Consider the following 72089-nt stretch of genomic DNA (forward strand, 5'->3'; position numbering starts at 1 on the left):
AATTATTTCGGAGGAGTCATGTAATTACAAATAATCGTAGAAGTGCTGAATATTAATTCGACACATTTCTGTATGTTCAACATAGGAGAAATTATTTTTCAGTAGAGAAGGGTCAAAAAAAAATATGTTATTTTAATTAAAATACCCTTAGTTCATATATTTTACCGCTTGTGTAAGAACCATGGATGTATTCCCCAAAACGGCTATGGAATGAATGGAGGGAAACATAAATTTCTCATGTCCCCTTCCCTATGGCAAATATAAGCATGAGCAGTTAGTTCATCCCCAAACCCATCCCTTCAAGCTATAGGAAGGGACAATAACCCATCAGGTCCTTCTGTCCCATGATGAACAAGGTTGGGGAGGGTGGGGATATGATATCACTGAAAAATTAACAACTGCCATTGGAAAGTCACATTTAAAATTTTTCTGTCCTCTACGAATGACTCTGGGCGAGGAAGTACATTTTTTGTATGGTGTGAACAATGACCATGTTCACCAATTTGACCATGGCACGTATGCTCTGTGGTACGTTCTTCTTCACCGGGGGCCTCTACCAACCATAAGTGGTAACTTGTTTTCTCATTAAACTTTGCATAAATCAATATAAAAAGCAGATATAAGAAGTTTGTCATCATTATTTTCTGAGAAATCTTATTTTTTTCTCCACTTATGAGACTCTTCTCCTCCCCCCACCTCCTTAATTCATCATTCAATGAGAAAAACTGCTAATATCAATTCCTGAAGGATCAGATTGTAGAAGCCTTTTAATGGCAATAGAAAGGGGTGGCACAAGATTGGTGAAACTGCAGAGCGAAAGAGAGAGGCACATACCACACAGACTAGTGCTGTGTCTTTATAGTTAGTGTTTTATCTCACCTCTGAGCTGGATTCAAAGTTACACTGCTCAGTATTACTGTATGATGTTCTTCATGATACTGCGGTGGCGCCCCTGAGGGTTCGGTCGCCACAGAGGTACTGCATCTCACCCAGAGGTGTGGTATTTCACTCTCAGGTAAGGAAGGAGTACAGCTCAGGACCCTAACACTACATCCACTACACAACATTTCCGGGGGACAGGGCGAGATTGCTCCTACGGGAGAGCACAGTCCCTGATCCCTGGCTGGAGTGGGGAGGAACCACTTAAAGAGGTGGAACTCTATGTAGTGGATGGGTGGAGGACGTAGATCCTGGGAGCACTGTGGTAAGAGATATAATAGGAAGGAACCATCTTGATTCAGTGAGTCGGTGAGGGAGTTCCAGTCAGACTGAGGAGGAGTATGAGCTCTGCTCCACATGCGGGCCGAGTCAGCAGGCCTGAGCCTGGGAGAGAGGAAGAGGGAGCAGGAAGGCTCCAGGAACCGAAGGGACCCTAGGGGTACGGGCCGTGCAGCAAGCCACCCGTACGCCCGCCGTTACTAGAAGAGTAAGGGGGTCAGGCCAGAGAAGGGGAACCGGGTCCCCCAACCAGCAGAGACTACAGGGCTCAACTGGGAACCGGAGGCTGCAGCACTTCAAGTACAGCAGGCCGTCCACACCAGCCACTAGGAAAGTAGCCACATAGGGCCAGGGGACAGAACACACGTCACCCGCCAAGGCCCGAGGACACTGGACAGAGGTGCTGCTAGGTGTGAGATACAAGGAGAGAGGCCAGAGAGGACACACGGAAGGGGGTCCTGTTAAGTGCTCCAGAGCTACCTGGGAGTCGACTGAGCCCCTCACTCGGTAAACACAGGACGACGCATGAACCTGCAGTAATAACTTGGAGTGAAAGAACTGTGAGTAAAGACCCTGAGACTGCATTGCAAAGACTCCGCGTTGTCACTACTGATTCCCTACACTATCACCACCATCATCCACTCACGCTGCCCTGAAGCTACACTCTTCCTGTGGGGAGTTACACTACCTTGCTGCACATATCACCAGATTCAGTGGACTGCTCCGCAGCGGCGGTTCCCGATAACCGCATTCCACAGGTGGCGTAGTCGGACTATTTAAACCAGATACACATAGACTACCCTGGTTTGACCGCCCTGGGTCACGGACCAGGTCACCGCCACGGTGACTACAACCCCCAGCATCTACAAGGCCCGGCTCCGGGTATGCCCCACGGCCCAGGGGGCGCGTCAACTTTGGCGTAGTCTGCAGGATTTGCAACCAACCTAGAGACTGTTTCACTGTACTGAATGTGGCGCCCACCCCAGAAGAACGGGCGCCATTATGTGCGTGCTAGAACACGACAAGAAACCACCTCCCATCGTGGGCCAGGCCCCAGTATGGCGCCAACAGTGGACCCCGCCCCAAACAGCAATGGTTATGTATGCCAGTGTGTCCATCAAGGTGGGGAGGCTGACCCTGAAGGTGACCAACAGCAGGCTGCCATGGGACCGCAGCAAATTTCCCTGTGTCCTCACCCAGCAGGGGAGGGGAGAGAAGAAAACTGGGAGACAGGGTGTGGTCTGGATCAGTCTAGACAGATCACACCCGGTGGGGAAGATGGAGGACGGCAGCACCAGAGCCCCAGCCAGCGACATGCTGCAGTCTGAATCACCCTACACCCTGGAGGAGCTCGTGGCAAAGCTGCCCCAGGAGGACTCGGAGTTCCTCCGCTCCGGGATGGAAGACCTGGGCCGGAGGATGGAGAAGGCCCAGCGCGACGCCATCGCCGGATGGAAGCGGGAGATGGAGCAGAGGATGGCGGACCGTCAGCAAAGAACGCTGCCTAGCACCGGCAGTGTCTCAGCCGTCGCGGATCCCAACCAGTGCCAGGAGGCGACGAGAGACGCAGGAGCGGCCGCGGGAGCAGGTAGGAGGAGTCTCCCTGTCCCGGGCGCTGCCAGCGTCGACCTGCTCCTGGGCCCCTTGGTGGAGCCGCTGTTCTGGGGCGCTGCCACCGCCAGCCCGCTCCTACCCCCGCAGCTGGGTCTTTCGCCAAGCCCTCCAGCCCCGGGCGCCACAAGCGGCGGCCTGCTCCCACCGCCAAATCCTCTGACCCCGGGCGCTACTACCACCAGCCCACGCCCAGGCCCAAGATCAAGCCCTCCAGCCCCGGGCGCTACTACCACCAGCCCGCGCCCAGGCCCAAAGCCGCGCCCTCTGACCCTGGGCGTGATCAGCAGCGGCCCTCTCCAGACCCCGCCGCAAGCCCCGCAAACCCCGGGCGCGCCAATCCTGCATGTCCCTGAGACCTCAACGCCGCTACCTCTGGGCACCAGCAATCCCGGACAGCTTCTGGGTCCCCTGCAGGAGCCGTCTCCCCCGCCTATTGAGTGGGTGTACCGACATCGCCGTTGGGACTGGTCCGCGGAGGTGGAAGACCAGCAGCCCTCACACCTGCCCGCTCCGCAGCCCGCCGCCGCCGCTTCCCAGGTACCGGAGGAGGAGGCCCAATTCGAGTGGGATCACTCGGGGGAGGATTTAATGGGGTTCTCCCAGGAGACCAGGGCAGCCGCAGCCCGCCGTAAGGTGTTCTGCCGCCAGCAGCTGGCTCAATTTGAAAAGGAGCGCAGCTCATGGCGCAAGCTTTGGGAGAGGTTAGAGGCCCAGAACCTGCAGGAGAAGACCCAGGCCCGTCAGTCCAACAAGGCCGCTCACGGCCCCAGAGAAGAGGGGACCGTTGTTAAATTTGATTTAAAGGCCGGATGTGGGTTCATCCGGGACCCACACACAGACATTGATTTGTTTGTGAATAGAAGGGATGTGGAGTCCCACCTAAGGGCGGGTCATCTTGATCGGGGCCTCTACCCCGGAGACATTGTAACATATACCAGGCACCGAGGAGTCAGGGGCTGGTACGCCCTTAATGTTCACAGAGTGGAGGAGTAGAGTGAGTTCTACCCCTATGAGGCTGAAGACCAGGCTGGGTCAGCTTCTCGAGGACCAGAGCCTCCCCGGAGGGAGCAGTATAATTAGGAACTTTAAACAGCCACCAGAACCCGTGCAGAGTGGACACTGCAAGTTCAGAGTTAATGTGTGTGAACAGTTAACCCGTTTATTTAGTTACCCGGAACGCTTCCAAAGACTAACCGGCTGAGGACTGAGAGCAGCCACTGCTTGTAAATAGTTGCACCTTTTGAGGTGCCCCATATTATGTTTTATAAGAACCTACAACAAATAAGTACCTCAGAACAAAAACCCGTTGGAGGTGGCCGAAGACGAGGTCCAGCATCTGGATCGTCTAAGCCCTGCAGCCACCCCAGGGCCTCCGTTGAGGGTTTGGGACGGGTCCCTCATGTTCGTCTGTTACCAGTTGCAAGTTGCACTTTAAAGAAAATGGACACCTGGTCGCGAATTGCACTGTGGCCAGTTAATCAAAGATTACTTGAAAATGTTTTATATGCCTTATAAATATGGAAAGTTTTATACAAGTGAAAAGAATTTTACAATGTCTTATATAACGTAACCAGTAACGTTAAAAGGAAATATGCCTCCCATAAAGGGAAGAAGTGTTGTTAATAATCTTATATATGGACATGTCCTAAAATTTTGTATGTCTGTTTAAAATTGTCTTTTACTCTGTTCCAGCCGCCGACGTGCTGTGTTTTACCAGGGGGGTGTGTGGCGCCCCTGAGGGTTCGGTCGCCACAGAGGTACTGCATCTCATCCAGAGGTGTTTCTATTAAGTGTTTTCTTGCATCCCAGAGCTTCATTCAAAGATACACTGAACAGTACTGATGTAGTATGTGCTCCATGCTGCTAATGCTTTCTAGTAAGTGTTTTATTGCACCCTAGAGCTGGATTAACAGCTACACTGCTCTGTGATGCTGTATGATGCCCCCCATATTGCTACTGCTGCTAAACATTTGCTTGATAAAGTTACTAGAGCAGGAATCCCTCATGTCGCTGTCTGCTTTGCATGGGAAACATCATAATAGCTAATTTTTACCCCCATATTTTAAAGGAAAACTAACAAAAATTAGTCTGCAAGGGGAAAAACTGGTAAAATAGACTCTCTTAATAACATAAGTTTTGGCAATTGCTTCCTGATCAGTTCCCTAACGTATAGATTATCTCTTTAAAATGAGGTTACTATCCCTTTAAGAAACATTAAAAAAGAAATAGATGAAAATCAGTCAGAAAGTTGAACCCTGCACTTAATAGCACCAGCGATATGATGTGTCCTCATTATAACAAGCCTCGTCTTTTACCAGCAGAATTGTTTGCAAGACGCAGGATTATAGGTCAGTAAGCAATAAACACGTCGTCTTAGAAAACCGGCCAAGTATCCAAAGTGTCTGACTGTTCTCCTTGCTGAAATCTTGGCTGCAAATTCCGGCTCACTTTATCAGTGGCTAAAACTTAGAGCAATTATTCTCTGCGATTCTACATCTCTACAGGGATTTGTGGTGTCATAAAACTTTTTGGTTCATTTCACCATAATAATATGCATTTTAATTAGCAAAACGCCATTGATGTGAAGTGTTTGTTACTGTTCATTTTCCTACGATTAGCTCTAAACAACGGTCATCGGGGGAGAGAAAGAAAGAGAAAGAAAGAGAGAAAGAAAGAAAAGGAAAGAGAAAGAAAGATAGATAGGGAAGGAAAGAAAGAGAAAGAAAGCAAGAAAGAAAGAAAGAAAGAGAAAGAAAGAAATGATCAAAAAGAAAAAGAAAAATGAAAGATAAAAAGAGAGAAAAAAAGGAAGGGAGAAAGAAGGAAAGAATGAAAGGAAGGAAGGAAAGAAAAAGATAGAAAGAAAGTTTGATATAGATAAAAGACAGATAGGTAATATATAGATAGTTGATAGATGATAGATACATAGATAATAGATAGATAATAGATAATAGATAGATGATAGATAGATGATAGATAGATAATAGATAGATAATAGATTGATAATAGATAGATAACAGATAATAGATGATAGATAGATAATAGATAATAGACAGATAATAGATAGATGATAGATAATAGATAGATGATAGATAGATGATAGATAATAGAGAGATAGATAATAGATGATAGATAATAGATAATAGATAGATAATAGATAAAAGATAGATAATAGATAGATAATAGATGATAGATAATAGATAGATAATAGATAGATAATAGATAAAAGATAGATAATAGATAGATAATAGATGATAGATAATAGATAAAAGATAGATAATAGATAGATGATAGATAATAGATAGATAATAGATGATAGATAATAGATAGATGATAGATAATAGATAGATAATAGATAGATAATAGATAGATAATAGATGATAGATAATAGATAGAGCAGCGGGCTGGGTGGTGGAACCACTGTGCTGTGATCGGAGGAGAGCCTGGAGTGACTAGGGACCTCGGATGTACGGCGGCCTGACAATACCGTGATCTGAGGAGAGATGAGGGAGGCTATGCCGGGACTGACCTCAGGTGGATGGCAGCTGACCCCCAAGGGACCAGAGGCAAGCACAGCCAAGGATGGTAGAGTTGGCAAGCACAGGCAGGCGGGCTGATGGACAGGCAGGTGGGTACGGCTAGTAGACAGGCAGGTATATAGGAATACACGCACTGGGACCTGAGAACTAACAAGAGTGTTAGGAAACTTACAACGTTGATCAGGCACCTCAAAGTCGGAGGAGGTGCCTTAAATACTAAGTGTCCTCCAGCCATTGGCTGGGGACACTTTAGGATGGCGCGCGTGGTCCCTTTAAGAGACAGAGTTAAAAAGCAGATCTATAGGGTGAAGGTCAGTCAAGGTCGGGTCACCTGGTGCTGGTGCCTGTGTATTGTTGTGCCTGGTGTGGACTCCTTGTGGCTTTGACTCGCTGCCATTTGCTCTGAATAGTAATATGTTATCTGCTCCGACAGCGAAATTGGGTAAAATCCATCCAGATTCAGATTAAAGTGAACTCGATTGGATGTGAACACTTGGAAAGCAGAATATAAGCCGCGTCTGAATCACGGACTTTTACTAACAGAAGAATTTTATAGTCTGGCAATAAAAGTTTGGGTTTTCTTAAGTGAGTATTGGCAGAAAACATCCAGAAAGTTTTGTCTACTTTCCCAGTAAGCAAAACCCCTTCAGAAATGGCGATGTAACGGCTGCAGCAGAGGAATCTATTGTGAGGGCGACGTCTAGACATGACTCCATGTTTTTAATCTGAATACATTTAAATCAGTGCACAGGGAATAACTGCAGCGGCTGCGGACCGGGTAATATCCTCTCGGCAGCACATCCAGATACACACAGTGATGGATGAATCTGTAGGTCTGCAGGACCGTGCATCCCCGGAAAGAGAGGAATATACTCATCACAGCGCAGATCTACAGATCTATCCAGGGGCGGACATAGTACTGGTGCAAAGTGTGCAGCTGCACAAGGGCCCATCAACTACGGGGCCACATGTACCTCCATAGCAGCAGGCAGCTTCTGTACAGATGTGCAAACTGTGAATGAATGGACTGCAAAGGGCTCATATACCGTTCTGCACAGGAGCCTCTGCTGTCCGTGTCCTACCCGAGATCCATCTATTACCCATCTGTGTAGAGCCCAAAGAATACTTCTTACACAATGTGAGCAAGTAAACAGCCACAAGTATTTATACAAGAAGATACTACAAAATCCATTATCTGGAGGCTTGAGGCAGATGTTGCTTCATTTTACCTTTCATTATCTATCTATTATCTATCTATCATCTATCATCTATTATCTATCTATTATCTATCATCTATCATCTATTATCTATCTATTATCTATCATCTATCTATCTATCTATTATCTATCTATCATCTATCTATTATCTATCTATTATCTATTATCTATCTATCTATCATCTATCTATTATCTATCTATCTATCTATCATCTATTATCTATTATCTATCTATCTATCATCTATTATCTATTATCTATTATCTATCATATATCTATTATCTATCTATCATCTATCTATTATCTATCTATCTATTATCTATCTATCTATTATCTATCTATTATCTATCTATCTATCTATCATCTATTATCTATTATCTATCATCTATCTATTATCTATCTATTATCTATCTATTATCTATTATCTATCTATTATCTATTATCTATCTATTATCTATCTATTATCTATTATCTATCTATCATCTATTATCTATCATCTATCTATTATCTATCTATTATCTATCTATTATCTATCTATTATCTATCTATTATCTATTATCTATTATCTATCTATTATCTATCTATTATCTATTATCTATCTATCATCTATTATCTATTATCTATCATCTATCTATTATCTATCTATCATCTATCTATTATCTATCTATTATCTATCTATTATCTATTATCTATCTATTATCTATCTATCATCTATTATCTATTATCTATCTATTATCTATTATCTATCTATTATCTATCTATTATCTATCTATTTTCTATCTATTACCTATCTATTATCTATCATCTATCTATTATCTATTATCTATCATCTATCTATTATCTATCTATTATCTATCTATTATCTATTATCTATCTATTATCTATCTATTATCTATCTATTATCTATTATCTATCTATTATCTATTATCTATTATCTATCTATTATCTATCTATTATCTATTATCTATCTATCATCTATTATCTATTATCTATCATCTATCTATTACCTATCTATCATCTATCTATTATCTATCTATTATCTATCTATTATCTATTATCTATCTATTATCTATCTATCATCTATTATCTATTATCTATCTATTATCTATTATCTATCTATTATCTATCTATTATATATCTATCTATTTTCTATCTATCTATTACCTATCTATTATCTATCATCTATCTATTATCTATTATCTATCATCTATCTATTATCTATCTATTATCTATCTATTATCTATTATCTATCTATTATCTATCTATCATCTATCATCTATCTACCGTATTTTTCGAACTATAAGACGCACTTTTTTCCTCCAAAATTTTGGAGGAAAATGGGGGATGCATCTTATAGTCCAAATGTTGGGGGGGTGTATATTTATGTGTGGTGTGGGGGGAGCGGGGCACAGGAGGCAGCAGCTGCCTACTGCAGCCTACACTGTCCCCGTTGCTAAAGAAAATGAATATTCACTGCTCCCCACGCCCATGGGGCATGGGGAGCACTGAATATTCATGCTCCTTAATAGTGGTATACAGTGTAGCCGCGCATGGGCGTGGGGAGAGGGTGAATATTCATGCCCTTTAATGAGCGGGCAAAGGAGATAGCCGGCAGGAGCAGGAGCCGCAGCGCGACTACACTGTGTGACGGCTATGAAGGAGAGTGAAGTCACTGCTCCCCGTGCACACAGACCCGGCGTGGGGAGCAGTGACTTCCGGCAACTGATCTCTCCTTGTGAGCCGCACATGGCAGTGACGTCATGCGCGGCTCACATGGAGAGATCAGTGCAGGCAGACACCGGACGCAACGCTGGAGGAGAGAAGAGAGGTGAGTAGGAGTGTTTATTTTTTTTTAATGTGCAGCCTGATGAGGATTAGGGGGACCATGCATAGTAGGACAGGGATTAAGGGTGCCATGCATACCAGGACAGGGATTAGGGGTGCCATGCATACCAGGACAGGGATTAGGGGTGCCATGCATACCAAGACTGGGATGAGGGGTGCCATGCATACCAAGACAGGGATGAGGGGTGCCACGCATACCAGGATAGGGATGATGGGTGCCATGCATACCAGGATAGGGATTAGGGGTGCCATGCATACCAAGACTGGGATTAGGGGTGCCATGCATACCAAGACTGGGATGAGGGGTGCCATGTGTGGCACCCCAGGGGTCTGGTCTCCACAGTAATAGCAATGTTATGTCTGAGAGCAGGTGGGAGGTCTCTTGGTCAGGAGTCCTATGCATGCCACACCTCCTGCCCAGTCCTGGGAGGGGAAGAACTTCCCCTATATAAAGCTGGGGCTGAGGCAGGGTTAGGGAGTAGAGTAGAGTAGAGAGAAGAAGAGGAGCAGCATAGGAAAGAAAGATCAGGAGCTCTGTGGGAGCTGTACTAAAAGAGGTCAGGGCTGGAAGCTGTAGAGCTCGCCCTGATTGAAGAGTTCTTACCGGACCCGGAGTCCGAGGCTGTGGGGACTAATCCTTACCCAGCAGCAGAAACCGCCCGGCAGGGGATTTCAGGTCCTCTGGCCAAGAAACCCGAAGGCACGGTCACACGCAAGGGACCAGCACCGCGACGTGGAGCGGAAGCTACCAAAAGGCCCCGAGTCACCGGCCATACGGGTGAGCACCACACGGTACACTCAGGGACGTGGGCTACTTTTATCAGCCTCTAGCAAGGTAGCCAGAAGAGTACGATTAGTTGGGGAGGCCTACAACTCCGCCTGGCCAGGGGAGATCCCATCAGCTCACGGACTGACCAGGCCCCGATCGCTAGCCAGTACTCCGGGAGGGTCTACTTTGTCACCAGTAAAGACCAAGAACTACACCGCACCGTCTCTGAGTAGTTCCTGCTACCCCCTTCAAACACGTTGGTTGCCCTGAGGCCATACCCCTCCCGTTGGGGGTTCTACCAGCTACGCTGCACGACCTTACCACCGGCCTCAGCGGTCTGCCCTGCAGCGGCGGCTTCATAGCCGCATTCAACGGGTGGCGTATTCGAACACCGTACCATCTTCTCCTAAAAACTGCCACTCAGCTTGACTCCCTGGGCACGGACCGGGTCACCGCCACGAGACTACTACCCCTCTCAGATCCGGCTCCGGGTAGGCCCCCGCGTGCGCAACGCTACTCAGCACAGGCCCAGGAGCGCGTCAACTTTTGGCGTAGGATTTCGTGCCCGCAACCACCGGGTACTGCGTGCCTGAAAAAGAGACTTTTCAACTTACCTGTGGTGAAGATTCCCGCCATCCGACGCCATCTTCTACCTTCTTCCCGCCATCCGTGGAGTTTTCCCGCCGTTGGACGCCATCTTCTGCCTTCTTCCCGCCATCCGTGGAGTTTTCCCGCCGTTGGACGCCATCTTGAAGACGCCGCGCGGGAAGAAGAGGGGCGTGGACTCCGAAAAGCCCGCGAGAACTGAAGCCCCGCCTCACGTCCGGACGTTGCGTAAGGTCCTGGAAGGAGCCCAGCAGACGCCGACGTCACAGGAGCGCGACGGAAGGTCCTCGACCCTGACGATCCACTGCGGAGCCGCGGCCTACGGAAGAGGATCATCGCAAGGTAGGCCACGGTCCACTAGGGGGGAGGAAGATGTCGGATACGGAGGAGAGCTTCACTGCCGCAGCCACCGCCAGCGCCACTGCTGCGGTCATGCCTTTCACGATGCCCTATATCCCGGGGGCAGCCTGGCTACCCCAGTACTCAGGGGAGTCACATACCCTGAATGACTTTAGAGAAAAGCTGGATAGCCTCTTCCAGGTGTACCCCCTCACAGAAGAGCAAAAAGTGAGCATCCTGGTGGCCCAACTAACCGGGGCAGCCCAAAGGGAGGTAAAGTCCTGGCCACCTGGGAGGAGGACTGTCGCAGGGATATTAACCCGGCTGAAGGACACCTTTGATACCCGCACCTCAGCCGAGATTAAGCTTAGATTCTACGGGTGCAAACAGCGAGCACATGAGAGTATAAGAGACTATGCTTTAAACCTACAAGAGGCCCTGAGAGCCATTAAGCAGACCGACCCTGACGGCGTGGGAAACGAGGACAGGCTGTTGACCGAACAATTTATAGAGGGACTATATTGCAATGCCCACCGAACCCAGTTACGGGCAATGGCCTTACAGGATCCTCATCTGGACTTTGCACAGTTCAAGGACAGAGCCATCCGGGTGCTCCGAGAACCGGCACCGGGTGGCGTTGTGACCCACAGGCGCCCTACTACCGCTTACCACCAGGAGGCGGCGCCCTTGTCGGCAGGGCCTGTGGGGGCTGATGCGCAGGCTTTAAACAATGACCCGGCTACAGACCTGCACCATCAGGTCCAAGAGCTAACTAGAAGCGTAGCTGCGCTAACCCGAACTGTGCAGTCGTTACAGGTTTCTGCTCCAGGGAAGATCCAGCTGGCATCCGGACCGGAGGACATCCCGTGGCGTCGACCAAGGAGGACCCCACCGGCCAGAGGAAGACCCAGCGACCGATACAACGAGGACGGACAACCCATCTGCCGCCGCTGCAATCAACCCGGACATATGGCAAGGTACTGTCCTTTAAACTGGCACAACCTGGGGTAGAGGGCCAACCCCCAGGAAAAAGATCACCAGGCCCATCGAGCTGGCGCAACAAATATGTGGGAGGACGTCCAGTCTTGCCTGTGGTACTGGATGGCATTCCTATGAGTGCCCTACTGGACACCGGGTCACAGGTCACCACCATCCCGTACGTGCTCTTCAAGCAGTACTGGAATGACTCGGATATAACCCGCTACCCTGACGACGACTTGAGTATCATTGCCAGCAATGGTCAACCCGTGCCGCAGATCGGATTTAAAGAGATGACCATTAAAATCGGTAGAGTCGAACTGGCAGCACAGGGACTGATCATTGTGGACATTGACAAGCGCGAGAGTCACCCAAAGATAACTCTAGGAACTAATGTGATTGAAAATTGTCTTGCAGAGGTGATTTTCATTTTACAGCAGGTTGCCAAGAACGCTAGCTCCAGCCAGCAGCGAGTGCTCCAGAAAGAGATCCGGGCACTGATGCGACGGCAACAAGTGGAACTCTCCGACGGTGAGATTGGTAGCGTAAGAATGTGTGACCCTTTCCCTATTGCCATACCCCCGAAAAGTGAAATGATGATTTGGTGCCGGGCAGCTATTGGTCTGAGAGGTAGAGATTACCAGGCCATGGTAGAGCCAGTCTACTCAGACAGTAGGCCCACCATTTTGACAGCCAGGGGGGTAGTTGATGTACGCCATGGGAGGGTACCCGTTCGCATAATAAATATTGGGAAAAGGGAAGTATACCTGCCCCGGTATGCTACGCTAGCCAAATTATATACTATCAACCAAAACTCTATACAGTCTGTGGAACCCTTGCCTCCATCTCATCCGGAGGAAGGTAACGGCTCTGAGAAAATAATGGAGGATTGGTGTCAGCAACTACATTTGGGTACTGACTCCACTCCCTCCCACCAGAAACAGGGAGTCTACCGGGTGGTTCAAGAGTACGAGAGAGTGTTTAGTAAACACCCGTTAGACTTCGGGCGAGTCAAGGGGGTAGAACACCACATCCCCACGGGAGACCATCCTCCCATAAAAGAGAGGTATCGGCCCGTACCCCCTGCACACTACCAACACGCCAAGGGGATGCTTAGAGACATGAAGGAGGCTGGGGTAATCAGGGATAGCTGTAGCCCCTGGGCAGCTCCACTAGTCTTGGTCAAAAAGAAAGACAACACCATGAGAATGTGTGTAGATTACCGGAAAATCAACCGTATCACACACAAAGATGCGTTCCCCTTACCAAGGATAGAGGAGTCTTTGGCTGCTTTAAAATCTGCTAACTTCTTCTCCACTTTGGATCTCACTAGCGGGTACTGGCAGGTTCCTGTAGCAGAGGCGGACCGGGAGAAGACTGCATTCACCACCCCGATGGGACTTAGCGAGTTTACCTGCATGCCGTTCGGACTCTGCAACGCACCAGGAACCTTCCAACGATTGATGGAATGCTGTCTGGGACACCGAAACTTCGAGACGGTCCTGTTATACCTGGACGATGTCATCGTCTACTCCAAGACCTACGAGGACCACCTGAAACACCTGGCAGAAGTGTTCGAAGCCCTGGCAAACTACGGCCTAAAGGTGAAACCCTCCAAGTGTCACCTCCTGAAACCAAAGGTGCAGTACCTGGGACACGTGGTGAGTGCTGACGGAGTGGCTCCCGACCCTGATAAGATCACCGCAATTAAGGAATGGCCAAGCCCCTCCAGTGTAAAGGAAGTGCGGCAGTTCCTCGGGTTGGTAGGCTACTACCGAAGATTCATTCCCGGTTTCACCAAAAAGGCAGCTCCTATGCAGGACCTCCTGATAGGCCAGTCCAGGAAGGCCAAGAACCAGAAGCCGCCCTTCAGATGGGAGAAGCTGGAAGAAGAGTCCTTCCGCCAGCTGAAGATGGCCCTCACGGGGGATGAAATCCTGGCGTACCCGGATTACAGCCAGCCCTTTATCCTCTACACCGACGCAAGTAACATCGGGCTAGGAGCCGTACTGTCCCAGATCCAGCAGGGGAAAGAACGGGTAATTGCTTACGCCAGCCGAAAACTGCGACCCACCGAAAGAAACCCTGAGAATTACAGCTCATTCAAGTTAGAATTCCTGGCAGTGGTGTGGGCAGTCACCGAACGCTTTAAGCACTACCTCGCCTCTTCCCGGTTCACCGTGTACACGGATAACAACCCGTTGACACACCTGGATATGGCAAGACTCGGTGCCCTGGAGCAGAGATGGATGGCCCGCCTGTCCAACTTTGAGTTCACAATCAAATACCGGGCAGGACGCTCCAATACCAACGCGGATGCCTTGTCCAGAATGCCAAACCTACCGGACGTGGGGGAAGATCCAGAGGAACTGGAGGAGGTTGAACTTCCCGCGTTCCACCGGCATGGGACTATCCAGTATTCCTACCGTGTAAGGAGTAAGCAATCCGCTACGTTCAACCCCTTACCTCATTACAACTGGGCGGAAACGCAAGACAGTGACCCCGCCGTCCGACTGGTGAAGGAGATGCTGACTCGGCCAGATGCCCGCCTTGACCCAGACGCTCCGGAGGAGGCAAAGCAACTGTGGATTGAGAAGAGTCGACTGTTCCTTTACAAGGGGAAGTTGTGCCGCAGAATAGTTAACTCCCGGACGCATGAACTGATCTGGCAAGTAGTGGTGCCAAGAAGAGACGCGGCTATGGTACTGGAGGCATACCACGACGGAGCTGGGCACTTCGGATGGAAGAAGCTGGAGTTCCTGCTGCGTGGGCGGTTCCACTGGGTAGGCATGAGGGGAACCATCGAGAGGTGGTGCAGAGACTGTGGACCGTGCCACCTAAGAAGGAAGGACCGTGCCAGCCAAAAGACTCCCTTGCAGCCCATCATCACCCGACAGCCACTGGAACTGGTAGCCTTGGATCATGTAAAACTGACCCCAAGCAGAAGTGGCTACGTCTACGCGTTAACCATCGTGGATCACTACTCCCGGTTCTTGGTTGTCGTCCCCGTCAAGGACTTAACGGCTCACACAGCAGCTAGAGCCTTCCAGCAGCACTTCTGCCGTCCGCATGGATACCCGGAGCAGGTGCTGACGGACCAGGGGCCTGCCTTTGAAGCGGAGGTCTTCCAGGAGTTCTGCACCCTGTATGGATGCCGGAAGATAAGAACAACACCCTATCACCCGCAAACTAATGGACTTTGTGAGAAAATGAACCAGGCGGTGATAGATCTCCTGAAAACATTGCCCCTGGAGGAACGCAGTCTGTGGCCTGAGAAGCTGCCCGACCTGGTGGACCTATACAACCACATCCCTGTAGGTTCCACCAACTGTACCCCGGCTTACCTAATGAGGGCAAGACCTGGTAAGCTTCCTGTTGATCTGGAGATGGGAGTCCTGACACCCGAGGACACTTCACCAGAAGCCAACTGGGACACAGAGAGGCAGCAGCAATACCGAAAAGTACAGGAGAGCGTGGAGCATAGTCTCTGTCAAGCTAGGGAAAGACAAGAGAAAACTTACAACCAGTATGCTCCCGCTGTTCCCCTGGTGCCCGGAGAGCAGGTCTTGAAGAGGAAAAGACGGCTCCACAAGTTGGACGACCAATGGGAGAAGGACCCGTACACCATACTGCCCTCAAGCCACGACAACCCGAAGATCTGTACAATCAGTAAAGACGGAGGGGAAACCACAGCCATTGTATCCCGGGATCACCTAAAGAAGTGTCCCGAACAGCTACGAAGCCCTGAAGAAGAACAAGAAGACCCTCGACCCGCTGAGGAAAGGGAAGATATGGTTAGTACTGTGCTCGGAGACTTCCCTCGGTCTTGGACTCAAGTCAATGGCGCAGTTGTGGTACCCGTCCTCACCTTCCTCCAACCAGCATCTCAAGTACCTACGGAGAAACAGGTAGAGCTGGAAGAGCAGCCGGTCCAGGAGGCAGAAGACCCCACACAAGCAGACCAGGAGGATCAACCCTCTGCTTATAGTGAGCCTGCCGTACCCCTAGTGAGCCAAAGAGCCCGTAGACAGCTGCCCAGTTTACCTTTGACAGCTCCTATACCCTGTAGCTCAGGACCAATCAACCAGCTCCGTAGGTCCACTAGGGTCACTAGAGGCCAGCTGCCCATACGGTGGAGGATCTAAATGTTCAAGCTATTTTATTAATGTTTACCTGTTTATTGCTGCTTGTGTATAATTATGTGTTTCTAGTTATTTATAGTAGTCTTTGGTGGATTTACCGGGAATCCTTTGTGCATATAGTTGGAGCGTAACCCAGGACGGACTGAAAGACTGTTAAGGACTCGGGGCAGGACAGACCCCTACCTGGTTACGTCTCCCTGTGTTGGTGAAATGGACACCCTTGTTTTCCTCAAAAGTTACACCCGGTTGTGGACACGCCGTGACCACCTTATGTGTTGTCTCTATTAGAATGTTATTGTTGCACCTTGTTATGTTTACAAAAGTATGTTTAGTCCCGGAGTACTAACTTTCACTAGGGGGGAATGTGGCACCCCAGGGGTCTGGTCTCCACAGTAATAGCAATGTTATGTCTGAGAGCAGGTGGGAGGTCTCTTGGTCGGGAATCCTATGCATGCCACACCTCCTGCCCAGTCCTGGGAGGGGAAGAACTTCCCCTATATAAAGCTGGGGCTGAGGCAGGGTTAGGGAGTAGAGTAGAGTAGAGAGAAGAAGAGGAGCAGCATAGGAAAGAAAGATCAGGAGCTCTGTGGGAGCTGTACTAAAAGAGGTCAGGGCTGGAAGCTGTAGAGCTCGCCCTGATTGAAGAGTTCTTACCGGACCCGGAGTCCGAGGCTGTGGGGACTAATCCTTACCCAGCAGCAGAAACCGCCCGGCAGGGGATTTCAGGTCCTCTGGCCAAGAAACCCGAAGGCACGGTCACACGCAAGGGACCAGCACCGCGACGTGGAGCGGAAGCTACCAAAAGGCCCCGAGTCACCGGCCATACGGGTGAGCACCACACGGTACACTCAGGGACGTGGGCTACTTTTATCAGCCTCTAGCAAGGTAGCCAGAAGAGTACGATTAGTTGGGGAGGCCTACAACTCCGCCTGGCCAGGGGAGATCCCATCAGCTCACGGACTGACCAGGCCCCGATCGCTAGCCAGTACTCCGGGAGGGTCTACTTTGTCACCAGTAAAGACCAAGAACTACACCGCACCGTCTCTGAGTGGTTCCTGCTGCCCCCTTCAAACACGTCGGTTGCCCTGAGGCCATACCCCTCCCGTTGGGGGTTCTACCAGCTACGCTGCACGACCTTACCACCGGCCTCAGCGGTCTACCCTGCAGCGGCGGCTTCATAGCCGCATTCAACGGGTGGCGTATTCGAACACCGTACCATCTTCTCCTAAAAACTGCCACTCAGCTTGACTCCCTGGGCACGGACCGGGTCACCGCCACGAGACTACTACCCCTCTCAGATCCGGCTCCGGGTAGGCCCCCGCGTGCGCAACGCTACTCAGCACAGGCCCAGGGGCGCGTCACCATGCATACCAGGATAGGGATTAGGGGTGCCATGCATACCAGGACAGGGATGAGGGGTACCATGCATACTAGGACAGGGATGAGGGGTGCCATGCATATCAGGATAGGTATGAGGGGTGCCATGCATACCAGGATAAGGATGAGGGGTGCCATGCATACCAGGATGGAGGGATGCCAGGCATACCAGGATGGGGATGGGGACCACATATAAAAGGAAGGGGGGCGGCATATATACCAGGATGGGGGATATTGTCAGAATTGGGGGACATTACCCCTATGCCAGTGTCAGCAGAAAACCCCCTCTCCCTTAAAAGTGCATCATGACCACATTTTTTGCTTAAATGTTTATTTTTTTATTTTCCTCCTCTAAAACCTAGGTGTGTCTTATAGTCCGAAAAATACGCTATTTGCCAAATGCCAGAATAATGAGAGAGAGAGAATGTTTTAAGGCATTTTTATTACTTACAGCAAAGTCAGAAGTTTACATACACTAAGATTACTATGATTTTAAACAATTCTGGACAGCCCATATGATGATGTCATGTGTTTGGAAGCTTCTGAGTTTTTTTGGCAACATCTGAGTTAATTAGAGACACACCTGTGGAGGTATTTTAATGCACACCTGAAACACACAGCTTCTTTGTGTAGAATCATGGGAAAGTCTAAAGAAATCAGCCAAGATATCAGGAAGAGAATTGTGGACTTGCACAAGTCTGGCTCATCTTTGGGTACAATTTCAAGATACCTGAAGGTGCCTCGTTCATCTGTACAAACAATTATATGAAAGTACAAACAAGATGGGAATGTCCAGCCATCATACCGCTCAGGAAGGAGACAGGTTCTGTGTCCCAGAGATGGGCATGCTTTAGTCCAACATGTGCATATCAACCCAAGGGCAAAAGACCTTGTGAAGATGATGGCGGAGGCTGGTAAGATTGTGTCAATATCCACAGTGAAACGAGTACTGTGTCAACATGGGCTCAAAGGCCACTCTGCCAGGAAGAAGCCATTACTCCAAAAGAAACATAAAAAAAGCCAGATTAATGTTTGCAAATGCACAAAGACCTTAATTTTTGGAGACATGTCCTGTGGTCTGATGAAACTAAAATTGAACATTTTGGGCATAATGACCATCATTACGTTTGGAGGAAAAAGAGAGAAGCTTGAAAGCTTAAGAACACCATCCCAACTGTGAAACACGGGGGTGGCAGCAGCATGTTATGGGGATGTTTTGCTGCAGGAGGGACTGGTCCACTTCACAAAATAGATGGCATCATGAGAAAAGAAGATTATGTGGCAATACTGAAGCAACATCTCAAGACATCGGCCAGGAAGTTAAATCTTGGGCGGAAATGGGTCTTCCAAATGGAAAATGATCTATAGCATACAGCGAAAATGGTAACAAAGTGGCTAAAGGATAACAAAGTCAATGTTTTGGAGCGGCCATCACAAAGCCCTGATCTCAATCCTATTGAAAATTTATAGGCAAAGCTGAAAAGGCTGTGAGCGCCAAGCAAGGCGACCTACACACCTGGATCGGTTACACCAGTTTTGTCAGGAGGAATCGGCCCAAATTCCCACCAACTATTGTGAGAAGCTTCTGGAAGGAGATCCCAAACGTCTGACCCAAGTCATTCAGTGTAAGGGCAATGGGAGCAAATACTAATGAAATGGATGGAAACTTCTGACTTTGCAGTAAGTAATAAAATGCCTTAAAACATTCATCTATCTATTATCTATCTATTATCTATCTATTATCTATCTATCATCTATCTATTATCTATCTATTATCTATCATCTATTTATCATCTATCTATTATCTATCTATTATCTATCTATTATCTATCATCTATTATCTATGTATTATCTATCTATTATCTATCATCTATCTATCATCTATCTATTATCTATCATCTATCTATCTATTATCTATCTATTATCTATCATCTATTATCTATGTATTATCTATCTAGTATCTATTATCTATCTATTATCTATCATCTATCTATTATCTATCATCTATTATCTATCATCTATTATCTATCTATTATCTATCTAGTATCTATTATCTATCTATTATCTATCATCTATCTATTATCTATCATCTATCTATTATCTATTGTCTATCTATTATCTATTATCTATCATCTATCTATTATCTATCTATCTATCATCTATCTATTATCTATCTATTATCTATTATCTATCATCTATCTATTATCTATCTATTATCTATCATCTATTATCTATGTATTATCTATTTATTATCTATTATCTATCATCTATTTATTATCTATTATCTATCTATTATCTATCTATCTATTATCTATCATCTATTATCTATCATCTATCTATTATATATTTTCTATCTGTAAGTAAAGTTGCACTGTCTCTTACAACGTATCAGATCTTATTGTTCTGTGTGCAGGATAATATTCTCTGTGTCTCTCTGTGTTGCTGTTTGTGCCGTGTCTCGGGACGTCGGTCCTGCACCCTGAGCATCTTTTATGCTGTATAATCGGCGCCCGCGCGCTGCTCTCTGCGCCTTGAACTGAGTCCATTCTGTTATTCCGCCTCGATACAAAGAGAATCCAGGTTCGCTGAGGAAAACTCTCACTACTTATCCAAGAACCTGCTTACTAAGGTTTTTTTTCCGTGGCCCTCTGGGGTCTTTTCTGCATTTTTTGAATACTTTATTGGATTTTGGAGCACGAGTATTTCTTATAGTTCAGGAATGTGATGTTGGTTTTGGTCATGGACAGTTTTTCAAAACTTTTGCTGAGTTTGAAGAGAGTTTGACATCTTCGCTGGAAAAACAAAGTAATTACGGATCTGTATTGTTCTTGTCTTTACAGAAAGAAAAATGGTTATAAAGTAATTCCCTAATCCATAAAATGCATCACTAGAGAATGGGGAGGTATCTTCTGCGTCCTCTTCTATGAATGATTCCAATAGACTGGAGTCCGTTCTGTCGACACGTTTTTTGTGCCGTTTTTAACCTTTAGTAGCATTTGATTGGAAAAGATAATGAGAATTGCTTTATGTGCAATTACCTAAATTTCTGCCAAGAATAAAATCACTTTTCCTATGAAGGGATAAAGACTAAGGTCTCGAATCACCAGATTATGCCAAAACTCTGGAATAAAACTGTTTGAAACAACACAAAATGTTTTGTCCACATCGTAGTTACACAAACATTTTACGACTTTTGTCGTTTTTAAATTTCTATGACTGTTGGAATTTTTTTAAAGGTGGCTGCAGATTTGTGGGATGTGAAGGTGGTCAAGCACAGCCGAAAAGTATATCATTATTTATGCCACAAAGTCCAATATAATGGGGGTCCCACCGGTAAGATCCCAAGTGATCCCCGACCCTGTGGATAGATGATAACTTTCTTAGGACAATCCCCTTTAACACAAACAATGAAATCTACACCAACTATGAGCAATGTAAATGTCCAAAATTAAGTGCATGTATCGGAAATATGCAGACCTGCCCCCAATATGCACCACCGGGGTCCTGGATTCAAATCCCACCAAGGACAACATCTGCAAGGAGTTTGTATGTTCTCCCCGTGTTTGTGTGGGTTTCCTCCGGGTTCTCCGGTTTCCTCCCACATTCCAAAGACTGATAGGGAATGTAGATTGTGAGCCCCAATGGGGACAGTGCCGATGTCTGTAAAGCGCTGTGGAATTAATGGCGCTATATAAGTGAGTAAAATAAATAAATAAAATAAACATCAACATTTTTCCACAATTTTATCACTCTCAATGATTTTTGCCAATTCTTGCTGCAGTTTATATTGATATAAATCGATGATTCAGATTAACTTCTCCCCATTAAGTTTTGATTCTTCACCGTTTTCAATATTTGCATCCTCTGTAGTTTCCATTCAGTAAACCTCAGTATAGCCACTTATTCTGTCAGCGGAGAAAATGCTACAACTGAGTTCAGTAAAGGCAATTGTCTTGTGCCTTTTCCCTGAATCAGCGCCACCATTGCCCTCAGGCTCTGTCTGGTATTGCAGCACACTTTCATTAATTAGCCCTGGGAAGGTGGACATGACATTGAAAATAGAATAAAGATGTCGGCTATTTTCCCAAAGACAGCACCCCTGTACCCAACCTGCAGCCTCTGGTATTGCAGGTTAGCCTTTTTTTCAGTAATTGGCGCTGACTTGCAATACCAGACGCAGCCTGTGAGCCAGAGAGGCGCTGCTGGAGACAAAAGCAGAGTTTTTTATTCTAGACTTGATTTATGCCAAGTGATGACATTATGTGATAGAGTCAGACATATAATAGCGATACACGTGTATTATGATTTCTACACTGTTACTTCTTTGTTTACTTCCTGAAATTTTCAGGTTTCTCCAGGTTTTCTTCTCGCGCCATGTCATTCACAGTCATTGGGTCCTGTGTAAAAGCAACGAGCAGCGCCAGCCACGTATAGAAATGACGGGCGGCCGAGGAGGACTCGCTGCCAGTGCTGAAGGTGACTACGGGCGACGGCTTGTGATGGCCTCTCAGTGACACCATCAGCAAATGTAACATAATGTGATTTATCCATCAGCCGTGTGCAGCGCAGACACAGTCATCTCCTAATGCCCCACAGAGCGCTGAGTAATCCCCCCGTCCCCCTCACTGAGTCCTGCGCCATCAACTCTGCTGAATACAGTTAGTTATACAGCAATATGGCACCAGTGCAAAACACCGGGGAACGGGGAAGATGGAAGATACAATGTAGCGACCTCTACAGTATCTGTTCTCTATCATCTATCTATTATCTATTTATATATTATCTATCTATTATCTATCATCTATCTATTATCTATCTATTATCTATCATCTATCTATCATCTATCTATTATCTATCTATTATCTATCTATCTATTATCTATTATCTATCTATTATCTATCATCTATCTATTATCTATCATCTATCTATTATCTATCTATTATCTATCATCTATCATCTATCTATTATCTATCTATTATCTATCTATTATCTATCATCTATTATCTATCATCTATCTATTATCTGTCTATTATCTATCATCTATTATCTATCATCTATCTATATATTATCTATCTATTATCTATCATCTATCTATCATCTATCTATTATCTATCATCTATCTATTATCTATCTATTATCTATTATCTATCATCTATCTATTATCTATCTATTATCTATCATCTATCTATCTATTATCTACCTATCTATTATCTATCATCTATCTATTATCTATCTATCTATTATCTATCTATTATCTATCATCTATCTATCATCTATCTATTATCTATCTATTATCTATCTATTATCTATCTATTATCTATCATCTATCTATTATCTATCTATTATCTATCATCTATCTATTATCTATCTATCTATTATCTATCTATTATCTATCTATTATCTATCATCTATCTATTATCTATCTATTATCTATTATCTATCATCTATCTATTATCTATCTATCTATCATCTATCTATCATCTATTATCTATTATCTATCATCTATCTATTATCTATCTATTATCTATCTATTATCTATCTCTCTTTATCTCTATTTATCTATTCTATGTTTATCTTTTTATCTATCTGTTTGCGGTTATCTCAAGTGCACGGGGCTGAAACATTACATAATGGGCAAATTTTCACTTTTACTTCACTGAACTTGGACTGGATTGCTGCCTTTTCTATTGAAGAACTTCCATCCTTCTTTCTTCCTTCCTTCCTTTCTTCTTCGTTACTTTCTTCCTTTCTTCCTTCCTTTTTTCCTTCTTTCCTTTCGGTCTTCTACCTTCCTCCTCTCTCCTTCTTTCTTCCTTTCTTTTTCCTCCTTTACTTTCTTCCTTCCTTCTTTCTTTTCTTCATTCTTCCTTCAATCTTTACCTCCTACCTTAATTCTGCCATCCTCATTTACTCCCTCCCTCATTCTTTCTCTTCTTCTTACTTCTTCCTTTTTTCCTTCCTTCCTTCTTCCTTTCTTCTTCTTCCTCCTTTACTTTTTTCCTTTCTTCCTCTTTCCTTCTTCCTTGCTTCTTTCTTTCCTCTTGGTCCACCGTCTATAGGACTGACCGGGATACCGGCTACTTGTGCTGAGCTGTCTCCATCAGTCTAATGGTGTCAATGTGTTTGCTTGGGACTCTCATAATTGGCAGGGGTCTAACAGTCCGGCCTCCACAGATAAGTCACTTATCCGCCTTCCCGTGGATTGATGCCACGTTCTGAAGACTCTGCTGGTTGAACGCTCTTCCCACCCGCAGCGATTCCTCCTGACCCTCAATATATGACCAGTCCGATCAATCATGTGCCCTCAACAGGGAAGGTGAGCTGAGCCGCAGCCCGACACCTCTGATGGCTGCACATCTGCCCGGATAACAGAAGGATCGGGTATGTTGGATTTCAGCCTGCCCAAACCTTTTATATAAGGAGAGATAAGCCATATCAAATTCCAGCATGCCCGATCCTTCCTTTCTCTATCGGCCTTTGTGGAGAATCAAATCGTTTTAAAAACAGCACAAATGAGTATTGCAAATTACAAGAAAATGCGGCAAAAAGTATCCCAAAAACTCTTTATGCCAACTATGCCCGGGTCCAGGACCTGTCACTACCGAGGCCTATAAACCAATGATAATGGTGCTGGCTACAGATAAAGATTACAGTCCTACATAAACCTGCGCTGCTGCAGAGACCAAGACATCACCTGCACAATGCACAAAGTCTATGGAGCAGGGCACAAAGGATGGGGCACCGGAGCCAGCGCCAACGCTAATACCTGGAGTATATTTCTAAGATTTAATGCACTCGTCACATCATTAAGAAAGTTTTGTGCTTCATTACCCTACAGAACAGAGGTGCACAAAATTGCACTTAAATTTAATGATGTAATAAGACGCGGCTTTATAAGAGACACGGGCAGAATATGTTCCATTTTAAGTAGGAAGCAGCATTTACCTTCCTCCGCAGATGCTCGCACTTCAACATCTTTTCTGAATGGGAAAATTGTAGTTTTATATTACCCGAAGGGGAGAGCGATGATTGAAACGACATGGAACAAAACACCTACTATAAACAGCGCTGGCAATAAGTATGTGCCCCCTCTCAGCTCAATGGGGTTCTCAACTACTTACACATTGATGGTCCATCCTTAGGAAAGAACAAAGGGGCCCGATGCTGCAGAGCAATGAGACCATTTATTGTTTTCACAGACATGGTGGTGGCTCTAGAAGAGTCCGCTCCTCCTGGTGCAGGTCCATCCACCGCCCGCACTTCATGTACTTACATGTGTCATGTTGGGCATTTGTAAATGGCCCCTTCATTCTGCTGATCTACGTTAGATTTGGGGATCCAACCACCACCATTCTCAAGATCGGCCATAAATGAAGGAAAATAACTTTATCGTCAATGCCCAGTCTCCCGATTAGAAAGTATTTAATGGCTCCGACATATAATAAAAGATAATTCAGATTTTAATAAAGAGTTAAAAATGTTACCAGTCTAAGTCCATCAGACAGTGACATCATCAACCTGTGCTCACTAATTAGTGATGTCACCAGCCTGTGTCCATCAGACAGTGACATCATCAACCTGTGCTCACTAATCAGTGATGTCACCAGCCTGTGTCCATCAGACAGTGACATCATCAACCTGTGCTCACTAATCAGTGATGTCACCAGCCTGTGGCCATCAGACAGGACATCATCAACCTGTGCTCACTAATCAGTGATGTCACCAGCCTGTGTCCATCAGACAGTGACATCATCAACCTGTGCTCACTAATCAGTGATGTCACCAGCCTGTGTCCATCAGACAGTGACATCACCAACCTGTGCTCTCTAATCAGTGATGTCACCAGCCTGTTTCCATCAGACAGTGACATCACCAACCTGTGCTCTCTAATCAGTGATGTCACCAGCCTGTGTCCATCAGACAGTGACATCACCAACCTGTGCTCACTAATCAGTGATGTCACCAGCCTGTGTCCATCAGACAGTGACATCACCAACCTGTGCTCTCTAATCAGTGATGTCACCAACCTGTGTCCATCAGACAGTGACATCATCAACCTGTGCTCACTAATCAGTGATGTCACCAGCCTGTGTCCATCAGACAGTGACATCACCAACCTGTGCTCTCTAAACAATGATATCACCAGCCTGTGTCCATCAGTGACATCACAAACCTGTGCTCTCTAATCAGTGATGTCACCAGCCCGTGTCCATCAGACAGTGACATCACCAACCTGTGCTCACTAATCAGTGATGTCACCAGCCTGTGTCCATCAGACAGTGACATCACCAACCTGTGCTCTCTAATCAGTGATGTCACCAGTCTTAGTCCATAAGACAGTGACATCACCAACCTGTGCTCACTAATCAGTGATGACACCAGCCAGTGTCCATCAAAAAGTGACATCACCAACCTGTGCTCTCTTATCAGTGATGTCACCAGCCTGTGTCCATCAGACAGTGACATCACCAACCTGTGCTCTCTAATCAGTGATGTCACCAGCCTGTGTCCATCAAACAGTGACATCACCAACCTGTTGTAACATACCTGGCGGCGTCCTTGCATGGTGGTCCATCTCCCACTGTGCAGGAGCGCGCACTTGATCTCCTGTCCAGAATGTCTCTCTGGCCTCCCTCCATGCTGTCTGTTTGTGTCTGTCTCTGCTGCTTAAGGGCGGCGCCCGATCACTTCCTGCTTTTTGTACCTGCTGTGGGTCACACCCCTTGTGCGTCCTCAGCCTATTGCTGTCTGACACTTGGTATATAGCTCAGCAGCTCCCTTCTATCCGGTCCTGAGCATAGTGTTTTCCTTCAGTGTGTGCTTGCACTCTGAAGGTGCCAGGTCCCGTCTTTGTTTCCTTGTCTGCCTTTCCTGGAGGCTGTATTTCCAGGCCTGTCTGAACTTAGTCCTGTATGTCTCCTGCTTTGCGGTATTAGTTCCCGTGTCTGAACTAAGTCCTGTATGTCTCCTGCTTTTTGTATCAGTTCCCGTGTCTGAACTGAGTCCTGTATGTCTCCTGCTTTTTGTATCAGTTCCCGTGTCTGAACTGAGTCCTGTATTTCTCCTGCTTTGCGGTATTAGTTCCCGTGTCTGAACTTAGTCCTGTATGTCTCCTGCTTTTTGTATCAGTTCCCGTGTCTGAACTGAGTCCTGTATGTCTCCTGCTTTTTGTATCAGTTCTCGTGTCTGAACTGAGTCCTGTATGTCTCCTGCTTTGCGGTATCAGCTCCCGTGTCTGAACTGAGTCCTGTATTTCTCCTGCTTTGCGGTATTAGTTCCCGTGTCTGAACTAAGTCCTGTATGTCTCCTGCTTTTTGTATCAGTTCTCGTGTCTGAACTGAGTCCTGTATGTCTCCTGCTTTTTGTATCAGTTCCCGTGTCTGAACTGAGTCCTGTATGTCTCCTGCTTTGCGGTATCAGCTCCCGTGTCTGAACTGTGTCCTGTATGTCTCCTGCTTTGCGGTATTAGTTCCCGTGTCTGAACTAAGTCCTGTATGTCTCCTGCTTTGCGGTATTAGTTCCCGTGTCTGAACTGAGTCCTTTCTGTGTTCTCTTGTCTGTCCTGTCTGAACACGCTCCTTGCCTGTTCGTTCCGCCTTCTAGTGGCCGATTTCCTAGACCCGCTCCTGTGTCTGGTCTGTCCTGTCTGAACACGCTCCTTGCCTGTTCGTTCCGCCTCTCTGGGGGCAGTATTCCCAGACCCGCTCCTGTATCCCGCTGCAGTGTCGGTCTCCTCCGTACACTCAGTTCCAGTCTGAACTCTCTCCTGTCCTTTACCTGTTTTGCCTCTATGTCCGTTCCCTTCCTTTTTCTGCAGAGTCTGAACTCGTACCTAACTCCTGCTTGTTGTCTCTGCAAGTACTGTGTGAGTATCTGGCTCTGTCTTTCCCTTCCTGTCTGTTCCGTGTGAACAGAGCCCTGTCCTCCCTGCTCAGCCTTGTCGGCACTCTAGCTGTGCTTGCCTGTAACCCTCTGCCTGTATTGTTCCTGAGTCCCGGTGTGTACTGGGTCCTATCCCGCCTGTGTTCCTACCTGCTAGTGCCTCCCTGTCTGCACTCTAGCTGTGCTTGCCTTTACCCCCCTGCCTGCATACCCGCCTGCCTGCATACCAGTCGTGCCTGCCTATACCACCAGTCTGTGTGCCAGCCTACCAGCCTGTTCCTGTATTCCCCTGTGTGGGTCAACAGCCGTGTCCGGGGTCTGTCCTGGAGTAGCACCTGGTCCCTCTGCTCGGTTCCTCCTTGGTGCACTGGCGTCGTATGCCGTCGTGCGACCCTGGTCGGATCGGGTGAATACTTAGTCACGCCCCTCCAGGCATTCACTCTCCGGCACGGTCCAGTGGAATCACTACCAATCACACGCACACGCCGCTTAGCCCGGGCGTGTGCATAACACCTGTGCTCTCTAATCAGTGATGTCACCAATCTGTGTCCATCAGACAGTGACATCACCAACCTGTGCTGTCTAATCAGTGATATCACCAGCCTGTGTCCATCAGACAGTGACATCACCACCCTGTGCTCTCTAATCAGTGATGTCTCCAGCCTGTGTCCATCAGACAGTGACATCACCATCCTGTGCTGTATAATCAGTGATATCACCAGCCTGTGTCCATCAGACAGTGACATCACCAACCTGTGCTCTCTAATTAGTGATGTCACCAGCCAGTGTCCACCAGACAGTGACATCACCAACCTGTGCTCTGTAATCAGTGATGTCACCAGTCTGAGTCAATCAGACAGTGACATCACCAACCCGTGCTCACTAATCAGTGATGTCACCAACCTGTGTCCATCAGAGAGTGACATCACCAACCTGAGCTCTCTAATCAGTGATGTCACCAGCCTGAGTCCATCAGACAGTGAAATCACCAACATGTGCTCTCTAATCAGTGATGTCACCAACCTGTGTCCATCAGTGACATCACCAACCTGTGCTCTCTAGTCAGTGATGTCACCGACCTGTGTCCATCAGTGACATCACCAACCTGTGCTCTCTAATCAGTGATGTCACCAGCCTGTGTCCATCAGACAGTGACATCACCAACCTGTGCTCTCTAATCAGTGATGTCACCAGCCTGTGTCCATCAGTGACATCACCAACCTGTGCTCTCTAATCAGTGATGTCACCAGCCTGTGTCCATCAGTGACATCACCAACTTGTGCTCTCTAATCAGTGATGTCACCAGCCTGTGTCCATCAGACAGTGACACCACCAACCTGTGCTCTCTAATCAGTGATGTCACCAGCCGGTGTCCATCAGACAGTGACATCACCAACCTGTGCTCTCTAATCAGTGATGTCACCAGCCAGTGTCCACCAGACAGTGACATCACCAACCTGTGCTCTGTAATCAGTGATGTCACCAGTCTAAGTCAATCAGACAGTGACATCACCAACCCGTGCTCACTAATCAGTGATGTCACCAACCTGTGTCCATCAGAGAGTGACATCACCAACCTGAGCTCTCTAATCAGTGATGTCACCAGCCTGTGTCCATCAGACAGTGACATCACCAACATGTGCTCTCTAATCAGTGATGTCACCAGCCTGTGTCCATCAGACAGTGACATCACCAACCTGTGCTCTCTAATCAGTGATGTCACCAGCCTGTGTCCATCAGTGACATCACCAACCTGTGCTCTCTAATCAGTGATGTCACCAGCCTGTGTCCATCAGTGACATCGCCAACTTGTGCTCTCTAATCAGTGATGTCACCAGCCTGTGTCCATCAGACAGTGACACCACCAACCTGTGCTCTCTAATCAGTGATGTCACCAACCTGTGTCCATCAGTGACATCACCAATCAGTGCTCTCTAATCAGTACTGTCACCAACCTGTGTCCATCAATGAAATCACCAACCTGTGCTCTCTAATCAGTGATGTCACCAGCCTGTGTCCATCAGACAGTGACATCACCAACCTGTGCTTTCTAATCAGTGATGTCACCAGCCTGTGTCCATCAGACAGTGACATCGAAAACCTGTGCTCACTAATTAGTGATGTCACCAGCCTGTGTCCATCAGACAGTGACATCACCAACCTGTGCTCTCTAATCAGTGATGTCACCAGTCTTAGTCCATCAGACAGTGACATCACCAACCTGTGCTCTCTAATCAGTGATGTCACCAGTCTTAGTCCATCAGACAGTGACATCACCAACCTGTGCTCACTAATCAGTGATGTCACCAGCCAGTGTCCATCAGACAGTGACATCACCAACCTGTGCTCTCTAATCAGTGATGTCACCAGCCTGTGTCCATCAGACAGTGACATCACCAACCTGTGCTCTCTAATCAGTGATGTCACCAGCCTGTGTCCATCAGACAGTGACATCACCAACCTGTGCTCTCTAACCAGTGATGTCACCAACCTGTGTCCATCAGACAGTGACATCACCAACCTGTGCTGTCTAATCAGTGATATCACCAGCCTGTGTCCATCAGTGACATCACCAACCTGTGCTCTCTAATCAGTGATGTCACCAACCTGTGTCCATCAGTGAAATCACCAACCTGTGCTCTCTAATCAGTGATGTCACCAGCCTGTGTCCATCAGACAGTGACATCACCAACCTGTGCTCTCTAATTAGTGATGTCACCAGCCTGTGTCCATCAGACAGTGACATCAAAAACCTGTGCTCACTAATTAGTGATGTCACCAGCCTGTGTCCATCAGACAGTGACATCACCAACCTGTGCTCTCTAATCAGTGATTTCACCAGTCTTAGTCCATCAGACAGTGACATCACCAACCTGTGCTCTCTAATCAGTGATGTCACCAGTCTTAGTCCATCAGACAGTGACATCACCAACCTATGCTCACTAATCAGTGATGTCACCAGCCAGTGTCCATCAGACAGTGACATCACCAACCTGTGCTCTCTAATCAGTGATGTCACCAGCCTGTGTCCATCAGACAGTGACATCACCAACCTGTGCTCTCTAATCAGTGATGTCACCAGCCTGTGTCCATCAGACAGTGACATCACCAACCTGTGCTCTCTAATCAGTGATATCACCAGCCTGTGTCCATCAGACAGTGACATCACCACCCTGTGCTCTCTAATCAGTGATGTCACCAACCTGTGTCCATCAGACAGTGACATCACCAACCTGTGCTCTCTAATCAGTGATGTCACCAGCCTGTGTCCATCAGACAGTGACATCACCAACCTGTGCTCTCTAATCAGTGATGTCACCAACCTGTGTCCATCAGACAGTGACATCACCAACCTGTGCTGTCTAATCAGTGATATCACCAGCCTGTGTCCATCAGACAGTGACATCACGACCCTGTGCTCTCTAATCAGTGATGTCTCCAGCCTGTGTCCATCAGACAGTGACATCACCATCCTGTGCTGTCTAATCAGTGATATCACCAGCCTGTGTCCATCAGACAGTGACATCACCAACCTGTGCTCTCTAATCAGTGATGTCGCCAGCCAGTGTCCACCAGACAGTGACATCACCAACCCGTGCTCACTAATCAGTGATGTCACCAACCTGTGTCCATCACAGAGTGACATCACCAACCTGAGCTCTCTAATCAGTGATGTCACCAGCCTGTGTCCATCAGACAGTGACAACACCAACATGTGCTCTCTAATCAGTGATGTCACCAGCCTGTGTCCATCAGACAGTGACATCACCAACCTGTGCTCTCTAATCAGTGATGTCACCAGCCTGTGTCCATCAGTGACATCATCAACCTGTGCTCTCTAATCAGTGATGTCACCAGCATGTGTCCATCAGTGACATCACCAACTTGTGCTCTCTAATCAGTGATGTCACCAGCCTGTGTCCATCAGACAGTGACACCACCAACCTGTGCTCTCTAATCAGTGGTGTCACCAACCTGTGTCCATCAGTGACATCACCAATCAGTGCTCTCTAATCAGTACTGTCACCAACCTGTGTCCATCAATGAAATCACCAACCTGTGCTCTCTAATCAGTGATGTCACCAGCCTGTGTCCATCAGACAGTGACATCACCAACCTGTGCTCTCTAATCAGTGATGTCACCAGCCTGTGTCCATCAGACAGTGACATCACCAACCTGTGCTCTCTAACCAGTGATGTCACCAACCTGTGTCCATCAGACAGTGACATCACCAACCTGTGCTGTCTAATCAGTGATATCACCAGCCTGTGTCCATCAGTGACATCACCAACCTGTGCTCTCTAATCAGTGATGTCACCAACCTGTGTCCATCAGTGAAATCACCAACCTGTGCTCTCTAATCAGTGATGTCACCAGCCTGTGTCCATCAGACAGTGACATCACCAACCTGTGCTCTCTAATTAGTGATGTCACCAGCCTGTGTCCATCAGACAGTGACATCAAAAACCTGTGCTCTCTAATTAGTGATGTCACCAGCCTGTGTCCATCAGACAGTGACATCACCAACCTGTGCTCTCTAATCAGTGATGTCACCAGTCTTAGTCCATCAGACAGTGACATCACCAACCTGTGCTCTCTAATCAGTGATGTCACCAGTCTTAGTCCATCAGACAGTGACATCACCAACCTATGCTCACTAATCAGTGATGTCACCAGCCAGTGTCCATCAGACAGTGACATCACCAACCTGTGCTCTCTAATCAGTGATGTCACCAGCCTGTGTCCATCAGACAGTGACATCACCAACCTGTGCTCTCTAATCAGTGATGTCACCAGCCTGTGTCCATCAGACAGTGACATCACCAACCTGTGCTCTCTAATCAGTGATATCACCAGCCTGTGTCCATCAGACAGTGACATCACCACCCTGTGCTCTCTAATCAGTGATGTCACCAACCTGTGTCCATCAGACAGTGACATCACCAACCTGTGCTCTCTAATCAGTGATGTCACCAGCCTGTGTCCATCAGACAGTGACATCACCAACCTGTGCTCTCTAATCAGTGATGTCACCAACCTGTGTCCATCAGACAGTGACATCACCAACCTGTGCTGTCTAATCAGTGATATTACCAGCCTGTGTCCATCAGACAGTGATATCACCACCCTGTGCTCTCTAATCAGTGATGTCTCCAGCCTGTGTCCATCAGACAGTGACATCACCATCCTGTGCTGTCTAATCAGTGATATCACCAGCCTGTGTCCATCAGACAGTGACATCACCAACCTGTGCTCTCTAATCAGTGATGTTGCCAGCCAGTGTCCACCAGACAGTGACATCACCAACCTGTGCTCTGTAATCAGTGATGTCACCAGTCTAAGTCAATCAGACAGTGACATTACCAACCCGTGCTCACTAATCAGTGATGTCACAAACCTGTGTCCATCAGAGAGTGACATCACCAACCTGAGCTCTCTAATCAGTGATATCACCAGCCTGTGTCCATCAGACAATGACATCACCAACATGTGCTCTCTAATCAGTGTTGTCACCAACCTGTGTCCATCAGTGACATCACCAACCTGTGCTCTCTAATCAGTGATGTCACCGACCTGTGTCCATCAGTGACATCACCAACCTGTGCTCTCTAATCAGTGATGTCACCAGCCTGTGTCCATCAGTCAGTGACATCACCAACCTGTGCTCTCTAATCAGTGATGTCACCAGCCTGTGTCCATCAGTGACATCACCAACCTGTGCTCTCTAATCAGTGATGTCACCAGCCTGTGTCCATCAGTGACATCACCAACTTGTGCTCTCTAATCAGTGATGTCACCAGCCTCTGTCCATCAGACGGTGACACCACCAACCTGTGCTCTCTAATCAGTGATGTCACCAACCTGTGTCCATCAGTGACATCACCAACCTGTGCTCTCTAATCAGTGATGTCACCAACCTGTGTCCATCAGTGAAATCACCAACCTGTGCTCTCTAATCAGTGATGTCACCAGCCTGTGTCCATCAGACAGTGACATCACCAACCTGTGCTCTCTAATCAGTGATGTCACCAGCCTGTGTCCATCAGTGACATCACAAACCAGAACCTATGCTCTCTAATCAGTGATGTCACCAGCCTGTGTCCATCAGACAGTGACATCACCACCCTGTGCTCTCTAATCAGTGATGTCACCAGCCTGTGTCCATCAGTGACATCAAAAACCTGTGCTCACTAATTAGTGATGTCACCAGCCTGTGTCCATCAGACAGTGACATCACCAACCTGTGCTCTCTAATCAGTGATGTCACCAGTCTTAGTCCATCAGACAGTGACATCACCAACCTGTGCTCACTAATCAGTGATGACACCAGCCAGTGTCCATCAGACAGTGAGATCACCAACCTGTGCTCTCTAATCAGTGATGTCACCAGCCAGTGTCCACCAGACAGTGACATCACCAACCTGTGCTCTGTAATCAGTGATGTCACCAGTCTAAGTCAATCAGACAGTGACATTACCAACCCGTGCTCACTAATCAGTGATGTCACCAACCTGTGTCCATCAGTGACATCACAAACCTGAACCTGTGCTCTCTAATCAGTGATGTCACCAGCCTGTGTCCATCAGACAGTGACATCCCCACCCTGTGCTCTCTAATCAGTGATGTCACCAGCCTGTGTCCATCAGTGATATCACCACCCCGTGCTCTCTAATCAGTGATTTCACCAGCCTGTGTCCATCAGACAGTGACACCACCAACCTGTGCTCTCTAATCAGTGATGTCACCAACCTGTGTCCATCAGTGACATCACCAAACAGTGCTCTCTAATCAGTGATGTCACCAACCTGTGTCCATCAGTGAAATCACCAACCTGTGCTCTCTAATCAGTGATGTCACCAGCCTGTGTCCATCAGACAGTGACATCACCTACCTGTGCTCTCTAATCAGTGATGTCACCAGCCTGTGTCCATCAGACAGTGACATCAAAAACCTGTGCTCACTAATTAGTGATGTCACCAGCCTGTGTCCATCAGACAGTGACATCACCAACCTGTGCTCTCTAATCAGTGATGTCACCAGTCTTAGTCCATCAGACAGTGACATCACCAACCTGTGCTCTCTAATCAGTGATGTCACCAGTCTTAGTCCATCAGACAGTGACATCACCAACCTGTGCTCACGAATCAGTGATGTCACCAGCCACTGTCCATCAGACAGTGACATCACCAACCTGTGCTCTCTAATCAGTGATGTCACCAACCTGTGTCCATCAGTGAAATCACCAACCTATGCTCTCTAATCAGTGATGTCACCAGCCTGTGTCCATCAGACAGTGACATCACCAACCTGTGCTCTCTAATTAGTGATGTCACCAGCCTGTGTCCATCAGACAGTGACATCAAAAACCTGTGTTCACTAATTAATGATGTCACCAGCCTGTGTCCATCAGACAGTGACATCACCAACCTGTGCTCACTAATCAGTGATGTCACCAGTCTTAGTCCATCAGACAGTGACATCACCAACCTGTGCTCACTAATCAGTGATGTCACCAGCCAGTGTCCATCAGACAGTGACATCACCAACCTGTGCTCTCTAATCAGTGATGTCACCAGCCTGTGTCCATCAGACAGTGACATCACCAACCTGTGCTCTCTAATCAGTGATGTCACCAGCCTGTGTCCATCAGACAGTGACATCACCAACCTGTGCTCTCTTATCAGTGATATCACCAGCCTGTGTCCATCAGACAGTGACATCACCACCCTGTGCTCTCTAATCAGTGATGTCTCCAGCCTGTGTCCATCAGACAGTGACATCACCATCCTGTGCTGTCTAATCAGTGATATCACCAGCCTGTGTCCATCAGACAGTGACATCACCAACCTGTGCTCTCTAATCAGTGCTGTCACCAGCCAGTGTCCACCAGACAGTGACATCACCAACCTGTGCTCTGTAATCAGTGATGTCACCAGTCTAAGTCAATCAGACAGTGACATCACCAACCCTTGCTCACTAATCAGTGATGTCACCAATCTGTGTCCATCAGAGAGTGACATCACCAACCTGAGCTCTCTAATCAGTGATGTCACCAGCCTGTGTCCATCAGACAGTGACATCACCAACATGTGCTCTCTAATCAGTGATGTCACCAACCTGTGTCCATCAGTGACATCACCAACCTGTGCTCTCTAATCAGTGATGTCACCGACCTGTGTCCATCAGTGACATCACCAACCTGTGCTCTCTAATCAGTGATGTCACCAGCCTGTGTCCATCAGACAGTGACATCACCAACCTGTGCTCTCTAATCAGTGATGTCACCAGCCTGTGTCCATCAGTGACATCACCAACTTGTGCTCTCTAATCAGTGATGTCACCAGCCTGTGTCCATCAGACAGTGACACCACCAACCTGTGCTCTCTAATCAGTGATGTCACCAGCCTGTGTCCATCAGACAGTGACATCACCAACCTGTGCTCTCTAGTCAGTGATGTCACCAGCCTGTGTCCATCAGTGACATCACAAACCTGAACCTATGCTCTCTAATCAGTGATGTCACCAGCCTGTGTCCATCAGACAGTGACATCACCACCCTGTGCTCTCTAATCAGTGATGTCACCAGCCTGTGTCCATCAGTGACATCACCACCCTGTGCTCTCTAATCAGTGATGTCACCAGCCCGTGTCCATCAGACAGTGACATCACCAACCTGTGCTCTCTAATCAGTGATGTCACCAACCTGTGTCCATCAGTGAAATCACCAACCTGTGCTCTCTAATCAGTGATGTCACCAACTTGTGTCCATCAGACAGTGACATCACCAACCTGTGCTCTCTAATCAGTGATGTCTCCAGCATGTGTCCATCAGACAGTGACATCACCACCCTGTGCTCTCTAATCAGTGATGTCACCAGCCTGTATCCATCAGACAGTGACATCACCACCCTGTGCTCTCTAATCAGTGATGTTACCAGTCTTAGTCCATCAGACAGTGACATCACCAACCTGTGCTTTCTAATCAGTGATGTCTCCAGCCTGTGTCCATCAGACAGTGACATCACCAACCTGTGGTCTCTAATCAGTGATGTCTCCAGCCTGTGTCCATCAGACAGTGACATCACCACCCTGTGCTCTCTAATCAGTGATGTCACCAGCCTGTGTCCATCAGACAGTGACATCACCACCCTGTGCTCTCTAATCAGTGATATCACCAGCCTGTGTCCATCAGACAGTGACATCACCAACCCGTGCTCACTCATCAGTGATGTCACCAGCCTGTGTCCATCAGACAGTGACATCACCAACCTGTGCTCACTAATCAGTGATGTCACCAGCCTGTGTCCATCAGACAGTGACATCACCAACCTGTGCTCTCTAATCAGTGATGTCACCAGACAGTGTCCACCAGACAGTGACATCACCAACCTGTGCTCTCTAATCAGTGATGTCACCAGCCTGTGTCCATCAGACAGTGACATCACCAACCTTTGCTCACTAATCAGTGATGTCATCAGCCCGTGTCCATCAGACAGTGACATCACCATCCTGTGCTCTCTAATCAGTGATGTCACCAGCCTGTGTCCATCAGACAGTGACATCACCAACCTGTGCTCTCTAATCAGTGATGTCACCAACCTGTGTCCATTATTGAAATCACCAACCTGTGCTCTCTAATCAGCGATGTCACCAGCCTGTGTCCATCAGACAGTGACATCACCAACCTGTGCTCTCTAATCAGTGATGTCACCAGCCTGTGTCCATCAGTGACATCACAAATCTGAACCTGTGCTCTCTAATCAGTGATGTCACCAGCCTGTGTCCATCAGACAGTGACATCACCAACCTGTGCTCACTAATCAGTGATGTCACCAGCCACTGTCCATCAGACAGTGACATCACCAACCTGTGCTCTCTAATCAGTGATGTCACCAACCTGTGTCCATCAGTGAAATCACCAACCTATGCTCTCTAATCAGTGATGTCACCAGCCTGTGTCCATCAGACAGTGACATCACCAACCTGTGCTCTCTAATTAGTGATGTCTCCAGCCTGTGTCCATCAGACAGTGACATCAAAAACCTGTGTTCACTAATTAATGATGTCACCAGCCTGTGTCCATCAGACAGTGACATCACCAAACTGTGCTCACTAATCAGTGATGTCACCAGTCTTAGTCCATCAGACAGTGACATCACCAACCTGTGCTCACTAATCAGTGATGTCACCAGCCAGTGTCCATCAGACAGTGACATCACCAACCTGTGCTCTCTAATCAGTGATGTCACCAGCCTGTGTCCATCAGACAGTGACATCACCAACCTGTGCTCTCTAATCAGTGATGTCACCAGCCTGTGTCCATCAGACAGTGACATCACCAACCTGTGCTCTCTTATCAGTGATATCACCAGCCTGTGTCCATCAGACAGTGACATCACCACCCTGTGCTCTCTAATCAGTGATGTCTCCAGCCTGTGTCCATCAGACAGTGACATGACCATCCTGTGCTGTCTAATCAGTGATATCACCAGCCTGTGTCCATCAGACAGTGACATCACCAACCTGTGCTCTCTAATCAGTGCTGTCACCAGCCAGTGTCCACCAGACAGTGACATCACCAACCTGTGCTCTGTAATCAGTGATGTCACCAGTCTAAGTCAATCAGACAGTGACATCACCAACCCTTGCTCACTAATCAGTGATGTCACCAATCTGTGTCCATCAGAGAGTGACATCACCAACCTGAGCTCTCTAATCAGTGATGTCACCAGCCTGTGTCCATCAGACAGTGACATCACCAACATGTGCTCTCTAATCAGTGATGTCACCAACCTGTGTCCATCAGTGACATCACCAACCTGTGCTCTCTAATCAGTGATGTCACCGACCTGTGTCCATCAGTGACATCACCAACCTGTGCTCTCTAATCAGTGATGTCACCAGCCTGTGTCCATCAGACAGTGACATCACCAACCTGTGCTCTCTAATCAGTGATGTCACCAGCCTGTGTCCATCAGTGACATCACCAACTTGTGCTCTCTAATCAGTGATGTCACCAGCCTGTGTCCATCAGACAGTGACACCACCAACCTGTGCTCTCTAATCAGTGATGTCACCAGCCTGTGTCCATCAGACAGTGACATCACCAACCTGTGCTCTCTAGTCAGTGATGTCACCAGCCTGTGTCCATCAGTGACATCACAAACCTGAACCTATGCTCTCTAATCAGTGATGTCATCAGCCTGTGTCCATCAGACAGTGACATCACCACCCTGTGCTCTCTAATCAGTGATGTCACCAGCCTGTGTCCATCAGTGACATCACCACCCTGTGCTCTCTAATCAGTGATGTCACCAGCCCGTGTCCATCAGACAGTGACATCACCAACCTGTGCTCTCTAATCAGTGATGTCACCAACCTGTGTCCATCAGTGAAATCACCAACCTGTGCTCTCTAATCAGTGATGTCACCAACTTGTGTCCATCAGACAGTGACATCACCAACCTGTGCTCTCTAATCAGTGATGTCTCCAGCCTGTGTCCATCAGACAGTGACATCACCACCCTGTGCTCTCTAATCAGTGATGTTACCAGCCTGTATCCATCAGACAGTGACATCACCACCCTGTGCTCTCTAATCAGTGATGTTACCAGTCTTAGTCCATCAGACAGTGACATCACCAACCTGTGCTTTCTAATCAGTGATGTCTCCAGCCTGTGTCCATCAGACAGTGACATCACCAACCTGTGGTCTCTAATCAGTGATGTCTCCAGCCTATGTCCATCAGACAGTGACATCACCACCCTGTGCTCTCTAATCAGTGATGTCACCAGCCTGTGTCCATCAGACAGTGACATCACCACCCTGTGCTCTCTAATCAGTGATATCACCAGCCTGTGTCCATCAGACAGTGACATCACCAACCCGTGCTCACTCATCAGTGATGTCACCAGCCTGTGTCCATCAGACAGTGACATCACCAACCTGTGCTCACTAATCAGTGATGTCACCAGCCTGTGTTCATCAGACAGTGACATCACCAACCTGTGCTCTCTCATCAGTGATGTCACCAGACAGTGTCCACCAGACAGTGACATCACCAACCTGTGCTCTCTAATCAGTGATGTCACCAGCCTGTGTCCATCAGACAGTGACATCACCAACCTTTGCTCACTAATCAGTGATGTCATCAGCCCGTGTCCATCAGACAGTGACATCACCATCCTGTGCTCTCTAATCAGTGATGTCACCAGCCTGTGTCCATCAGACAGTGACATCACCAACCTGTGCTCTCTAATCAGTGATGTCACCAACCTGTGTCCATTAGTGAAATCACCAACCTGTGCTCTCTAATCAGCGATGTCACCAGCCTGTGTCCATCAGACAGTGACATCACCAACCTGTGCTCTCTAATCAGTGATGTCACCAGCCTGTGTCCATCAGTGACATCACAAATCTGAACCTGTGCTCTCTAATCAGTGATGTCACCAGCCTGTGTCCATCAGACAGTGACATCACCACCCTGTGCTCTCTAATCAGTGATGTCACCAGCCTGTGTCCATCAGTGACATCACCACCCTGTGCTCTCTAATCAGTGATGTCACCAGCCTGTGTCCATCAGACAGTGACATCATCAACCTGTGCTCTCTAATCAGTGATGTCACCAGCCTGTATCCATCAGACAGTGACATCACCAAACTGTGCTCTCTAATCAGTGATGTCACCAACCTGTGTCCATCAGACAGTGACATCACCACCTTGTGCTCTCTAATCAGTGATGTCTCCAGCCTGTGTCCATCAGACAGTGACATCACCACCCTGTGCTCTCTAATCAGTGATGTCACCAGCCTGTGTCCATCAGACAGTGACATCACCACCCTGTGCTCTCTAATCAGTGATGTCACCAGCCTGTGTCCATCAGACAGTGACATCACCACCCTGTGCTCTCTAATCAGTGATGTCACCAGCCTGTGTCCATCAGACAGTGACATCACCAACCCGTGCTCACTCATCAGTGATGTCACCAGCCTGTGTCCATCAGACAGTGACATCACCAACCTGTGCTCACTAATCAGTGATGTCACCAGCCTGTGTCCATCAGACAGTGACATCACCAACCTGTGCTCTCTAATCAGTGATGTCACCAGACAGTGTCCACCAGACAGTGACATCACCAACCTGTGCTCTCTAGTCAGTGATGTCACCAGCCTGTGTCAATCAGACAGTGACATCACCAACCTTTGCTCACTAATCAGTGATGTCATCAGCCCGTGTCCATCAGACAGTGACATCACCATCCTGTGCTCTCTAATCAGTGATGTCACCAGCCCGTGTCCATCAGACAGTGACATCACCAACCTGTGTTCTCTAATCAGTGATGTCACCAACCTGTGTCCATTAGTGAAATCACCAACCTGTGCTCTCTAATCAGTGATGTCACCAGCCTGTGTCCATCAGAGAGTGACATCACCAACCTGTGCTCTCTAATCAGTGATGTCACCAGCCTGTGTCCATCAGTGACATCACAAATCTGAACCTGTGCTCTCTAATCAGTGATGTCACCAGCCTGTCTCCATCAGACAGTGACATCACCACCCTGTGCTCTCTAATCAGTGATGTCACCAGCCTGTGTCCATCAGTGACATCACCACCCTGTGCTCTCTAATCAGTGATGTCACCAGCCTGTGTCCATCAGACAGTGACATCATCAACCTGTGCTCTCTAATCAGTGATGTCACCAGCCTGTATCCATCAGACAGTGACATCACCAAACTGTGCTCTCTAATCAGTGATGTCACCAACCTGTGTCCATCAGACAGTGACATCACCACCCTGTGCTCTCTAATCAGTGATGTCTCCAGCCTGTGTCCATCAGACAGTGACATCACCACCCTGTGCTCTCTAATCAGTGATGTCACCAGCCTGTGTCCATCAGACAGTGACATCACCACCCTGTGCTCTCTAATCAGTGATGTCACCAGCCTGTGTCCATCAGACAGTGACATCACCCACCTGTGCTCACTAATCAGTGATGTCACCAGCCTGTGTCCATCAGGCAGTGACATCACCAACCCGTGCTCACTCATCAGTGATGTCACCAGCCTGTGTCCATCAGACAGTGACATCACCAACCTGTGCTCTCTAATCAGTGATGTCACCAGCCTGTGTCCACCAGACAGTGACATCACCAAACTGTGCTCTCTAATCAGTGATATCACCAGCCTGTGTCTATCAGACAGTGACATCACCAAACTGTGCTCTCTAATCAGTGATGTCACCAGCCTGTGTCCATCAGACAGTGACATCACCAACCTGTGCTCACTAATCAGTGATGTCATCAGCCTGTGTCCATCAGACAGTGACATCACCAACCTGTGCTCACTAATCAGTGATGTCATCAGCCCGTGTCCATCAGACAGTGACATCACCAACCTGTGCTCTCTAATCATTTATGTCACCAACCTGTGTCCATCAGTGAAATCACCAACCTGTGCTCTCTAATCAGTGATGTCACCAGCCTGTGTCCATCAGACAGTGACATCACCAACCTGTGCTCTCTAATCAGTGATGTCACCAGCCTGTATCCATCAGACAGTGACATCACCACCCTGTGCTCTCTAATCAGTGATGTCACCAGTCTTAGTCCATCAGACAGTGACATCACCAACCTGTGCTCTCTAATCAGTGATGTCTCCAGCCTGTGTCCATCAGACAGTGACATCACCAACCTGTGCTCTCTAATCAGTGATGTCTCCAGCCTGTGTCCATCAGACAGTGACATCACCACCCTGTGCTCTCTAATCAGTGATGTCACCAGCCTGTGTCCATCAGACAGTGACATCACCACCCTGTGCTCTCTAATCAGTGATGTCACCAGCCTGTGTCCATCAGACAGTGACATCACCAACCCGTGCTCACTCATCAGTGATGTCACCAGCCTGTGTCCATCAGACAGTGACATCACCAACCTGTGCTCTCTAATCAGTGATGTCACCCGACTGTGTCCACCAGACAGTGACATCACCAACTTGTGCTCTCTAATCAGTGATGTCACCAGCCTGTGTCCATCAGACAGTGACACCACCAACCTGTGCTCTCTAATCAGTGATGTCACCAGCCTGTGTCCATCATACAGTGACATCACCAACCTCTGCTCGATAATCAGTGATGTCACCAGCCTGTGTCCATCAGACAGTGACATCACCAACCTGTGCTCTCTAATCAGTGATGTCACCCGACTGTGTCCACCAGACAGTGACATCACCAACTTGTGCTCTCTAATCAGTGATGTCACCAGCCTGTGTCCATCAGACAGTGACACCACCAACCTGTGCTCTCTAATCAGTGATGTCACCAGCCTGTGTCCATCAGACAGTGACATCACCAACCTGTGCTCTCTAGTCAGTGATGTCACCAGCCTGTGTCCATCAGTGACATCACAAACCTGAACCTATGCTCTCTAATCAGTGATGTCACCAGCCTGTGTCCATCAGACAGTGACATCACCACCCTGTGCTCTCTAATCAGTGATGTCACCAGCCTGTGTCCATCAGTGACATCACCACCCTGTGCTCTCTAATCAGTGATGTCACCAGCCCGTGTCCATCAGACAGTGACATCACCAACCTGTGCTCTCTAATCAGTGATGTCACCAACCTGTGTCCATCAGTGAAATCACCAACCTGTGCTCTCTAATCAGTGATGTCACCAACTTGTGTCCATCAGACAGTGACATCACCAACCTGTGCTCTCTAATCAGTGATGTCTCCAGCCTGTGTCCATCAGACAGTGACATCACCACCCTGTGCTCTCTAATCAGTGATGTCACCAGCCTGTATCCATCAGACAGTGACATCACCACCCTGTGCTCTCTAATCAGTGATGTTACCAGTCTTAGTCCATCAGACAGTGACATCACCAACCTCTGCTTTCTAATCAGTGATGTCTCCAGCCTGTGTCCATCAGACAGTGACATCACCAACCTGTGGTCTCTAATCAGTGATGTCTCCAGCCTGTGTCCATCAGACAGTGACATCACCACCCTGTGCTCTCTAATCAGTGATGTCACCAGCCTGTGTCCATCAGACAGTGACATCACCACCCTGTGCTCTCTAATCAGTGATATCACCAGCCTGTGTCCATCAGACAGTGACATCACCAACCCGTGCTCACTCATCAGTGATGTCACCAGCCTGTGTCCATCAGACAGTGACATCACCAACCTGTGCTCACTAATCAGTGATGTCACCAGCCTGTGTCCCTCAGACAGTGACATCACCAACCTGTGCTCTCTAATCAGTGATGTCACCAGACAGTGTCCACCAGACAGTGACATCACCAACCTGTGCTCTCTAATCAGTGATGTCACCAGCCTGTGTCCATCAGACAGTGACATCATCAACCTTTGCTCACTAATCAGTGATGTCATCAGCCCGTGTCCATCAGACAGTGACATCACCATCCTGTGCTCTCTAATCAGTGATGTCACCAGCCCGTGTCCATCAGACAGTGACATCACCAACCTGTGCTCTCTAATCAGTGATGTCACCAACCTGTGTCCATTAGTGAAATCACCAACCTGTGCTCTCTAATCAGCGATGTCACCAGCCTGTGTCCATCAGACAGTGACATCACCAACCTGTGCTCTCTAATCAGTGATGTCACCAGCCTGTGTCCATCAGTGACATCACAAATCTGAACCTGTGCTCTCTAATCAGTGATGTCACCAGCCTGTGTCCATCAGACAGTGACATCACCACCCTGTGCTCTCTAATCAGTGATGTCACCAGCCTGTGTCCATCAGTGACATCACCACCCTGTGCTCTCTAATCAGTGATGTCACCAGCCTGTGTCCATCAGACAGTGACATCATCAACCTGTGCTCTCTAATCAGTGATGTCACCAGCCTGTATCCATCAGACAGTGACATCACCAAACTGTGCTCTCTAATCAGTGATGTCACCAACCTGTGTCCATCAGACAGTGACATCACCACCCTGTGCTCTCTAATCAGTGATGTCTCCAGCCTGTGTCCATCAGACAGTGACATCACCACCCTGTGCTCTCTAATCAGTGATGACTCCAGCCTGTGTCCATCAGACAGTGACATCACCACCCTGTGCTCTCTAATCAGTGATGTCACCAGCCTGTGTCCATCAGACAGTGACATCACCACCCTGTGCTCTCTAATCAGTGATGTCACCAGCCTGTGTCCATCAGACAGTGACATCACCCACCTGTGCTCACTAATCAGTGATGTCACCAGCCTGTGTCCATCAGGCAGTGACATCACCAACCCGTGCTCACTCATCAGTGATGTCACCAGCCTGTGTCCATCAGACAGTGACATCACCAACCTGTGCTCACTAATCAGTGATGTCACCAGCCTGTGTCCCTCAGACAGTGACATCACCAACCTGTGCTCTCTAATCAGTGATGTCACCAGACAGTGTCCACCAGACAGTGACATCACCAACCTGTGCTCTCTAATCAGTGATGTCACCAGCCTGTGTCCATCAGACAGTGACATCACCAACCTTTGCTCACTAATCAGTGATGTCATCAGCCCGTGTCCATCAGACAGTGACATCACCATCCTGTGCTCTCTAATCAGTGATGTCACCAGCCCGTGTCCATCAGACAGTGACATCACCAACCTGTGCTCTCTAATCAGAGATGTCACCAACCTGTGTCCATTAGTGAAATCACCAACCTGTGCTCTCTAATCAGCGATGTCACCAGCCTGTGTCCATCAGACAGTGACATCACCAACCTGTGCTCTCTAATCAGTGATGTCACCAGCCTGTGTCCATCAGTGACATCACAAATCTGAACCTGTGCTCTCTAATCAGTGATGTCACCAGCCTGTGTCCATCAGACAGTGACATCACCACCCTGTGCTCTCTAATCAGTGATGTCACCAGCCTGTGTCCATCAGTGACATCACCACCCTGTGCTCTCTAATCAGTGATGTCACCAGCCTGTGTCCATCAGACAGTGACATCATCAACCTGTGCTCTCTAATCAGTGATGTCACCAGCCTGTATCCATCAGACAGTGACATCACCAAACTGTGCTCTCTAATCAGTGATGTCACCAACCTGTGTCCATCAGACAGTGACATCACCACCCTGTGCTCTCTAATCAGTGATGTCTCCAGCCTGTGTCCATCAGACAGTGACATCACCACCCTGTGCTCTCTAATCAGTGATGACTCCAGCCTGTGTCCATCAGACAGTGACATCACCACCCTGTGCTCTCTAATCAGTGATGTCACCAGCCTGTGTCCATCAGACAGTGACATCACCACCCTGTGCTCTCTAATCAGTGATGTCACCAGCCTGTGTCCATCAGACAGTGACATCACCCACCTGTGCTCACTAATCAGTGATGTCACCAGCCTGTGTCCATCAGGCAGTGACATCACCAACCTGTGCTCTCTAATCAGTGATGTCACCAGCCTGTGTCCACCAGACAGTGACATCACCAAACTGTGCTCTCTAATCAGTGATATCACCAGCCTGTGTCCATCAGACAGTGACATCACCAAACTGTGCTCTCTAATCAGTGATGTCACCAGCCTGTGTCCATCAGACAGTGACATCACCAACCTGTGCTCACTAATCAGTGATGTCATCAGCCTGTGTCCATCAGACAGTGACATCACCAACCTGTGCTCACTAATCAGTGATGTCATCAGCCCGTGTCCATCAGACAGTGACATCACCAACCTGTGCTCTCTAATCAGTTATGTCACCAACCTGTGTCCATCAGTGAAATCACCAACCTGTGCTCTCTAATCAGTGATGTCACCAGCCTGTGTCCATCAGACAGTGACATCACCAACCTGTGCTCTCTAATCAGTGATGTCTCCAGCCTGTGTCCATCAGACAGTGACATCACCACCCTGTGCTCTCTAATCAGTGATGTCACCAGCCTGTATCCATCAGACAGTGACATCACCACCCTGTGCTCTCTAATCAGTGATGTCACCAGTCTTAGTCCATCAGACAGTGACATCACCAACCTGTGCTCTCTAATCAGTGATGTCTCCAGCCTGTGTCCATCAGACAGTGACATCACCAACCTGTGCTCTCTAATCAGTGATGTCTCCAGCCTGTGTCCATCAGACAGTGACATCACCACCCTGTGCTCTCTAATCAGTGATGTCACCAGCCTGTGTCCATCAGACAGTGACATCACCACCCTGTGCTCTCTAATCAGTGATGTCACCAGCCTGTTTCCATCAGACAGTGACATCACCAACCCGTGCTCACTCATCAGTGATGTCACCAGCCTGTGTCCATCAGACAGTGACATCACCAACCTCTGCTCGCTAATCAGTGATGTCACCAGCCTGTGTCCATCAGACAGTGACATCACCAACCTGTGCTCTCTAATCAGTGATGTCACCCGACTGTGTCCACCAGACAGTGACATCACCAACTTGTGCTCTCTAATCAGTGATGTCACCAGCCTGTGTCCATCAGACAGTGACATCACCAACCTGTGCTCTCTAGTCAGTGATGTCACCAGCCTGTGTCCATCAGTGACATCACAAACCTGAACCTATGCTCTCTAATCAGTGTTGTCACCAGCCTGTGTCCATCAGACAGTGACATCACCACCCTGTGCTCTCTAATCAGTGATGTCACCAGCCTGTGTCCATCAGTGACATCACCACCCTGTGCTCTCTAATCAGTGATGTCACCAGCCCGTGTCCATCAGACAGTGACATCACCAACCTGTGCTCTCTAATCAGTGATGTCACCAACCTGTGTCCATCAGTGAAATCACCAACCTGTGCTCTCTAATCAGTGATGTCACCAACTTGTGTCCATCAGACAGTGACATCACCAACCTGTGCTCTCTAATCAGTGATGTCTCCAGCCTGTGTCCATCAGACAGTGACATCACCACCCTGTGCTCTCTAATCAGTGATGTCACCAGCCTGTATCCATCAGACAGTGACATCACCACCCTGTGCTCTCTAATCAGTGATGTTACCAGTCTTAGTCCATCAGACAGTGACATCACCAACCTCTGCTTTCTAATCAGTGATGTCTCCAGCCTGTGTCCATCAGACAGTGACATCACCAACCTGTGGTCTCTAATCAGTGATGTCTCCAGCCTGTGTCCATCAGACAGTGACATCACCACCCTGTGCTCTCTAATCAGTGATGTCACCAGCCTGTGTGTATCAGACAGTGACATCACCACCCTGTGCTCTCTAATCAGTGATATCACCAGCCTGTGTCCATCAGACAGTGACATCACCAACCCGTGCTCACTCATCAGTGATGTCACCAGCCTGTGTCCATCAGACAGTGACATCACCAACCTGTGCTCACTAATCAGTGATGTCACCAGCCTGTGTCCATCAGACAGTGACATCACCAACCTGTGCTCTCTAATCAGTGATGTCACCAGACAGTGTCCACCAGACAGTGACATCACCAACCTGTGCTCTCTAATCAGTGATGTCACCAGCCTGTGTCCATCAGACAGTGACATCACCAACCTTTGCTCACTAATCAGTGATGTCATCAGCCCGTGTCCATCAGACAGTGACATCACCATCCTGTGCTCTCTAATCAGTGATGTCACCAGCCCGTGTCCATCAGACAGTGACATCACCAACCTGTGCTCTCTAATCAGTGATGTCACCAACCTGTGTCCATTAGTGAAATCACCAACCTGTGCTCTCTAATCAGCGATGTCACCAGCCTGTGTCCACCAGACAGTGACATCACCAACCTGTGCTCTCTAATCAGTGATGTCACCAGCCTGAGTCCATCAGTGACATCACAAATCTGAACCTGTGCTCTCTAATCAGTGATGTCACCAGCCTGTGTCCATCAGACAGTGACATCACCACCCTGTGCTCTCTAATCAGTGATGTCACCAGCCTGTGTCCATCAGTGACATCACCACCCTGTGCTCTCTAATCAGTGATGTCACCAGCCTGTGTCCATCAGACAGTGACATCATCAACGTGTGCTCTCTAATCAGTGATGTCACCAGCCTGTATCCATCAGACAGTGACATCACCAAACTGTGCTCTCTAATCAGTGATGTCACCAACCTGTGTCCATCAGACAGTGACATCACCACCCTGTGCTCTCTAATCAGTGATGTCTCCAGCCTGTGTCCATCAGACAGTGACATCACCACCCTGTGCTCTCTAATCAGTGATGTCACCAGCCTGTGTCCATCAGACAGTTACATCACCACCCTGTGCTCTCTAATCAGTGATGTCACCAGCCTGTGTCCATCAGACAGTGACATCACCACCCTGTGCTCTCTAATCAGTGATGTCACCAGCCTGTGTCCATCAGACAGTGACATCACCAACCCGTGCTCACTCATCAGTGATGTCACCAGCCTGTGTCCATCAGACAGTGACATCACCAACCTGTGCTCACTAATCAGTGATGTCACCAGCCTGTGTCCATCAGACAGTGACATCACCAACCTGTGCTCTCTAATCAGTGATGTCACCAGACAGTGTCCACCAGACAGTGACATCACCAACCTGTGCTCTCTAATCAGTGATGTCACCAGCCTGTGTCCATCAGACAGTGACATCACCAACCTTTGCTCATTAATCAGTGATGTCATCAGCCCGTGTCCATCAGACAGTGACATCACCATCCTGTGCTCTCTAATCAGTGATGTCACCAGCCCGTGTCCATCAGACAGTGACATCACCAACCTGTGTTCTCTAATCAGTGATGTCACCAACCTGTGTCCATTAGTGAAATCACCAACCTGTGCTCTCTAATCAGTGATGTCACCAGCCTGTGTCCATCAGAGAGTGACATCACCAACCTGTGCTCTCTAATCAGTGATGTCACCAGCCTGTGTCCATCAGTGACATCACAAATCTGAACCTGTGCTCTCTAATCAGTGATGTCACCAGCCTGTCTCCATCAGACAGTGACATCACCACCCTGTGCTCTCTAATCAGTGATGTCACCAGCCTGTGTTCATCAGTGACATCACCACCCTGTGCTCTCTAATCAGTGATGTCACCAGCCTGTGTCCATCAGACAGTGACATCATCAACCTGTGCTCTCTAATCAGTGATGTCACCAGCCTGTATCCATCAGTGACATCACCAAACTGTGCTCTCTAATCAGTGATGTCACCAACCTGTGTCCATCAGACAGTGACATCACCACCCTGTGCTCTCTAATCAGTGATGTCTCCAGCCTGTGTCCATCAGACAGTGACATCACCACCCTGTGCTCTCTAATCAGTGATGTCACCAGCCTGTGTCCATCAGACAGTGACATCACCACCCTGTGCTCTCTAATCAGTGATGTCACCAGCCTGTGTCCATCAGACAGTGACATCACCCACCTGTGCTCACTAATCAGTGATGTCACCAGCCTGTGTCCATCAGGCAGTGACATCACCAACCCGTGCTCACTCATCAGTGATGTCACCAGCCTGTGTCCATCAGACAGTGACATCACCAACCTGTGCTCTCTAATCAGTGATGTCACCAGCCTGTGTCCACCAGACAGTGACATCACCAAACTGTGCTCTCTAATCAGTGATATCACCAGCCTGTGTCCATCAGACAGTGACATCACCAAACTGTGCTCTCTAATCAGTGATGTCACCAGCCTGTGTCCATCAGACAGTGACATCACCAACCTGTGCTCACTAATCAGTGATGTCATCAGCCTGTGTCCATCAGACAGTGACATCACCAACCTGTGCTCACTAATCAGTGATGTCATCAGCCCGTGTCCATCAGACAGTGACATCACCAACCTGTGCTCTCTAATCAGTTATGTCACCAACCTGTGTCCATCAGTGAAATCACCAACCTGTGCTCTCTAATCAGTGATGTCACCAGCCTGTGTCCATCAGACAGTGACATCACCAACCTGTGCTCTCTAATCAGTGATGTCTCCAGCCTGTGTCCATCAGACAGTGACATCACCACCCTGTGCTCTCTAATCAGTGATGTCACCAGCCTGTATCCATCAGACAGTGACATCACCACCCTGTGCTCTCTAATCAGTGATGTCACCAGTCTTAGTCCATCAGACAGTGACATCACCAACCTGTGCTCTCTAATCAGTGATGTCTCCAGCCTGTGTCCATCAGACAGTGACATCACCAACCTGTGCTCTCTAATCAGTGATGTCTCCAGCCTGTGTCCATCAGACAGTGACATCACCACCCTGTGCTCTCTAATCAGTGATGTCACCAGCCTGTGTCCATCAGACAGTGACATCACCACCCTGTGCTCTCTAATCAGTGATGTCACCAGCCTGTGTCCATCAGTGACATCACCAACCCGTGCTCACTCATCAGTGATGTCACCAGCCTGTGTCCATCAGACAGTGACATCACCAACCTCTGCTCGCTAATCAGTGATGTCACCAGCCTGTGTCCATCAGACAGTGACATCACCAACCTGTGCTCTCTAATCAGTGATGTCACCCGACTGTGTCCACCAGACAGTGACATCACCAACCTGTGCTCTCTAATCAGTGATGTCACCAGCCTGTGTCCATCAGACAGTGACATCACCAACCTGTGCTCACTAATCAGTGATGTCATCAGCCCATGTCCATCAGACAGTGACATCACCACCCTGTGCTCTCTAATCAGTGATGTCACCAGCCCATGTCCATCATACAGTGACATCACCAACCTGTGCACTCTAATCAGTGATGTCACCAACCTGTGTCCATTAGTGAAATCACCAACCTGTGCTCTCTAATCAGTGATGTCACCAGCCTGTGTCCATCAGACAGTGACATCACCAACCTGTGCTCTCTAATCAGTGATGTCACCAGCCTGTGTCCATCAGTGACATCACAAACCTGAACCTGTGCTCTCTAATCAGTGATGTCACCAGCCTGTGTCCATCAGACAGTAACATCACCACCCTGTGCTCTCTAATCAGTGATGTCACCAGCCTGTGTCCATCAGTGACATCACCACCCTGTGCTCTCTAATCAGTGATGTCACCAGCCTGTGTCCATCAGACAGTGACATCATCAACCTGTGCTCTCTAATCAGTGATGTCACCAGCCTGTGTCCATCAGACAGTGACATCACCACCCTGTGCTCTCTAATCAGTGATGTCACCAGCCTGTGTCCATCAGTGACATCACCACCCTGTGCTCTCTAATCAGTGATGTCACCAGCCTATGTCCATCAGACAGTGACATCATCAACCTGTGCTCTCTAATCAGTGATGTCACCAGCCTGTGTCCATCAGACAGTGACATCATCAACCTGTGCTCTCTAATCAGTGATGTCACCAGCCTGTGTCCATCAGACAGTGATATCATCAACCTGTGCTCTCTAATCAGTGATGTCACCAACCTGTGTCCATCAGACAGTGACATCACCAACCTGTGCTGTCTAATCAGTGATATCACCAGCCTGTGTCCATCGGTGACATCACCACCCTGTGCTCTCTAATCAGTGATGTCACCAGCCCGTGTCCATCAGTGACATCACCACCCTGTGCTCTCTAATCAGTGATGTCACCAGCCTGTATCCATCAGACAGCGACATCACCAACCTGTGCTCTCTAATCAGTGATGTCACCAACCTGTGTCCATCAGACAGCGACATCACCAACCTGTGCTCTCTAATCAGTGATGTCACCAGCCTGTGTCCATCAGACAGCGACATCACCAACCTGTGCTCTCTAATCAGTGATGTCACCAGCCTGTGTCCATCAGACAGTGACATCACCACCCTGTGCTCTCTAATCAGTGATGTCACCAGCCTGTGTCCATCAGACAGTGACATCGAAAACCTGTGCTCACTAATTAGTGATGTCACCAGCCTGTGTCCATCAGACAGTGACATCACCAACCTGTGCTCTCTAATCAGTGATGTCACCAGTCTTAGTCCATCAGACAGTGACATCACCAACCTGTGCTCTCTAATCAGTGATGTCACCAACCTGTGTCCATTAGTGAAATCACCAACCTGTGCTCTCTAATCAGTGATGTCACCAGCCTGTGTCCATCAGACAGTGACATCACCAACCTGTACTCTCTAATCAGTGATGTCACCAGCCTGTGTCCATCAGTGACATCACAAACCTGAACCTGTGCTCTCTAATCAGTGATGTCACCAGCCTGTGTCCATCAGACAGTGACATCACCACCCTGTGCTCTCTAATCAGTGATGTCACCAGCCTGTGTCCATCAGTGACATCACCACCCTGTGCTCTCTAATCAGTGATGTCACCAGCCTGTGTCCATCAGACAGTGACATCATCAACCTGTGCTCTCTAATCAGTGATGTCACCAGCCTGTGTCCATCAGACAGTGACATCACCACCCTGTGCTCTCTAATCAGTGATGTCACCAGCCTGTGTCCATCAGTGACATCACCACCCTGTGCTCTCTAATCAGTGATGTCACCAGCCTGTGTCCATCAGACAGTGACATCATAAACCTGTGCTCTCTAATCAGTGATGTCACCAGCCTGTGTCCATCAGACAGTGACATCATCAACCTGTGCTCTCTAATCAGTGATGTCACCAGCCTGTGTCCATCAGACAGTGACATCATCAACCTGTGCTCTCTAATCAGTGATGTCACCAACCTGTGTCCATCAGACAGTGACATCACCAACCTGTGCTGTCTAATCAGTGATATCACCAGCCTGTGTCCATCAGTGACATCACCACCCTGTGCTCTCTAATCAGTGATGTCACCAGCCCGTGTCCATCAGTGACATCACCACCCTGTGCTCTCTAATCAGTGATGTCACCAGCCTGTATCCATCAGACAGCGACATCACCAACCTGTGCTCTCTAATCAGTGATGTCACCAACCTGTGTCCATCAGACAGCGACATCACCAACCTGTGCTCTCTAATCAGTGATGTCACCAGCCTGTGTCCATCAGACAGCGACATCACCAACCTGTGCTCTCTAATCAGTGATGTCACCAGCCTGTGTCCATCAGACAGTGACATCACCACCCTGTGCTCTCTAATCAGTGATGTCACCAGCCTGTGTCCATCAGACAGTGACATCGAAAACCTGTGCTCTCTAATCAGTGATGTCACCAGCCCGTGTCCATCAGACAGTGATATCGTTAAGCTCAGCTGTTCGGCTCCTGTGCAATAATCAGTGGGTGACAGGTTGGGACTTATTTTCGGACCCCTTCTTCTGTCTTGGGTAGATATTTCATGCGTTTGCCCCAACATTACTGCTGTCTAGAGTTGAACAAAAAGTTTCCTGGTGCCGTGTCCTGGTGTCCGGGCCTCTGTGGCTGCCGGACCTTTAGCGGCTTCATCGCCGCAGCTGGCGTTCTTGGCCCGGCATACTGGCGCCTCTTGCTCTTACTAGGCCGTGCAACTTCTAAAACATCACATGGGAAATAGTACATGGTCTGCAAAAAGTAACATTGTTTCCATGTGCAATGATCCTGTTTGTAAAAAATAACTTACAGAACTACAAAATAAACATGGACAGGACAGAAAGTAAAAGGGTTAAGGGGATTTGTTTCCAACAAAGAAGACACGTTTTGTCTGATTTCTTCCAAAGAAAAAAAAAACCGAAAACTAGGGACAGTGATGGACAAGATGGATGATTGTCCCATTTCTTAAAGTGTTCCTGCTGCTGTAATTTACAGACACTTTATCATGTGCAGTAAAGTGGAGCCTCAGCCGCCAGATAAATGAAGGAAAGCAGAAAGCAGCCGAGCGGAACGATCTGACTTTGAGAGGAGGGGAAGTCATTCTGTCTTTCCACACGTCCCAGTTAGGTGGATTGACTTGTACCTACTAATTACTGCTGGAACAATATGTGGTTGGCGAAAATTGAAAGCTAACCTTAATATAAACTGTTGATAAATGGGACACCTTACAGCTGTGTGCGAAGGATAAGTACAAGGCACCGCAGCAGATACAACGCAGCAGATACAACGCAGACGATACAACGCAGACAATACAACGCAGCAGAGACAACGCAGCAGATACAACGCAGCAGGTGCAACGCAGACGATACAACGCAGCAGATACAACGCAGCAGATACAACGCAGCAGATACAACGCAGCAGATACAACGCAGCAGGTGCAACGCAGCAGATACAACGCAGCAGAGACAACGCAGCAGATACAACGCAGCAGATACAACGCAGCAGATACAACGCAGCAGATACAATGCAGACGATACAACGCAGACGATACAACGCAGACAATACAACGCAGCAGATACAATGCAGCAGGTGCAACGCAGCAGATACAACGCAGCAGAGACAACGCAGCAGATACAACGCAGCAGGTGCAACGCAGACGATACAACGCAGCAGATACAACGCAGCAGATACAACGCAGCAGATACAATGCAGACGATACAACGCAGACGATACAACGCAGCAGATACAACGCAGCAGATACAACGCAGACGATACAACGCAGACGATACAACGCAGCAGATACAACGCAGCAGATACAACGCAGCAGGTGCAACGCAGACGATACAACGCAGCAGATACAACGCAGCAGATACAACGCAGCAGATACAACGCAGACGATACAACGCAGACGATACAACGCAGACGATACAACGCAGCAGATACAAGGCAGCAGATACAACGCAGCAGATACAACGCACCAGATACAACGCAGACGATACAACGCAGACAATACAACGCAGCAGAGACAACGCAGCAGATACAACGCAGCAGGTGCAACGCAGACGATACAACGCAGCAGATACAACGCAGCAGATACAACGCAGCAGATACAACGCAGACGATACAACGCAGACGATACAACGCAGCAGATACAACGCAGCAGATACAACGCAGCAGGTGCAACGCAGACGATACAACGCAGCAGATACAACGCAGCAGATACAACGCAGCAGATACAACGCAGACGATACAACGCAGACGATACAACGCAGCAGATACAAGGCAGCAGATACAACGCAGCAGATACAACGCACCAGATACAACGCAACAGATACAAGGCAGACGATACAACGCAGACGATACAACGCAGACGATACAACGCAGCAGATACAACGCAGCAGATACAACGCAGCAGATACAACGCAGACGATACAACGCAGCAGATACAACGCAGCAGATACAACGCAGCAGGTGCAACGCAGACGATACAACGCAGCAGATACAAGGCAGCAGATACAACGCAGCAGATACAACGCACCAGATACAACGCAACAGATACAACGCTGCAGATACAACGCAGCAGGTGCAACGCAGACGATACAACGCAGCAGATACAACGCAGCAGATACAACGCAGACGATACAACGCAGACGATACAACGCAGCAGATACAACGCAGCAGATACAACGCAGCAGATACAACGCACCAGATACAACGCAACAGATACAACGCAGCAGATACAACGCAGACGATACAACGCAGCAGATACAACGCAGACGATACAACGCAACAGATACAACGCTGCAGATACAACGCAGACGATACAACGCAGACGATACAACGCAGCAGATACAACGCAGCAGATACAACGCAGCAGATACAAAGCAACAGATACAACGCAACAGATACAACGCACCAGATACAACGCACCAGACACAACGCAGCAGATACAACACAGCAGATACAACGCAGCAGATACAAAGCAACAGATACAACGCAACAGATACAACGCACCAGATACAACGCACCAGACACAACGCAGCAGATACAACGCAGCAGATACAACGCAGCAGATACAAAGCAACAGATACAACGCAACAGATACAACGCACCAGATACAACGCACCAGACACAACGCAGCAGATACAACGCAGCAGATACAACGCAGCAGATACAACGCAGCAGATACAAAGCAACAGATACAACGCAACAGATACAACGCACCAGATACAACGCACCAGATACAACGCACCAGATACAACGCACCAGACACAACGCAGCAGATACAACGCAGCAGACACAACGCAGCAGATACACCGCACTAGATACAACGCACCAGACACAACGCAGCAGATACAACGCAGCAGATACAACGCAGGAGATACAACGCAGCAGATACACCGCACTAGATACAACGCACCAGACACAACACAGCAGATACAACGCAGCAGATACAACGCAACAGATACAACGCAGACGATACAACGCAGCAGATACAACGCAGCAGATACTACGCACCAGATACACCGCACCAGATACAACGCAGCAGATACAACGCAGCAGATACAACGCACCAGATACAACGCACTAGATACACCGCACCAGATACACCGCACCAGATACAACGCAGCAGATACAATGCAGCAGATACAACGCAGCAGATACAACGCACCAGATCCAACGCACCAGATACAACGCAGCAGATACACCGCACCAGATACACCGTACCAGATACAACGCAGCAGATACAACGCAGCAGATACACCGCACCAGATACAACGCAGCAGATACAATGCACCAGATACAACGCACTAGATACACCGCACCAGATACACCGCACTAGATACAACGCAGCAGATAGAAAGCAGCAGATACAACGCAGCAGATACAACGCAGCAGATACAACGCACCAGATACAACGCAGCAGATACAATGCACCAGATACAACGCACTAGATACACCGCACCAGATACACCGCACTAGATACAACGCAGCAGATAGAAAGCAGCAGATACAACGCAGCAGATACAACGCAGCAGATACAACGCACCAGATACAACGCAGCAGATACAACGCAGCAGATACAACGCAGACGATACACCGCACCACATACAACGCACCAGATACAACGCAGCAGATACAACGCAGCAGATACAACGCAGCAGATACAACGCACCAGATACAACGCACCAGATACAACGCAGCAGATACACCACACCAGATACACCGTACCAGATACAACGCAGCAGATACAACGCACCAGATACAACGCAGCAGATACAACGCAGCAGATACAATGGAGTAGATACAACGCAACAGATACAACGCAACAGATACAACGCAACAGATACAACGCAGCAGATACAACGCAGACGATACAACGCAGACGATACAACGCAGAAGATACAACGCAGCAGATACACCACACCAGATACACTACACCAGATACACCGCACCAGATACAACGCAGCAGATACACCGCACCAGATACAACGGAGTAGATACAACGGAGTAGATACACCGCACCAGATACACCGCACCAGATACAACGCAGCAGATACAACGCACCAGATACAACGCAGCAGATACAACGCAGCAGATACAACGGAGTAGATACAACGCAACAGATACAACGCAACAGATACAACGCAACAGATACAATGCAGCAGATACAACGCAGCAGATACACCGCAGCAGATACACCGCAGCAGATACAACGCAGCAGATACAACGCAGCAGATACAACGCAGCAGATACAACGCAGCAGATACAACGCAGCAGATACAACGCACCAGATACAAAGCAGCAGATACAGCGCATCAGATACACCGCACCAGATACCCCGCACCAGATACAACGCAGCAGATACAACACACGAGATACACCGCACCAGATACAACACACCAGATACAACGCACCAGATACAACGCCCCAGATACACCGCACCAGATACACCGCACCAGATACAACGCACAAGATACAACGCACAAGATACACCGCACCAGATACACAACGCACCAGATACAACGCATCAGATACACTGCACCTGATACACCGCACCAGATACAACGCACCAGATACACCGCACCAGATACACCGCACCAGATACAACGCACCAGATACACCGCACCAGATACACCGCACCAGATACACCGCACCAGATACAATGCACCAGATCAGGCGGCCAAAAAAACATTTTCTCCCATGATTATTATTTCTTTTTTAGCCATCAGAAACTGATTGTTTTATATATAATGATCCGAGACGTAGGCAGAGACTTCTAAGCCAGACCAAGGAAACTATTGAAATCTGAAATAACATTAATCGCTGTGTATTAGCAGCTATCCGAGACGTGGTTCACAGGGACCGAAGGTGAAAAACACCAAAGATTGCATCCAAGAACACAATATAGACAAAATGGACACACAAATCCTTTATAGATAGATTAGATGCGCTAAATTCAGAAGCACAATTGTTAGTTTTTGCCACTAATTATTTTAGAAGAGGGTGCGACAATTTAATGCAACCTTCAAGTTATCTGGAGACATGCAGTAATAGGAGGCGATATAGACATAGTAACACGATGATAGACTTACTAACAGCTCAGTTTGTTAAAGTGGTTATTTATTTTAATTTTTTACTTCAATTAATTAATTTAAACATTTTTTACTTAAATGCGTGAATGTGTGGATTAAAATCATTTTTTTAAGTTGGCTTTTATTAAAAATGTTGCATCATTCATTATAACCACATTCACCGGTTTGTATATCGTGGTGAGCCTATGATGCTCCTCTGCCCCCTAAACTCCTCTCTCCTTTCTCCTCTTGCCGTCGGCCACACTCGGGGCCCTCAGAACTCATCTCGTGCTGTAGGCCTTGGCTCGCCTAAGCACAGCAGCCAGCGTGCTGCCTCTTCGCTGTTCTCAGCATCAGCACGCTCTCCCTCTGACTGAAACTAACTAACTCCACTCTCCAGTATATATATCCCTAACAGGGCTCCCTATGGTGGCATGAGGTGGAAGGGTGGAGGTGTTTGTATGTAATGAGGGCCTCTTGTGGAGAAGTCCGTCCATGCACCCTGGGTCCTGTGGTACCTGTGCGCAGCAGGGTGCCACAAATATATAAAAAACATTTCTGCCCTGGTTATGCCCAAACCTAATGGTGACAGCCTACTTTGGATGGGTTTTATGCAAATCAAACCAAACCGTGCTCCTTGTTGGGATGGGACATGCTCGAACTTGATTTCCAAAGATTCAGGACAATCTCAGCAAAATCAGTAGTGTTGACAACTCCTCTATGACACCGTTGTAAATTTTGACTCCGCGGAACTTCTAAAAGGCAGAAGCTCACAGGTCTTTGTTGGACTTTAGAGTATTTTTTAAATCAGAATAACTAAGAAAATAAATGGTAAATTATTCTTCCCAGATGTGTATTTCTAGGGGAGAATATCTCTGATATGCAACACCCCATGGAATATCATATGGCGGCACAAGGAATCCCTGTGGCTTCACAGTACCGATCTGCAGAGGACGCCATATGCCTCCATATAGCCTGCTGTCATGTGCAAACAAAAAAAAAAAAACACTTAGATTGGCTGTTTTAATTTTTATTTTATTTTTGTAATGATTAAAATAATTTGTAAAAATTATATATACCGTCTATAAATGTTTTTAAAAAATGTATCTGAAAAAAAAACGTAATTTTTGAAGCATCTTTCCAGTTCTTCCTTTTTTTTTCTTACAATACATGAACAATATTGGGATATTAGAATAGTTCCAAAAAAAAAAAATAATTTTATTGAAAAAAACAAATTTTAAGCATTCAAAATCATTACAGAAGTGTTTTTTTTAGATTATTTTTCTTTTTTTTTTCAGTGGGTATAAAAATTGTGAGACAAGAATTAATCTAATCACAACTTTGTAAAAAAAAAAAAAAAAAAAAAATCATCAAAAATAGCGGAACTGCGACAGAAGCAAAAATTGTTCTAAAGGCCTTTTCCTTTGTGTTACGTGACCCCTGATGTGTATTAGTTAAGCTCGTCTCTTTCTATGTAAAGACAAAGGAGCATATAATTCAGGCGTCCGCTGCTGCTGAACACGGAATTAAAACCGAACCCCTGGGGATCTAATGTAATCTAACATGTCCAGGAGCATTTTTTAATAACCAAGGATTTTTTTTTTTATTATTATTCTAAGGATATAACAAAAAAAATATTCTATGACATTCTCGGTACTTTTGTTAGCAATTACTATATTTAATTCATCTACAGAATGTCTTATTTTCCCCACAGGTAACTTCGGTCTAAGGAGCTTTTGGTATTTTGTAGCACAAAGGAAAACACAACAATTAACGTCACCATTTTGCACCTGATATAATTTAAGAGCCATAAAACCAGTGTTTAGTCATGTAAATGTCACATATTATGGAATCAAAAATAATTAGAATAAGGCCGAAAATGCCTTCTTTTTTTTTTTTCCCGAAAATAATTGATTTGAGCTGTAATTTGTATTAAATGTGCAAAAAAAAAAAAAAAAAAAGTTTTGTAAAAGTATAAAAAATAAAATAAAATAAAAATGACATGCCGGGCTGTAAGGCTTGGAAAGATCTGACATTTGTGATATGTTATAAAGGGGCTGGCAGTGCTTTATAAAGGTGGAGAACACCTACCGCTCAGTACACAGACAGATAGTAACATGAAATCACTCACATTTATATAGCCAAGTAGTAAATTAATATGTCTGAGAACAACTAAAGCCGTGATGACTTAATGAATACTTTAATTATTAGAGTACATGGTATCGAGAGCTGATCACATCGTCTAACAGAACACTGAGTAAAGATAGGGAGACTCAGAGCAATGCACCCTGGGAGATTTCTGAAAAAAAAAAAAGCCTTTATACAGAATATTCCTAACTCACAAATGTATCTTTTTAATTTCCTAAAAGTTTGAATTCTTAAAGGACCTCAATATTGGTGGCCAATACTTAGGACAGGCAACCGATATTCTATCGGTGGTGGCCTTCAGTATGCACCACCAGATGCAGCATAGTGAGTACCACATTACGTCCGGAGTTGCAGCTCTGAAGCCTGAAATACTGTGCTGACCAAGGTCGCCTGCACATGAAAAATTGCATTTCAGAATGTAAATAGTGTTCAATATGGAACCATATTGTTAGAGCTCACCTCGGGAGGTGGATTGATTAGGCTGCATAGTGGGCTGGATTTGTCAGATCACATGTGGGACAGCGAGAACATGGACAATAGGCTGAGCTGGACATCCCAGAGGTCAGAAGTATAGACAAAAAGAGAGGAGCAGATGCAGGGCTAAATGTCAAGTCTGAACCAGGATGTAGATGTAGGTTGTAGAAACACAGGAGTTGGCAGAGATGATTGCAGGTGAAGAAACTGGATGTTGGCAAATTCCAAAATTAATGGCAACTGAACACAACGCAGATTGACTACTCAGGCTTCACATGTGTGTCTCAGTCGGCCTTGAAAGGTTTTGGGTGATGATGTCAGTGAGGTACACAGGGCAACTTGCAAAACCTGATGTGGAATAAAACAACGAGCAGCAACCATAGGAGAAGAAAGCGGGACCCGGCCCTGCAGGCAAGACAGGTGCACAACACAGATTGAGCTCTGTACTGCAACCTGAGTAGTTCTGTGTTGGGTTCCTGTGGTGCTAGTGCCAAACCTACCACTCTTCACTATTGCGCTGTCCTCCTGCTCTGCTTAGTGAATGCACTCAATGATATGGGGTGGGGCAAGGTTTGATGGCAACTGTATGCTATTTTATCCCATCACCATATTAAATGAGGTAAAATTCTCAAGACTACTCCAGGGTGCCAGCATTGTACAGCACAGTTCTGTTTCTGATCTGGCTTAATTCAGACACTGTTTTTGGTAACTCTGCCTAAAGTCAGCTTGTCCTGTATCCTTGTACTGGTGTTGTTCCTGGGTTTCAGAACTTGTTCCTAGTCCCAACTCGACCTGCTCTTGGATTCTGGCTTCTCATGTCTTCCTGGTCATGACTCGGCCTGCTCATGGATTCTAGCTTCTCCTGTCTTCTTGCTCATTATTCAGCCTGCTCTTGGATTCTGGCTTCTCATGTCTTCTTAGTGATGACTCAGCCTGCTCCTGGATTCTGGCTTCTCCTGGCCTCCTGGCCTCCTGGTCCTGACCCGACATGATCCTGGATTCTAGCTTCTCCCGTCTTCTTGGTCCTGACTCGACCTGCTCCTGGATTCTGACTTCTCCCGACCTCTTGGTCCTGACCAGACATGCTCCTGGATTCTAGCTTCTCCCGGCCTCCTGGTCCTGACTCGGCCTGCTCCTGGATTCTAGCTTCTCCCGTCTTCTTGGTCCTGACTCGACCTGCTCCTGGACTCTGACTTCTCCCGTCTTCTTGGTCATATCTTGGCCTGCTCCTGGATTCTGGCTTCTACCATCTTCTTGGTCATGACTCAGGGTGCTTCTGGATTCTGGCTTCTCCCGTCTTCTTGGTCATGACTCGGCCTGCTCCTATATTCTGGCTTCTCCCATCTTCTTGCTCATTACTCGGCCTGCTCCTGGATTCTGCCTTCTCCCATCTTCTTGGTCATGACTCGGCCTGCTCCTGGATTCTGCCTTCTCCCATTTTCATGGTCATGGCTCGGCCTGCTCCTGGATTCTGGCTTCTCGCATATTTTTGTTCATGACTCGGCGTGCTCTTGGATTCTGGCTTCTCCCGTCTTCTTGGTCCTGACTCGACCTGCTCCTGGATTCTGACTTCTCCCGACCTCTTGGTCCTGACCAGACATGCTCCTGGATTCTAGCTTCTCCCGGCCTCCTGGTCCTGACTCGGCCTGCTCCTGGATTCTAGCTTCTCCCGTCTTCTTGGTCCTGACTCGACCTGCTCCTGGACTCTGACTTCTCCCGTCTTCTTGGTCATATCTTGGCCTGCTCCTGGATTCTGGCTTCTACCATCTTCTTGGTCATGACTCAGGGTGCTTCTGGATTCTGCCTTCTCCTGTCTTCTTGGTCATGACTCGGCCTGCTCCTATATTCTGGCTTCTCCCATCTTCTTGCTCATTACTCGGCCTGCTCCTGGATTCTGCCTTCTCCCATCTTCTTGGTCATGACTCGGCCTGCTCCTGGATTCTGCCTTCTCCCATTTTCATGGTCATGGCTCGGCCTGCTCCTGGATTCTGGCTTCTCCCATATTTTTGTTCATGACTCGGCGTGCTCTTGGATTCTGGCTTCTCCCGTCTTCTTGGTCATGACTCGGCCTGCTCTTGGATTCTGCCTTCTCCCATCTTCTTGGTCATCATAGAATCATAGAATCATAGAATGGTAGAGTTGGAAGGGACCTCCTAGGTCATCTGGTCCAACCCCCTGCTCAAAGCAGGATTCACTAAATCATCTCAGACAGATGTCTGTCCAGCCTCTGTTTGAAGACGTCCAGTGAAGGAGAACTCACCACCTCTCGTGGCAGCCTGTTCCACTCATTAATCACCCTAACTGTCAAAAAGTTTTTTCTAATATCTAATCTGTGTCTCCTCCCATTTAGTTTCATCCCGTTGCTTCTAGTCTTTCCCTGTGCAAATGAGAATAAAGATGATCCTTCTACAATGTGACAGCCCTTGACATATTTGTAGACAGCTATTAAGTCTCCTCTCAGTCTTCTTTTTTGCAAGCTAAACATTCCCAAATCCTGCAACCGTTCCTCATAGGACATGGTTTGCAGACCAGTCACCATTCTGGTCGCTCTTCTCTGAACTTGTTCCAGTTTGTCTATGTCTTTTTTAAAATGTGGTGCCCAAAACTGTACACAGTATTCCAGATGAGGTCTGACCAAAGAGGAGTAAAGACCGATAATGACTTCACGTGATCTAGACTGTATGCTTCTGTTAATACATCCCAGAATTGTATTTGCCTTTTTTGCTGCTGCATCACACTGTTGACTCATGTTCAGTCTATGATCTATTAGTATACCTAAGTCTTTTTCACATGTACTGTTGCTTAGCTCTATTCCTCCCATTCTGTATATGCTTTTTTCATTTTTATTGCCCAGATGTTGTACTTTGCATTTTTCCCTGTTAAAAACCATTCTGTTGGTTGCTGCCCACTGCTCCAGTTTATTTAGGTCTTTTTGAATCCTCTCTCTCTCTTCTCTAGTATTAGCTATCCCTCCTAGCTTTGTGTCATCAGCAAATTTAATCAGTTTACCCTCAATTCCTTCATCTAAATCATTGATGAAGATGTTGAACAATACAGGTCCCAGGACAGAGCCCTGTGGTACCCCACTTGAGACATTCATCCAGCTGGATGTGAAGCCATTTACAACCACCCTTTGAGTCCGATCACTAAGCCAGTTATGAATCCACCTAACAGTTGCCTGGTCCATTGCATACTTGGTCATTTTTTCAATAAGGATGGTGTGAGATACTTTGTCAAATGCTTTGCTGAAGTCAAGATATACTATATCTACAGCATTTCCCTGATCCACCCAGTCAGTGATTCTGTCATAGAAGGAAATTAAGTTAGTCTGACATGACTTGTTAGTTACAAACCCATGCTGACTCTGGTTAATCACTTCATTTTTATCCAGGTACTTACATACATGATGTTTAATAATTTGTTCAAAGATCTTTCCTGGTATAGAAGTCAGACTCACCGGCCTATAGTTCCCTGGGTCCACCTTCTTCCCCTTTTTGAAGATAGGAACAACATTTGCTCTTCTCCAGTCTTCTGGGACTTCTCCTGTTCTCCAAGAATTTTCAAAGATTATGGAGAGTGGTTCTAAAATTTCTTCTACGATCTCCTTCAGTACTCTGGGGTGTAATTCATCTGGACCTGGAGACTTGAACTCATTTATGTTAGCTAAATATTCCCTCACAATCTTTCTGTTTACAGATAACTTGGATTCTTCTATTCCTTTAAAAGGACAGTGAAAATCAGTTGATGTTACATTTTCTTTCTGAGAGAAAACAGATGCAAAATAGGAATTAAAAAGTTCGGCCTTCTCAACATCCTCTCTTACCATTTCTCCATTTTCATCCTGTAAAAATCCTATAGCATCTTTGACTTTTCTTTTACTTTTGACATACCCCCAAAATCCTTTTTTATTGCTTTTGACATCTCTTGCAAGCCTTAATTCATTGTCAGCTTTAGCTAACCTGATACGTGCCCTACAGGATCTGCAGACTGCATTATAATCTTCTTTAGATATGCCTCCCTCTTTCCATTTAATAAACATTTCTTTCTTTCTTTTTAGCATGTGTTTAAGTTCTGTGTTCATCCATCCTGGTTTCCTTAAATGCTTCCCATTCTTCCTACTTTTCGGGATTGTTAACGATTGTGCTTTGAGAATCTCATTTTTAAAAATTTCCCATCCTTCCTGGACATTTTTGTCCTTAAGGACATCCAGCCATTGGATCCCTCCTATTCTCTTTCTGAGTCTCTTAAAATCTGCCTTTCTAAAATCTAACCTTGAAGTTTGAGTCTTCACATGTCTTCCTCCTCTAGTTATCCAAAATTCTATAATAGCATGATCGCTGCCTCCTAGGGTCCCAGCCACCTTTACCTCCTCAACCATTTCCTCCCTGTTTATAAGGATTAGATCCAAAGTAGCAGATCCCCTTGTTTTCTCCCCTACCTTTTGGAAGATAAAGTTGTCAGCAAGAGAGGATAAGAATTTGCTTGGCCTGTTAGTTTTAGTTGAGAGAGATTCCCAACAAATGTCTGGATAGTTGAAATCTCCCATGACCACTACGTCATATTTTTTGGAGAACTTGGTCATTTGATACATTAAGAGTTCATCCATATCTTCAGCTTGCCCAGGTGGCCTGTAGTAAATGCCTACAATGGTGTCCTTTCCGTTGTTCTCTCCTTGTATTCTTACCCAAACAGTTTCCACAGAACTCCCAGTCTCTGAAGCTTCAATCTCTGTGCAGATATACGCTTTTCTAACATACAATGCGACACCTCCTCCTCGTTTATCAATTCTGTTTCTTGCAAATAAGTTGTATCCTTTTAGCCTTTTATTCCAATCATGTGTATCGTCCCACCAAGTTTCAGTGATTCCAATGACATCATATTTCTTTTCCTGCATTAGTAGTTCCAATTCTCCTTGTTTGTTGCCCATGCTTTGTGCATTTGTATAAAAACATTTTAGTTTGTGATTGGTTTCTCTTCCTCCCATATTTTTATTTAGATTTTTTTGTCTTTGTTCTTTCTTTCCAGTAGCAGAGATCTCAATAGTATTTGTCAGCTGTATGGCTTTTTCTGGCCTTTTGCTTCCCTTCCCACATTGTTCTAGTTTAAAGCTCTCCTGATGAGTGTAGCAAGGCGACTTCCAAATACATGTTTTCCAGTCTTCGTAAGGTGCACCCCATCTCTAGCAAGTAGTCCATCGTATAGGTAATTCATCCCGTGATCCAGAAATCCAAATCCTTGTTGACGGCACCATCGACGTAGCCAGTTGTTCACCTGTAGAATCTTATTCCACCTCATTGTTCCATGGCCATCTACTGGGAGGATGGATGAGAAGACCACCTGCGCTCCCAATTCTTTCACTTTCTTGCCTAAGTCTTCAAAGTCACTGCAGATGGTTTCCAGGTCCTTTCTTGCGGTGTCATTTGTCCCCACATGTATTAGCAGGAATGGGTAGTGATCTGTAGGTCTGAAGAGTCTTGATATCCTGTCAGACACATCTTTAATTTTTGCTCCAGGAAGACAGCACATTTCTCTTGAGGTTATGTCTGGTCTGCAGATAGCGGCCTCTGTTCCTCTTAACAGGGAATCCCCCATGACCACCACTCTTCGTTTTTTCTTCACAACATTCTTCTTTCTCCATCCAGGAGGATTCTGAGGACTTACAAGGTTATTCATTGCTGGCAAAGTCTTATCTTGCTGTATTTCTTCAGTCATGACTCAGCCTGCTCCTGGATTCTGACTTCTCCTTTCTTTTTGGTCATGACTCAGTCTGCTCCTGGATTCTGACTTCTCCCGTCTTCTTGGTTCTGACTCAACCTGCTCCTGGATTCTGTTTTATCCTGTCTTCCTGGTCTTGACATGGCCTACTCCTGTATTCTGGCTTCTCCCATCTTTTTGGTCATGACTTGGCCTGCTTCTGAATTCTGGCTTCAACCGTCTTCTTGGTCATGACTCGGTCTGCTCCTGGATTCTGTCATCTACCGTCTTCTTGGTCATGACTCAGCCTGCTCCTGTATTCTGGCTTCTCCCGTCTTCTTGGTCATGACTTGGCCTGCTTCTGAATTCTGGCTTCTACCATCTTCTTGGTCATGACTCAGGGTGCTTCTGGATTCTGGCTTCTCCCGTCTTCTTGGTCATGACTCGGCCTGCTCCTATATTCTGGCTTCTCCCATCTTCTTGCTCATTACTCGGCCTGCTCCTGGATTCTGCCTTCTCCCATCTTCTTGGTCATGACTCGGCCTGCTCCTGGATTCTGCCTTCTCCCATTTTCATGGTCATGGCTCGGCCTGCTCCTGGATTCTGGCTTCTCCCATATTTTTGTTCATGACTCGGCGTGCTCTTGGATTCTGGCTTCTCCCGTCTTCTTGGTCATGACTCGGCCTGCTCTTGGATTCTGCCTTCTCCCATCTTCTTGGTCATCATAGAATCATAGAATCATAGAATGGTAGAGTTGGAAGGGACCTCCTGGGTCATCTGGTCCAACCCCCTGCTCAAAGCAGGATTCACTAAATCATCTCAGACAGATGTCTGTCCAGCCTCTGTTTGAAGACGTCCAGTGAAGGAGAACTCACCACCTCTCGTGGCAGCCTGTTCCACTCATTAATCACCCTAACTGTCAAAAAGTTTTTTCTAATATCTAATCTGTGTCTCCTCCCATTTAGTTTCATCCCGTTGCTTCTAGTCTTTCCCTGTGCAAATGAGAATAAAGATGATCCTTCTACAATGTGACAGCCCTTGACATATTTGTAGACAGCTATTAAGTCTCCTCTCAGTCTTCTTTTTTGCAAGCTAAACATTCCCAAATCCTGCAACTGTTCCTCATAGGACATGGTTTGCAGACCAGTCACCATTCTGGTCGCTCTTCTCTGAACTTGTTCCAGTTTGTCTATGTCTTTTTTAAAATGTGGTGCCCAAAACTGTACACAGTATTCCAGATGAGGTCTGACCAAAGAGGAGTAAAGACCGATAATGACTTCACGTGATCTAGACTGTATGCTTCTGTTAATACATCCCAGAATTGTATTTGCCTTTTTTGCTGCTGCATCACACTGTTGACTCATGTTCAGTCTATGATCTATTAGTATACCTAAGTCTTTTTCACATGTACTGTTGCTTAGCTCTATTCCTCCCATTCTGTATATGCTTTTTTCATTTTTATTGCCCAGATGTTGTACTTTGCATTTTTCCCTGTTAAAAACCATTCTGTTGGTTGCTGCCCACTGCTCCAGTTTATTTAGGTCTTTTTGAATCCTCTCTCTCTCTTCTCTAGTATTAGCTATCCCTCCTAGCTTTGTGTCATCAGCAAATTTAATCAGTTTACCCTCAATTCCTTCATCTAAATCATTGATGAAGATGTTGAACAATACAGGTCCCAGGACAGAGCCCTGTGGTACCCCACTTGAGACATTCATCCAGCTGGATGTGAAGCCATTTACAACCACCCTTTGAGTCCGATCACTAAGCCAGTTATGAATCCACCTAACAGTTGCCTGGTCCATTGCATACTTGGTCATTTTTTCAATAAGGATGGTGTGAGATACTTTGTCAAATGCTTTGCTGAAGTCAAGATATACTATATCTACAGCATTTCCCTGATCCACCCAGTCAGTGATTCTGTCATAGAAGGAAATTAAGTTAGTCTGACATGACTTGTTAGTTACAAACCCATGCTGACTCTGGTTAATCACTTCATTTTTATCCAGGTACTTACATACATGATGTTTAATAATTTGTTCAAAGATCTTTCCTGGTATAGAAGTCAGACTCACCGGCCTATAGTTCCCTGGGTCCACCTTCTTCCCCTTTTTGAAGATAGGAACAACATTTGCTCTTCTCCAGTCTTCTGGGACTTCTCCTGTTCTCCAAGAATTTTCAAAGATTATGGAGAGTGGTTCTAAAATTTCTTCTACGATCTCCTTCAGTACTCTGGGGTGTAATTCATCTGGACCTGGAGACTTGAACTCATTTATGTTAGCTAAATATTCCCTCACAATCTTTCTGTTTACAGATAACTTGGATTCTTCTATTCCTTTAAAAGGACAGTGAAAATCAGTTGATGTTACATTTTCTTTCTGAGAGAAAACAGATGCAAAATAGGAATTAAAAAGTTCGGCCTTCTCAACATCCTCTCTTACCATTTCTCCATTTTCATCCTGTAAAAATCCTATAGCATCTTTGACTTTTCTTTTACTTTTGACATACCCCCAAAATCCTTTTTTATTGCTTTTGACATCTCTTGCAAGCCTTAATTCATTGTCAGCTTTAGCTAACCTGATACGTGCCCTACAGGATCTGCAGACTGCATTATAATCTTCTTTAGATATGCCTCCCTCTTTCCATTTAATAAACATTTCTTTCTTTCTTTTTAGCATGTGTTTAAGTTCTGTGTTCATCCATCCTGGTTTCCTTAAATGCTTCCCATTCTTCCTACTTTTCGGGATTGTTAACGATTGTGCTTTGAGAATCTCATTTTTAAAAATTTCCCATCCTTCCTGGACATTTTTGTCCTTAAGGACATCCAGCCATTGGATCCCTCCTATTCTCTTTCTGAGTCTCTTAAAATCTGCCTTTCTAAAATCTAACCTTGAAGTTTGAGTCTTCACATGTCTTCCTCCTCTAGTTATCCAAAATTCTATAATAGCATGATCGCTGCCTCCTAGGGTCCCAGCCACCTTTACCTCCTCAACCATTTCCTCCCTGTTTATAAGGATTAGATCCAAAGTAGCAGATCCCCTTGTTTTCTCCCCTACCTTTTGGAAGATAAAGTTGTCAGCAAGAGAGGATAAGAATTTGCTTGGCCTGTTAGTTTTAGTTGAGAGAGATTCCCAACAAATGTCTGGATAGTTGAAATCTCCCATGACCACTACGTCATATTTTTTGGAGAACTTGGTCATTTGATACATTAAGAGTTCATCCATATCTTCAGCTTGCCCAGGTGGCCTGTAGTAAATGCCTACAATGGTGTCCTTTCCGTTGTTCTCTCCTTGTATTCTTACCCAAACAGTTTCCACAGAACTCCCAGTCTCTGAAGCTTCAATCTCTGTGCAGATATACGCTTTTCTAACATACAATGCGACACCTCCTCCTCGTTTATCAATTCTGTTTCTTGCAAATAAGTTGTATCCTTTTAGCCTTTTATTCCAATCATGTGTATCGTCCCACCAAGTTTCAGTGATTCCAATGACATCATATTTCTTTTCCTGCATTAGTAGTTCCAATTCTCCTTGTTTGTTGCCCATGCTTTGTGCATTTGTATAAAAACATTTTAGTTTGTGATTGGTTTCTCTTCCTCCCATATTTTTATTTAGATTTTTTTGTCTTTGTTCTTTCTTTCCAGTAGCAGAGATCTCAATAGTATTTGTCAGCTGTATGGCTTTTTCTGGCCTTTTGCTTCCCTTCCCACATTGTTCTAGTTTAAAGCTCTCCTGATGAGTGTAGCAAGGCGACTTCCAAATACATGTTTTCCAGTCTTCGTAAGGTGCACCCCATCTCTAGCAAGTAGTCCATCGTATAGGTAATTCATCCCGTGATCCAGAAATCCAAATCCTTGTTGACGGCACCATCGACGTAGCCAGTTGTTCACCTGTAGAATCTTATTCCACCTCATTGTTCCATGGCCATCTACTGGGAGGATGGATGAGAAGACCACCTGCGCTCCCAATTCTTTCACTTTCTTGCCTAAGTCTTCAAAGTCACTGCAGATGGTTTCCAGGTCCTTTCTTGCGGTGTCATTTGTCCCCACATGTATTAGCAGGAATGGGTAGTGATCTGTAGGTCTGAAGAGTCTTGATATCCTGTCAGACACATCTTTAATTTTTGCTCCAGGAAGACAGCACATTTCTCTTGAGGTTATGTCTGGTCTGCAGATAGCGGCCTCTGTTCCTCTTAACAGGGAATCCCCCATGACCACCACTCTTCGTTTTTTCTTCACAACATTCTTCTTTCTCCATCCAGGAGGATTCTGAGGACTTACAAGGTTATTCATTGCTGGCAAAGTCTTATCTTGCTGTATTTCTTCAGTCATGACTCAGCCTGCTCCTGGATTCTGACTTCTCCTTTCTTTTTGGTCATGACTCAGTCTGCTCCTGGATTCTGACTTCTCCCGTCTTCTTGGTTCTGACTCAACCTGCTCCTGGATTCTGTTTTATCCTGTCTTCCTGGTCTTGACATGGCCTACTCCTGTATTCTGGCTTCTCCCATCTTTTTGGTCATGACTTGGCCTGCTTCTGAATTCTGGCTTCAACCGTCTTCTTGGTCATGACTCGGTCTGCTCCTGGATTCTGTCATCTACCGTCTTCTTGGTCATGACTCAGCCTGCTCCTGTATTCTGGCTTCTCCCGTCTTCTTGGTCATGACTTGGCCTGCTTCTGAATTCTGGCTTCTACCATCTTCTTGGTCATGACTCAGGGTGCTTCTGGATTCTGGCTTCTCCCGTCTTCTTGGTCATGACTCGGCCTGCTCCTATATTCTGGCTTCTCCCATCTTCTTGCTCATTACTCGGCCTGCTCCTGGATTCTGCCTTCTCCCATCTTCTTGGTCATGACTCGGCCTGCTCCTGGATTCTGCCTTCTCCCATTTTCATGGTCATGGCTTGGCCTGCTCCTGGATTCTGGCTTCTCCCATATTTTTGTTCATGACTCGGCGTGCTCTTGGATTCTGGCTTCTCCCGTCTTCTTGGTCATGACTCGGCCTGCTCTTGGATTCTGCCTTCTCCCATCTTCTTGGTCATCATAGAATCATAGAATCATAGAATGGTAGAGTTGGAAGG

The sequence above is a fragment of the Phyllobates terribilis genome, unplaced genomic scaffold (assembly GCF_046119375.1).
Source record: "Phyllobates terribilis strain yellow unplaced genomic scaffold, ASM4611937v1 Scaffold_8__6_contigs__length_399053987, whole genome shotgun sequence".
Classification (NCBI taxonomy): domain Eukaryota; kingdom Metazoa; phylum Chordata; class Amphibia; order Anura; family Dendrobatidae; genus Phyllobates; species Phyllobates terribilis.